The following is a 71,300-nucleotide window of genomic DNA, read 5'->3' on the forward strand; positions in this document are numbered from 1 at the left end:
GGAATGGTATGCATGCTACCAGATCAGTCCCTGCATATGTAACTGGTAGTCTCTCCTTGCCCTGTTGTCTCATCTCTTTCTGCTTCTAAACTTTTTCCACTGGGGCTCTTCTGGTTCTAAATATTGTTTTAAAATCCAGGAAAACAAAAAATGAAGACAATAGTGCAAACGAAGGTCTTTACAGCCTCCTGAGCTCTCTGTTTCTTCTCATACTGCTTGTGAATGCTGCTTCTGTAGTATTTGTGGTTGAGAACTGACCACAAGAAGTCCTAAAACCTGAAGGCAGTGTTACAAGCCTGAAAAACCTGTCCAAAACTTTAGCAAAAAGCATCAGGTTAAACACAAATGGTGTTTGTGTCAACTTGTTCGCACAGTAACATTTCTACCGACTTCACCAGTGCAAATGTTCGGTCAGGACAGAAACCAGGAGTACTTATCTCAGCATCACGCAACTTTGAGACTGTATACTCCACATGAGAGATACCATGAAAGATCAAGGGAACAGGACAATGTATTGAGGGTCTTCACCATATCCTTTCCTCTAAAACAGTACCAAGATCCTATCTTACACACACAAAAATTTACTGCATCTTTAGCCCAATTATTTTACCTAATATTGGCACAGACAGGTATATTCTTGCACAGATACTGTCATGTTTCACAGAAGACTGTTCTGAGGTCAGGTGTGAAATTAGAGGCAATGTTTAATATGGTCTGGACGGTGTTCCTCTTTGATAAACGGGTGTTGGTCAAAGAATACTCAGTGAATGTGAATAAAACCTGCTAGCCAACTGCTAGTTTTCATTGCAAGAGTAGATCTGTGAAACCCACAATGTTTAACTCAGTGCTACTGAAATCTGGAATAACCTGTGAAACTGGGATAGCTTTAGAGTGGACGTGGAAATAGTAATTGTTGTCACCATTTCAAGTTTATTTTTGAATCTCAATTTGGACAACACGACTTTTTTGCTGTAAATAGACTCTTTGTTTATGTTTTCTCTTTTTAAACTACAAAGACTTTCTTCCATGTTAACTAGCAGTGACTGTGTCTTGCATCTTTCAGCCATATATCCAGAATAACAGAGGTGAAAATTGTGACTGTGATTGACATATGTGCGTTGCTGTACTTGCTTGTGCAGTTACAGTCCCAAGTCACAAACATGCTCAGTTAGCTGCCTAAGCATAAGGAATTACAGTCACTACAAATAAAAAAATGTAGAAGCATAACATTTGAAAATGTAGCTTTTTAATTCTGATTAAAAATTTCGTTCTGATGACTAATTTAATCACTTAACTCTCACAGCTACCATAGCGAGCTGTAGGGACTAGAACTGAGAAAAATAAAAGTAACCAGAAAAATGTAGAGCTTTAATGTGCCCATTATGAAATCAGTGCCAAAACTCTTAAACACTTGCAGTTCTAGCAATGCCAGGCCATACACTTGCGACAGACCCAGTGACTCTCTCTATTTGTGTATGGCAGTTTTGCTTTCATGCACAAATATCCTTGCACGTGCTCCTAGTACAGGCCAGCTTTGCCAGCCAGCCATTTTCCTCACGCACCTAGGAACCCCTCTCTTTTCTGCAGGGCACACTTCCCTAGAGAACCTTCATTATATTGGTAATGCATTCTCACTTATCTGCGTCTGACTTATCTGAGGTTTTTGGAGTGCTGCTGAGCGTGGCTTGAGTTAGTAGACTCCTGGCCTTTAGGTGACAGGAGGAAGAAAAGCTGCTGACAGCTCGAAGTAGGCAGCTAGTTTTTCGCAGGAGCCACAGAAAAGGCCAACTAAAGGGAAGGCACAAGAACGTTCATCACACTTGACTGCGTTGATAACCAGTAACAAAAAAGTAGCATAGGAACTGATAAATTAAAAACTCACGATGAAAACGAAGTGGCAGAGACAGCTGCTGAGTAAGGTCTTGAAGCCCCAGCATGGCTGATGCTGTCAGTAGTGTGACCTATGCAGTGTGCCAGTTTCAAACACAAGCAGCTGCTGAGGTTGTTGATTGAATATACAAATGTGTACCAGGGAGAGCATCCAACTTTTTGCTGTGTTGAGGTTTGGCCAAGCCTAAAACTTCTGTAATTTTGCCAGAGCACATTTCTGTCCTCTGCTTGCTTGCCAGATCTAAGAAGGAAGGTATTTTGGAAGACTGGGACTTAAACTTAGGACTATCATCTTCGTCACATTCAAAATGATTTTAAGAAAATCTTTGAAGCTTAAGTAACACATTAGGAATCATTTGTGTTTTACTGGCATGCCTGCTGTCTCTTTTTGCTTGTTTGTTTCAAGTACAGTTGCGGGAAACATTTTCTTTTTCCTTTTATAACAGCAAAGGGAGATGAACAAGAAAAGAATTACAGAAGAGCCAAGAATGGGAGATGATGTGAAAATACATGAGGTAGAGAATGGAAAAAAAGAAGGAAAGAACTGGAGGAAAAAAGGAAGGAACAGGATAAATTATTAAGAGATAAGATGCAGTTGTCATTTACACAGTTATAGATCAGGAGAGGGTGAAGAACACTAAAATGATGTGCTCCTGTTCATTTGGGACCCTTGGATTTGTCACGTGGATTTGTTCAGGTTTTTTCATTTCCCTTTCGGTCTTCCACTTCACTTTTACTGTGAAATCTAGACTTCAATCAGGGTTCAAATAAAGGTTTACTTTCTTGAAAGATATAGGCTGTGTTTTACAGAAAGGGAAAGGAAATGGTAGTTTAGATGAGCAGATATTTCTGTGGACATTATGAACACAGACTTTTTTTATTCCTACCATCTACATTCTTCTATAAACATTTACTAAAACTAAGCTTCTGACTCCAGGCCTCTTTCTATATCTTGTGCTTTTAGTTTCTTTGGAGATGCCTTCTACACAGAACAAAACGTGAAAGCCAAGCTACCGTTCCTTGCCATCATGCCACAATGCAAAGTCCGTTCTACCTAAAGCACAGATTTAAGCAAAAATGAGTAAGGGTGAGTGGAACAGGCACTCATCTGGGGAACAGAAAAGAGATCTTCTGCACTGCCACTGTCTAGTCTGGAGCTCCTCGACTTCTGGGGCAAGGGCGGGACAAGGAACCGGAGGACACTGACACTGAGCTGTGGCTGCAGAGCAACAAACCTTTGTGTGTCCAGCCTCTCAGGTCTGCTAGCACTGCAGGATAGGTCTCACAGGGAGAAGTGATGACGACTATCTGTCCTCATCAAACGAAGGGGAGCTGATGGCGCCCGTATGGAGCCAGTTTGGATCATCCTGTAAAGAGGGATAGAGACAGCCACAGGGCTGAGTGCAGGCTATGTTACCCATAGACAGGAAGAACTTGCTGTTGGTTTCTAGAAAGAAAAAATACCAAAGCTATGCCTTCAGTAGCTATCAGGTGCTTCTCAGATGACACCTGGTGGACAAAAACTAAAGAGATGAAAAGCAGCCTGCCTTCACAGTGCAGAACCGTACCATCCCTGCTCGCATCTGCACTACTGCACCTACTGCCGGTGTACCTACCAGGTGCCCTCCCTACTCCTCTTATCCCCCCACAGAGTGCATTATTTCAGCACCCCAGAATAAGCACATATCATCCATGTACCTATAATAGCCTTTTTCTTTGCACCTGCTTACTTTTTTTCCATATTCTGGCTGATGCCCCGAGTTGGTTTAATTCTGATCTGTGAGTCTGAGGCTAGACTAGAAGGGAGACATTGTTTTCCGAAATAAAACTACAAGGAAAGCCCATGTTGTTCAGCAGCAACTAGGTGCTTTTATAGTCTAGGATACCTAGACAATTTTGTGAATGCCTTCACAAGTGGACAGTTGTACCCATAGGGTTAAAGGCTTTGATTTCTTCTGACCATTAATTTACTTTGTCTTTTAAACTACTTTCAGTTTGCTTCTCTAACACCAGCTGTCTTTTCTGTTTGACACTTTACAACTGCACTAATGCATTCTTGTTGAGGACCCAGAGAAAAGGCACCAATAAAAAAACCCTAACACTCTGAGTTCACCTGGAGAGAAATATTTACTTAGAGAAGTCTTTCTTCTGGGCATCCACATGCAGTGAGTTGGATGCTTATGCCTCCTGTTAAGATAGGCGGTTTTCTCAGGGATCACATGGATGGGAACACAACATTACTGTGCAGTTCTTTTTCTCTATTTGGTTTGAAAATAGGAGATACTGCTGAACCAATACCGTGACAGGTAATGCCTCTTCCATAAAGGCAAGTGGCTGTGATCAACTCTTCGATCGCTGGCATTGCATCTTCCCAGTTAACATTTTTTTTTTCTGTTTGGGTTTTATTGTTCTATGTATACCCAGTTCCTTTGAATTTTAACAGCTTTATTTTTTCTCAATGTACTTCCATGCTTTATTTTTGTGCAAAATCTTGAAAGCTTTTATGAAGCAAAATGCACACAGAAGCCACGGATTTGCTAACTTCAAACATCAAACTAAGCTGAGAGAGTGTGGGAGAGGTCAGGATGTAATTACACGATGTAATTATCTAGCTTATTTCTTCTGGCTCTAGAGTACCTGTTTACAAGAAATACACAGAGACCACCCAAGAGTTGTGGCACTGTATTTGGTCTGGCTGGGACAGAGTTAACATTCCCCACTGCAGTCCACATAGAGCTGTGCTTTGTGTTTGTAGCTAGGACGGCCTTCATACCGCTCCAGTGTTTGGGCTACTGCTGATCAGCACTCGCACAGCATCGGGGCTCCCTCTCCAACACCCTGCCAAACGCCAGTGGGCTGGGAGTGTGCAGGAGGTTGGGGGGGGACACAGCTGGGACAGCTGACCCAAACTGACCAAAGGGATATTCCATACCATATGACGTCATGCTCAGCAATAAAACCTAAGAGAAAGGAGGAGGTGGGGGGCGAAGCATTCATTATTAAGGTGTTTGTCTTCTAAAGCAACCGCTACGGGTACTGCGGCCCTACCTCTCAGGAAGTGGCCGGACATCACCTGTTGATGAGAAATAGAGAATAAATCTTTTTGCTTTCCTTTGCTTCTGAGCATGGCCTTTGCTTTTATTCATTAAACTGCCTTTATCTTGACCCGTGAGTTTTTAATGCTATTCTGTATCCCTGTCCTGCTGAGCAGGAGTGATAGAGCAGCTCGGTGGGCACCTGGTGGCCAGCCAAGGCCAACCCACCACAGGCATATCCTGGCTTACATGAGTCCTGCTCCATAGAGGCAATGAAGTAATGTCCTGGCCCAGCTGAAAGCCAGGGTTCATCTTTATACCAGCACCGGAACTTCATGCCTGACCCCCCCCAGCGCCTAGAGCCAGAACTACCCAAGCCTAGCTCTGCTGCCATACCTGAAATACTTCTGCACGTGTTTTCCAAGGCATCCTTGTAAAGTCCTCAGGATTCTGAGAAACTCATGAGTAAAGCGTGTGGCAAACAATAACATACATTGACCACCCAGAAATTGGTGAACTACTGAACAGTATCTGAATTACACTGTGACCAGAGCCACCTTGTTAACATGCTTTCTGAAAACAGGTGCTTGCTGTGGAGCAATCCCTGACCAGTTATCAGTTTGCTGATCCTGATAACAGGAACCTTGGAAGGGATGACAGTCACCAAAGGAAAGTAAACACAAACATGTTCTAGAAGACACACTTTTTTCTCTTACATCCAACAGTGAAGGACAAGACAAAGACGACTTTGAAACACTGCTGCGGAGAGAATACTTTTACAAGCCATTTCAGGTAGCAATCTGTGAGAACAATCCTCTTTAATTTATGCTGATGAGTATTTTCAGGTTTTGAAATGTTCTCCTCTACTTGTTAATTCCTATTCAGCAAATACAAAGAAATCAAATGTAAGCACAGTCATAAAATATAAAGAGGAAAAATATATCAGGAAAGTGCTCTTAAAACATCAATTAGGCAATAAAATGTCTTCAGCTTAGGCCATTTGGTTAGCATCTGTGAATGCTTTTGTGTTCTGCAGCTGGGAAAACACCAGTTCGTAAAATCTCTTTAGCTAGCAAAGCCACCACATGAATAGATTATTTCTATTCTGCAGAAATGTTAATTGGCAACTCATTAAAAGTTTGGTTAGTATATGTGAGTGACAAACAAGACCTTGCGAGTCCCTAAAATGTCTTGAATAATATGAAACTCTTTATTTTCTGTCAGGATAATGAGAATATATTCTGGTCTTCCTGAAGGAAGCAATCAATGCAAAACCTTAAACCCCGACATAAACTGAAGCCAGTAAAAAGCAGCTCCATGAGTTGAGAAAGGGAAAAAAAGTGTTAAATCATCTATGCAAGACGGTTAATCAGCCATAGTCAAATTACAACCATACATGGCTCTTCCCAATTAACAGCAGCCACTGAGAGCAGAGTGGGGAACCGTGTTACCCTACAGCCAGGGCCACTTGCTGCCATGCATTTGATGGATCTCCACACACAGGACTCCTAACCGTCCCGCCGGTCCGGCCAGCGCTGTCCCCCGGGTCTTCGGCACGCCGCTCTGAGGGGACACCAGCTTGCCACGCCCAGCCCACGGCCCCAGCCCTTCAGGGCGACTCCAACAGCTTCGGAGAACAGCCGGGGCTCTTCCAGGCCGTCGCCTCCTCCAAACGCTCCTCACCTCGGGCGCACGGCCGCGGGGGCTTCGCGGCTGCGGGCAGCCTGCGCGGCACCTTCCCCCGCCAAGAGGGCGGCCGCTCTCACACACGCACGCACTGTCCGCCTCAGGCGACACGAGGCAGCCCCGCTGCCTACAAACCCCGCCTTCTTTCTGCCGAAATCCCAGGATTTCGGGAAGCTTTAACCCGCCGGCGCGCGGGGTGGCGCGGCGCGGCAGCGGGGGCCGCCGCCAACATGGCTGCTCTGGCAACGGCCGTGGCCGCGGCGGCCGCCGGGCAGCAACAGGTAAAGGCCTCGCCGCGGCGCGGCCCGGCCCGGCCCGGCCCGGCCCGGGGCCTCCCCCAGCCCGCCGGCCTTGTCCGCCGGCCGGGGGAGCCCCTCGCTGCGGGCCGGCCGGGAGGCGGCCGCTGAGGAGTTGCAGCCGCGTACAAGGTGCAGGGATGAACGCTAACAAGAAACCTGTAGGAATCAGCGCGGGTTTGCCGGGCTGGCCCCAAAATGGTAGCTTCATAACCTGAACAGGCGCGGTCATGAGCTGCACTCCTTGCAGTGGCTGTGTTGAGGATGTTCAGGGTTTGCTGTGGTAAGAGCTGGCAATTTTCAGGGGGTATTAAGCAGATTTCAGAAGTAAGCTAGTGCTTCTCTTGAACAAGATGAAGTGGGGGCAATCTGGCTAGCGTAGATGACATGCTGGTAGTCAGGTCAGTAGTCACTGACTCGTCAGAGACTGACTGCCATGAGAGACACGGCATGTGCCTTGATTTCATATTGCAGTGTGGTGAGCAGCCTCTGTTAAAGCAAGCTGGTGTTGCAGTCTTTTCCATTTTTCTGTTGAAAAATGCATTTTTGTATGCAGTCATCAGCCTGCCATCACTCATCGCTCCGGTTTTATACCTGCGTGACTTAAAATTGGTGCAACTGTGCCAGTATAAAACTGAAGTAATGCTGTTACTCTGCACTGTGGTGGTGTCTGCTTAAAAGTAACCAATGACCATTTAAAAAATAAATCCTGGTTTTGAATATTTGATTTTGTTATGTACAGAATGACAGCTGTTCCAGTACTGCAGGTGCTGGTCGACAATTTCAGAACGGGAAGATGAAAGCTGAACAAGCTAAGAAAGTTGAATTCATAAGAACTGCAGAAAAGCTAAAAACTCAGTAAGTTAAACACTTCATCATAAGTATATTTTCATTGTGTTCTGGAGGTAAATAAGGTTCAAGGTAAGAATTTATGATACTGAAACCTTCAGGCTAAGATTTCATTTTCAGGAGCTCAGGCAGCTTATTGTCATTGTTAAAATAGTTCAGGATAGGCTCATGAGCTCCAAAATGCCCTGTTGTTCTAATTACCATTTGGCCTTTGGTCAGTCATCTTCTTTAGTAAGCTATTGCTGCACTAGATGCACAAAAAAGAAAGTGCATGTGGCATAATTGAGTTCTCAGTTTTCCTACTCAGCTGTGCTTACCCTTCTAAGGACCTAAAGCCCTTAAGACATACCAACAAAAGGGAATTGCAGCAGCATTACAACAGCTTCCTCAGAGAAGACTGAAAGCACTTCCTCTGGAGTATCTAGGCCACTGCTTTGGAAAATGGGGCTTCAGGACAGCTCAGGCACAGAAGTGATTTAAATCTGTTTGCGCACATCTTGCCTAAGTGCTGTAACAACTACGCTGGCAGCTGAAAGAACAGGGAGGTTTCTTCTTGCATGGAGGAGCTTCATGAGGAAGAGCTGACATAGCCTCCTGGCTGAAGCAGAGGTTTATAGTTGTGAATCCTGAATGAACAATGACGCTTAAGTCTCACAGCAATGTTTTACGCTGTCTGCTTGAATCAGCTCCTCCTTGGCTATTCCGGATCCTGGGTTATGGCTCAAAAATTGACTGCTGGGTGATGTAGACGTTCCCAAGCAGCTTCAAAGAAGGCATGCCATTTAACTACGGCACATTGTGCTTCTGTAGTTGTTGTACTCTGAAGGCTTCTACTGCACTGTGTGGGGAGATTTGTTACTTGGGTCTGGTCTGTGAATTCCAGTGGACAGCAAAGCATTTAAACTGTGAACCATAAACTGCACCATATAGGGGTTTGAACCATATAGCAGCAATAGTCTGCTGAAGAACCAAGCTGCTACTGAGAGACAGTTTCTTGGGCTGTCGGTGGTGTTGCTTAATGTTGGGAATCTTACCAGGTGTCTCTGTACTGTGTGGCACCAGTGTCCTGCTGTTCTGATCTCCAGTGTGGTGGCACCAAACTTCATAGATGTGCTCCGGACTGCAGTATCTGCAGTACTTTTGCATGTGCTGTTCTGCAGGTCAGACCCTAGTATACTGCCTGCTTGTAGTAAAGTGAAGCCCATCCCACTCTGAGTTGCACTCTAAAGCTTCTGACCTTAGTAAGAAAGCAAAAGTTACCTGTAACTCTCTGTACTATACATAAAGCATAGTCAGTAAGTAAGGTAGCAGCTTTAATATCTTAAGTTCTTTAAATGCTAATGAACTTGAATTAGAATCTTGCATTGCAGTAGTACTATTACTAGTGTTAAGGCTGAGGGAATGTGCTTTTGTCTGTGCTGGAGCTCCATCTATGTGTGCAACTGCATTAATACAGCCTGTCTCTGTCCCTGTGCTTTCCAATGAAAATTCTCGTCAGGCTTCCCAGCAGTGAACATAGAGATAAAATTTTAGGCCATTTCAGTGTGTGAACCGCTGCCTGTCAGTGAGGTAATTTCCTTGTTAACTTCTTTCTCTTGTTCAAGTTCTTGGATTACTTTGGTGTGTAGTCTTGTAACTGCAGAAAGATTTTCCTTGAAAACAGCTGTAGGAACAAACTAGTGTTTTGTATAAAATCTAAGATAGTCCTGTTGACACAGCCTCAGCTGGATACTAACCTTGGAAAATCTTGGGGCTTTGCTAAGTATTCATGTCTTACTCAGTGTGGCACCCTTTTTTTCCCAGGCTTGCACATATAGAAAAAGACAAAAAGGGACATCTTTACAATAGGAAGAGTGATTTCAGGGTAGAATACAGCATACTAGAGGAACTGGAACGTAGCATGACTATCAGCAGGAAAACTGAAAGTAAGTGGGGTTTTATTTGGGGTATTTTTTTGCCCTTTTTTTTTTTTTTACCCTACTGTTGTTTGTTGAAATGGTTTAATAATCAGTAGTACAGAGAGATTAGTTCAGGTGGAAGGTAGATGTTGATAGAAGTGTGGTATTTCACCATATGTACTGCTTATAAAGAAGACTTCCACAATTCACTTCCAAAATTCAGAATCATAAACATTTTGGGCTTTCTGTGTTATTAATTGTTTTCTTTTAATCTTCAATGTAGCAGATACCACCCACAACAACCTCAGTGGAAAGTTACTGTTTTAGAAACTTGGAATCAAATTTTGTGTGTGTATTGCAAAATCTAATGTAGTCTAGCTAAGGTACAATAAATATATACTTACCGCAACATAAGTTTTCACGCACCGATTGCTGCCTCTAAATATACTTTTAAACAGTTCTCTGTTTGCATTTTTCAAATTTGTGGATAATGAAAATTCATAGTCTAAATAGTGAGATGGTACACACTCTGTCCTACAATATCTGTTCCACTTACAGGCTAATTAAATACTTGAGGAAAGAAAGTGAGTCCCTGGTCACAGTACCTAGATTCTTTCAAAAGTAGTCAAATAAATCATGCTATGCCTTCTGATATAGAAGATCAAAACAAAATAAGTTGAAGAAGGGAAAGGACATGTAGGGACAACTAAAAATACACTCACCTTCTAAATTTCTATATGTTTTAATGTGCATCTTTTAGTTAAGGAAACTTATCATATCCTTCACATCTTGCAGTCCTTAAGAAATGTAAATATTTCCGAGGAATGACTAAGCTAAAAAGTTCAGAAAATTTTCTAGGGGTAAGAAGGGAGCATTGAAGTATGGATGGAAATACTGTTGTGAGATAATAAAAAGGACAAAGATGAGAGGTGTAAGACACTATGTGTGAGATGTGAAGGAGTGTTAGAGTGTGATCTTTTAGGGTGTGTACTAGAACCCCCAAACTTCCCATTTATATGTTCGGGTCTTTCAGCGCGATCTATGTGCTTTTACACTTTCTGTGGTCTCAGCAAGAACTAGTAGAGTCATGTCTTAGCTACATTTTGTTACATATAGGTCTTGTAATCTGTTATCCCTTCCTTAAACCAAATCGTTTAGGATAGGTGATACAGCTCCTTCACACCTAACATGTATCCAGAACTTCACCCTCATCAGTATTTTATTTACGGACTCACGAGGAGCCAAAATAACAAAGCAAATAAGTGCATGCATGCTTGGAGTACATGAAAACATTGATTCTACTTTAGTTAACACAGCAAATAAATAAATCTCGTTGAAGTAGTACATTCACATATGCTTTCCAAGTTTCTTTTCTCTTCATTGCTGAGTTTTTCAAGGCCTAGGTCAGTTTCCTTCGAAATTCTAGAGGAGGTGTCATCTGCACAGGCAGTGTTCTCCAAACTCTGGTTACCTGATAAAAGGTTTGGAGAAAAGAAAAAAAAAAAACAAAAAAAAAACAAAACACCACCCTGATTTAATCTAGCTATGACTATCCTGTCAACCCCTTTAGAAACAGGAGCTACTAATTTTAAAATCTGTTGACACTGTGTGGGAAGATATGTGGCCTGTGCAGTCAGCTACATGCAGTTACAGTCATGTTAAAATGCTTAGTGTTACGACAGTTTCTTATGATCAAACAGAATTTGTGTCCATGCTTGGATGAAAACCCCAGTTTATTTTGGACACTTCATTGTTCTTGTTCTTGTACTGAATTTAGTGCACAGAGAAACTATTAGAACTATCAGCACCTTATTTTGTTTAACAGAAGCTAAAATCCTGCAGCAGCTATCGAAAATACAAAATAATGTGAAGAGACTTCAGCAACAATTAAAAGGTGTGAAGCCTACACCAGAATGTAAGTTGTGATGACAGATTTTAAAAAATTTTCCTCTATAGACAGGTTTCTTGCATAGTTGGGCTTGTGATTCGCCTGCAGACTTGGGATATTCTTTCTCCAGTTAATCTGCTTTTCCAGGAAACTGGGAAGAGAAGAATGCAGAAATGTGATAAATTGTGAAAGATCATGCAGTTCTGTGTGGAAACAGAGAAACATACGCTGTTTTAGAAGTGGTGTGGGTATGTTTCTTCAGGCTGTTGAAAGCCAGTTATTTTCTATATGTAACTCATCACCTATGTAAAATAAAGTTAGTATTCTACTGCTGTTTAGCTATAGCTCCCTTTCATCTGTTAAGAGGTCACAGAGTAGGGTGTACAGGGAGCTCATTTCTAGCCGTCCACATGGCTTGAAGTGTAAGTTGGAATATTCTGTGGAAAATGCTGAAACAACTCGTTCAGTTTGGATGTTTTGAAACTTTTGGGAAATAGGCACTGAAAGAACCATTCTCCTGTGATACTCTTCTACCCTGTGTGGAGCTCAGGTTGAAGCCCTCCTGCTAGCTGAGGGCTTTCTGATGCTAGATAAAATGCCTCTTGTTTCATTTATTCAGTGTCTATTCTATAAAAAATGCATTATCTTCTTAAGCTGTCAGCAAAGATGCCAAGAACTACAAGGCATGAAAGCTGAACTAAGAGTTTTACATGATATAACTGTACCAATCTAGTTTATTATTTTTTAAAGCCAGGTTAGTTAAACTATGTGTTCAGTATGTGTCCATAGAGATGTTGTGCTGGTTTAAAACAGGTCCTAAAACTTTTTCCTACCACTTCAAAATAGATCTTCGCTAGGCAGCTGTCTTACTGTCTTTCTCCGTATCAGGGCTACAGCATGCTGACAGTACAGGATAAAGTCTTACTTTGACGTTTCTTTGTCAGCTTTGTAAAAGTAGTGACCTGTAGGTTAAATAGGATTGCTACAGCCTGGTATAAGCCAAAGATTTGAGCATGCTTCTTAAGTCATTAACTGCATTGTTATAAAAAACAAAAGTGGAAACTCTTTAGGATAAGGCTGTCTTATTCTGTGAATCAGTTGACGGTTACTCAGAATGAGACTTGTTTAATGGAAATAAACATTTATACTGGGATTTGCATCCAGTTAGCTGAATCACTGTGAAATCACACCTTTTGAATAAATGAGAGTCTTGTCTGTCAAGGCTGGCTGAGATGGAAAGACATGCTTTTTTGTACACTGAAATAAAAGAGTCACAGAAGTGTCTGCAAGTGCCTACATTTCTGGATAGTGCTGAATTACTGGTAAATACTGGAGACTACTTAACAGACACACTCTTTTCTTTTCCTTTTTAGTTGTTCACAAGCTCAAGGAAATGATGGAAGAAGTTGAAAATGCAATCAATGCTTTTAAGGAGGAACAGAGGCAAATGTATGTTTATACATACTTCATCTACAAGAAAAAGTGCTTTCATAAGACACAATGAAAACTTTGCATTAATCAAGTAAACTATTCTTTTGATTTACTCTTTTGCTAGTGATTCCTGTGGTATGTAAATCAAAACTCAGGCTATCAACGTTAGAATCTTGATAAACAACCTTTTAGAGGGGCTGTATATATATAGCTATTGCAGTGATCCGATGTAACATGATTGGCCTATGAGAAGGCTTTTCAGAGAAAGGCTGCAGAAGAGATTAGTGTGGGGTTTTTGTTGTTGCTGCTGTTTTGTTTTTTAAGTGGGTAGGTTTTTTTTTCCCTTTCTCTCTACTGGTGTCAGGAGGAGACCGAGTTAGTTGTTTGAGTGCCATAAATGTGTGCTTTCACTAAAAGGGTAACTTAATTCTGACTGTGTAGTGCTGTATTATGGGATAATTACAAGCATGCTGTCATCTGTGTTACCATTTCAGTTCTTAATCTTTGAAAAATAGCTTTTGTGTGGCATTGAACAATTCCAAAATTCATTTTCAGTGAATGAACAATGAATCCTGGATTTTTTTTTTCTTATTTCACTGTTCATTCTCTTTTCAGATATGAACAGCTTTTGAAGGAGGAGAAAACTGCCATTAATGAGCTCAGTGTCTTTGAGAGAAAAGTGGAACTGTGGGCATTAGGCAGCTCAACAACAGAAAAAGTTTTGAAATTACCATCAGCCAGGGTCTCAGTTGATAAAACACTGGAAAATCATCTACCTGAAGAAGTAGTAGAGTTTGAAAGATTTCTTCAGCGAACAGGAGGGCGGCAAGGAGGCTGGGATGATTATGATCATCAAAATTTTCTGAAAGTGTGGACAAAACACAAAGGAAGGCTATCCTACATGGATGAAGCCCTTGAGTATCTCTGTGGAAGAACAAAAGAAGACATTGAACAGCACGACAAATGGTATCAAGAATTTCTGATTTTACACAAAAGAAAGAGAGAGGTAAAATAACCCCTCTAAGGCTTTTGTAGCTTTAAGAAACAGTACTCATTTTTAATATGCATGCATTTCTTATTTTTGTATTTGCCTGTCTGGTGGTAGTGCTAGGTGGACTTACGTTATAGTTGATGGTATATAACTGAAGTCTTTAGCATCCTTAACTTGCCAAAAATATTTGTCTTAAAGAATTACCAATAAGTGTAGACCTAAAAACACACTGAAGTGGACTGTGTATTGCCAAACTATGTTATGAGTGCTTTTGATAGCAGTGGTCCAGCAAGTTAGATGCCAGTCCCAGAGCAGTAAGTGATCCTATCTGAAATTGCAGTTCTTACTACATCTGTCCCTAAGAATATCTGTCCCACTGTTTAGGCAATATATCTCTGCCATTCTGACATAGAGAATTATGATTCCTTCAAGAACTATCCATCTGAGTAATAAAAGATACACTGACATAAAAACTGAATTATAAAATAGTAGTTGGAATTGTTAATTTGAAGAAAAAAATTAAGACCTGAAATATGTTTGCATTAAAAAAAAAAAAGCATATTACACCAACATTCATAACTACTCCAAGGTAATATGAATGCCATAACTTAAATAATTTTAGCAGGCACATATTAAACCTGTGTGTGTGATCCATAAAATAGAAAAAAAAAATTGTGAGAAAGCAGACATAGGTGCTGTTTTGCCTTTAGTAGACTTTTCATTCCTATCTGCAGTTTGTATCCTTGGAGCATATGTTTTCACCAGACTGAATCAACAGGAATGTGTATAATTTTCATGAAAACCTTATTTTTTTTTTCCTGCTGTTCTCTTGTAGTCAATTAAGAAGTGGAAAGAAAAGCAGCAGCAAGAAAAAGAAAGAAATTTGAAGAAGAAAGAGAAATCAGAAAAAATGCTCAAGGAAGAATGGCTACAGCGTGAAGAAGCTCAGAAGCAAAAAGCGGAAGAAGAAAGAAAAAGACAAGAAGCAGCAGTTGAAGCATGGAAGAAACAGAAGGCAATAGCATTTGCAATGGAACAAGCATCGCAACTAAAACTAGAAGAAGAGAAGGAGAAAAAGCAACAAAAAGAACGCCAGCGCCAATGCCACATGAAGTTACTGTTGGAAAGATATACCTTGCAGAAGAAAGAAAAGGAGGAACTTGAAAAGCTTGAAAAGGAGAAGAGAGAGGAAGCTGAAAAGGAGGAAAGGAAGAGAATTGCTGCACAAGAAATTACTAAGTTTCAAGAGCGTGTGCGTAATTACATCTCCATTTATGCATGTTGTTTTAAATTCACCTACTTCCTCCTATAATGTAATCTGTTAAACACTTTTAAAAATCCTTAATACTCAAGTTTCATTCATTTAAGTCTATTTTTGATTCGCTATGAATAACAGCATCTCTTACATACAAGAAACAGTATGAAACTTTATTCTAGACAAAGATGTTGCTTTTCCTTAATATCTAAGTTCTACAGGGTTATTCAAGCCTTTATTTCTTTCTACATATAGAAGTCATTTTATTTATTTCAGTGTGAAAATGTTTGGGAAAAACAGCTTAGGCTGTGTTGCTCTCCATGCTATAGAAAACTTCAAAAGACCTGATTGTTGTATGCAGGTATGAAATAAAGAGCTGTTGAAGAACCTGCAGGTTTCAGTAGCTGTAAGGTCAAGTTAGATCCCATCTCAATGTAAATCTGATTATTGGAGAACCGGTATTATTGTCAGCATTCACACTAGAGTTCGTTTTTATAAACAGAGATTAAACTACTACAATCCTTCCCCCACCCACCCACCCACCCCCCAATACTGTGTAACTATGATTTGTTTGTGCAGGACAAGCTGTAGCAAGTAGCTAACTAGTGTAACTTTATTCTGTGCTATGACAAAACAATGTCAAAACAAAAAAATTAACTGTGAAAAGGCTGTATATGTATTTTGATACAATATGTTTTACATCCAAAGAAAAGTTTGCTTTTCCATTTGTTATATGTTTCAGGATCTACGTAAAGTGGAGCTAAGAATTCTACAAAAACAAGCTAAAGAAGTGGAGAAACGAGAAAAAGAAAAAAGGTTGGCAAAGCTAAGAGAGAAGGTAACTTTTTTTTTTTTAATCTGAGGTGTGTGCAGCTTGATTGTTTAAACCACCTTTTTCCTCATTGCTCTAAAAAGCTATTACTTTTACTTATCTAAATGGCTGATAAAGGGAAAAAAAAGAAATAAAAAGTCATGCTCATTATTAGGAGACAGAAGTGTAGCAGGCATAGTTGTTCTGTTTAAAAAAAAAAAAAAAAAAGACTAAAAAAAAAGGCAAAAGAGAATTTATTTTGTCTCCCGGCAGTATTTATCCTGGGTAAAGCCTATAGCTCATACAAATGCGCTGCAGTATGGGTGGTGGTTCTTATTTTTTAAATGGTTGTCTACCCTTAGGTAACTAAGTGGGCTGGCTTCCAGGAGAGTTTTGGGAACATTGTCTGGATTTAACCTTTTAAATCACTAAAATTTAACGAGAGCAAGCAGTTGTTGCCCCTCTTCCCGATTTCATGTTTCTGCCATTTCCTGTGGTAGCGTGGCGGGAACAGCCTCCTTCTGGCTAGCCAGCTGTGCTCTGTTGACTCCGCACCTATTCGTCTGGTGAAGACCTAATGAGTGTATGTAACTCATTCCGTCATCGATGAAAAAGACCCATCTTTTGTTTGTTTCACTCTGAGGTCGAGATTCATGTAACCAGAGACGGGTCCAGGCTGTACAGACCTACCACGGGCTGGGCGGAACGCACAAAAGAGGGAGCACCAGCAGCTTCAGAACCGCTCTTACGTATTCCTCGCAGGTAAGGGGAGCAGTGGATGGGCAGCATGACAAAAGCAGAGTTATGGAGGAGCTCTTCATGCTTTTTTGCCTTGTTTTTAGAGCTATCCCGCCCTGGAGACAAGGGTTGTAGAGGAGCACCTGCCTGTCCCTGTCGCAGGATGATGACTTCCTTGCCTGTGAAGCGGACAGCAGCCCTCAGGAGCTGTCACAAAATTTGCTTGACACAATGACGTACATTACCTTTGTATTTTTGGAGTGTCGGATTTGTAAACGTCATCTGTCAGACCGGCAGAGTGTGTATGACGGCATGCGTTTGCGGTGGGCGTCACGGCGGAGGGGGCGGGCCGGCCGCCGGGCGTGACGCCATCCGCGCGCGCCGGGCGAGGGCGGCGGCAAGATGGCGGCGGCGGCGGCGGCGCCGTGCTCGGGGGAGGCGGAGCGGCTGGACTTCTTGCGGGAGCGGCATGTGCGCTTCTTCCAGCGCTGCCTCCAGATCCTGCCCGAGCGCTACTCCTCCCTGGAGACCAGCAGGTAGCGGGGCGGGCTCCTCCAGGCGCGGGCGGGGGGCGCCCGCCCGCCAGCCCCGGGGTCGGCGCCGTGCCGGCCTTCGGGGCCGCCGGGCCCCGCCGCCCTCGGGCCGCGTGTGGGGAGGAAGGCGGGAGAGACCTCCTTGCTTTTCGGCCGGCGCCCCCGGCCCGTCTCGGGGAGGCGGCGGCTCGTCCCTCTCCGGCGGGCGGTCCCGTTGAGGGGGGATCCCCGCTGGAGGGCGGCCCGCCCGGCCGCAGCGCCGCGCCGCGCCGGCCGCAACGGGGGGGAAAGCGCTCCCCGTACGTCTGCCCGCCAGCGGACGGCTCCCAGAGCGTAGGAGTTGATGCAGGGGTTTAGTCCGTGCTCGCTTGAACTCCCCGATGTCCCCGAGGGAAGACTTGTTGATCCTTTCAGTCTATTTTCAGTCCTGTGCTTCGCTCCTTTAATCCACCCTGGAAGCCGATTTTAAAATATATGACTTAAGCCTTTTGTAGCTCGAAGTCAGCATGCAGAAGACTCTTGTTTATGTAACAGAAATAATTTAAATCTTCACTAGCTAGTATAAGAGTTACGGTACTGGTGAAGTATGTTCCTCACTTTGAATTAGAGGGGCACTTGTCTTCAGAATGCATTTATTTCGGATTCTTAAAGTCTTCACGTAAGGTGGTCAGTTATATCTGAGGCACAAGAGGATCAATAATTTGATTGTCAAGCTGCACTTGATAAAAGCTTGGAGACATGTAGAGGGTTTGATCTCTTACTCAACCAATAAAATCATCAGATGCTTTTCCCTTTGTAATCTCTTGCACGTCAGGCTGTGAAGAATGCTTAATGGCTTTGATCAAGTCTTCCTGCTAAGTCAAGCTTTGTTTCAGTTGAGAGTACAAACGCTTGGCAAAAACATGTAAGGATGGATAGTGCCAAACTGTGTGTGGAATAACACATAGCTTGATATTCAAAAGGAAAGCTAGAAATTTTTATTCCAGAGATGTAAATCATTTGTTCATTAAGAATTAGCTGATGTTTCACTGTACTTTGTCAGTTATTTTAAGTGACAGCGAGAGGAAGTCTAGGCATGCTATCCTCTTAACTCTTGCTAGGCATTAAAGTTACAATAACATGCAGCTGTATTAGAATCAAAGTGCAAAGAGCTAGCCTTAGCCACACCAACATATGGAGAAAGGCTAAGGGAATAGGGTTTGTTCAGCCTAGAGGAGAGAGGTTCTGGTCATGGACTTTTGTTACCAAGAAACTACTTACAGAGAAAGATGGAGGTGCACTCTTCACCAGGGAGCACGGTGACAGGGCAGGAGACTACGGGAATGAGTTGCTTCAGGTGTAGGAAAAATGTTCTTCACTGTTAGAGCAGTTAACCACAAATAGGTTGCCCAGTGAAGTGCTGGAGTCTCCCTTGACGACTTGGCTTGTCGGGGTCCTGGGTCAGCTCATCTAAGGCCCTGCTTTCTGCAGAAGGTGGGACCAGTGATTGCCAGGGGCCCTTGGCAACTGAGACATTTCTATTCCGTGATTCACATTGCCAAGCTGTCGCAGTTTGCCACTGAGCTGAAACAGAGGCTCTGGTTTACATGAGGTCTTCCCCAGTCTTACTGAATAATGCTAATAGTAATGCCAATTGTTTTGAGAACTCTTGAGAAATTAATGAGGTGTCTGAGCTTAAATTTAATGTGTGGTCATAGTAGCCACAACACATTAAATAACCAGTGCCCAGCGTATGGTACATAATGGCTGTGCCACACTGAAAAATCGCTGTTTACTGAAAAATCGCTGTTTTCTGAAAACTGGAACCGTCAATTTGAAACTATTTCGGGATGCCTTAATTTTTGGCAAATGAGCACAGTCTAAGCCTTTGATTAGAATAAAAGTCACAGTCGTCTAAATTCCTGCATTTTTTGAAGTTGTGAAGTTTTTACTCAGCCAGAGGTTTTTCAGTTCTCTTACAGTGTTTTTTAGATCAGTATTCTGCAGACGTACATACACGTCTCTTAAGAAATTCTAAGCAGGGGATTGAACCATGAATGCGTCTTCCCCAGTTTGACCTTGAGGGGGTACTAAGTTTGCCTTTTTGAGAAGTTCAAGGTCACTGATTTCAGCAAGCCTCCTGAGCTGGTACTGCTGCAGAAGGAAATGCTGTTACCCTTTTATTCTTACCTCCCTTGTTCCTGCATTTGTGTAGTTCCATGGTGAATTAGATGGGAAACTCAACTAATTAAAGAGAGACTTGTAAAAAAAAAAAAATCATTTGTCAGTGAGTTCGTTTTGGTTCACTGCACTGCAGCAGAAGCAACTGCATTTGTTGTCACCATGCAGGGTGGTAGAGGCTGAAATTTTCCACACAGTGCTGGTCCAGTCTAACTTAAGCTGTAGTTTGTCAAACACTAAGGGAGTAGGTAGAACAATAAAGAAATTTGATTTCACGTTCTTAACTTACTGGCTCAGAGCTGTCGTGATTATTTTTGTCTGTAGTTACTGTATGCAGCATCAGCAAGGGTAGTTTGTAAGTAATCTGGTTGATTACATGTGTTTCATGCATGATCAGTCAGTACTGTGAGGTTTTGCAGGAGAATGCAACTCTCCTGTTCCCTGATGTCTTTCAGACTGTGGTGCTTCCTGGTGCTCTTCGTAGCACACTTGCTCAGTTTCTCAAATTGGTCGCTTCAGATGCTTTCTGAATTCTGTTGGGAAACTGTAGTCTTTGTCCATGCCTGAAGACGGAGAGCTCAGAACCTGTCATCAGAAATGTTTTTACTTGCTTATCTTGAAGGGGAACTTAAGACAAATGATACCTGCTTTGTAAGCTTTTGGTAGGTCAATTAACAAATAAATCGCAGCTGTCAAGCTTTGATGCTTGACTTACTAAATTAATACACATGCAGTAGCTAAAGTGGTAGAAGACATGAAGAAAAGATACAGCAAAAGTGATGCCAGACTTGGGGGTTGTCTTACAAAGGGCTGCCCTCTGTGGAAATCGCTGTATGTAAAGTTTTTACACTTCATGCCATGTCAGCTAAGGTGCTGCTGAGAGGTGTCTTTGTTAAGTGTTAGAACATGTGTCTGTTAATTTTCTGTGAGGCAGGATAGCGTATGGAGCAAGGATGCAGGACCTGCCCATGTCCAGTGGTGCCAGATGTTCTTGCCCATCGTATGTGAATTCCAACACACTGTACCGGCTGTTCCTTAATTATACTGGTACTATTAACACAGAGAATCAACTCTAACTAAGTAAACTGAAAACTAACTATATGTAAAACCACTTTTTACATTCGTTTCTCTGATATATGTATTTTTAAGTGTAGACGAGATTTTATTGTCTGTCTAGTATGTACAGCCTTGTGGTTTTGGACCTAGTTTGTGGTAGTTTCTAGTGCTGAAGTTGGCATGTTGTTTGTGCCTCATTGGCAGTAGCTTAGCAGGGTAACATAATATGAAAATGTCTTTAAGTAGTTTCAGTAAAAGATTGTCAAACTTAGTGTTTGTGAAAACCAGAAAATACACGCAAGGTTTCAAAGAAATAATTTACTGTAGCTGAATGGTAAATTCATTGTTTTTTTTATAAAAGTAGTGGTTTTGCTTGAGCTAGTGGGTTATTATCCAGAGTCAGATTTTGGGTTACACAGATCTGATCAATGGCAAAAGTTGATATAAGCCTTGAAGTGTTAACTTTGTACTTTTAAAGACAATTTTTAAGTCATCATATGGCTTAAAAGGATACCCTTGTCCCACATAGAAATACCTTTGTGTGTAACATACTTGTTTTTGCTTTCTATACTCAAAAACTGTATTTGCAATAATAGTAGTAAAGAGACATAGTTTAGAATCCAACGATTACAGAGTAAGTTTATGCTTTCTGCCATGAATACTTGCAGTAATGGAGCTGTACCCTATTCTGTGTTTGATTTTTTTTTTCTTTTTTTTTTTTTTTTGCAAGACCCTTAGAGTTGCATGGAGGGATTTTTTTTGAAGAGAGAATGTTCAGTATCCAAGCAGATTATAGATTATTTTGTTTGTAAGAGTGGTATGAAAAGCCATGCAAAAGCTGAGGGTCAAAGATAGTGTAAAATCAAGTAACCTCAGCTTAACAAGTGGCCATTATTCAACTGAGTTTTGGCCTTTGCTTGTGGTATGTAATCCTAGATGATAACAATTTTGAAGCAGAAGTTGTTGACTTAAATTCTGCTTGTGAATGGCCACAGGATGACTATAGCAGCTGGTCAGCCCACTGCTAAGAATGTCACCCTTTGAGGTTGTGCCATTTTATCGAGATCAGTGTCTGCTGCATTATCATTTGGCTGCTGTATTTTAATTAGAAGAATTCTTTTGGAGGTGTGTTTTGGGCTGACTCACATAATTTTTTTCTTTGGTCTTATTGTTTGTGGTTCTGATGCAGAACCACATGCGGAAATTACGTGTCTGTAGAGGCTTCTGTCCCCATCTGTCTCCTCGTCTTTAGAGGTGGCTACTACTGATGGCCAAGGTGGCTCAACAGCTTGTGAGGTAACTGCAAATTATAACTTAGTCTCCTGAGGAAAGCTGGCATTAGCTTTTGGTTTTCCTTAGCATGCTAAACTAGTTTCTGCCTGCGTAGCAGCTGTTTCACAATCCATCATCCTGTCTCGTGAAAGGAGAGCAAGAATTTCTAGAAGAAGGATGGGTAGATGCAAGTGTGGGTGGCAAAATGTACTTCCAGCTAATTTTAATCTGAGTCAGGACTTCCAAGGTACCATGACATGAACATTTTCTCTTATAGCAAGCTATCTCAAGTTCCTAACCCAGTGCTGTTGCTTTGGTGCTCTGTCAGAGCAATTAATGCAGCTGTTTGAGGGGCCATGCTGTAAGATGAGGGACTGCAATGGTTTGAGGTAAAAACAAAACCCTCAAAGAAGGTGTTGTTTAACAGGTATGGTGGCACACGTTTATGGAAGGAAATGAGCTGTGGGCAAGACAGACATTCAGCATGCACTCCTGTGTTGGATACTTGGATTTGACGTGCTTAATTTAGATGTTTAATTTAGTTAGTCATCTAGGCTCCTTTATACCAAAGGACAGCAAATAAGTACCTCTACATGGTAATTCATCCTGTGTGCCTATTTATACGTTGATTCGTTACAAAGGGATCTGTGCTGTTTGACACCTAGCTTCTAAGCATCTGAAATTGGGTTTGGGACACAATGAGAGACAGCTTACTGCAGTTCAGGGTTTCCTTGCGCTTACTGCATATTTAGGGGGTTGTTCATGTAAGAATTCATCACAGAGAACTAGTGCTCCACGTGTTAATAACCTAGCTTACTTTGTAGTGGGTTTTTTTTTTTTTTTTCAGGTAAGCAGGCCCTTGGGTTAATGTCTGAATTGGCATATCATTACTCTATAAAAGGAGGGGTGGCTTATATGAAAAGCCTTGTTGAGACAGAGAAATGTTTACAGTACAAAGAACATAATTTCATCCACTAGATAAATTTCATGCTTTCTGAGCTAGGCTCTACGTGTTGCACCACTGTCAAAGGCTAAGAATTCATAGATATTTCTGTTTCTGCAACCGTTTGTTAATTTCCCCATGATATTTATGGTGGGAAGTGTAAGTCTTATCTTTTTCTTTTAGGTTGACAGTTGCATTTTTCGCACTCTCTGGTCTGGATATGTTGGATTCCTTAGATGTGGTGAACAAAGATGATATAATAGAATGGATTTATTCCCTGCAGGTCCTTCCCACAGAAGACAGTGAGTGAGTTTTTAGTTTTTTTATTGATATTAACATCTTTACTTTTGCTTTTCACCTGGGGAATAGTGGATGGCTCTTGTTTCTTATAAAATACAAGGTTGACCTTCCTGAAGTGCTGTCCTGATAATTTCAGGTAGCGATGTCGAGCGAATCTTAAAAATAGATCCATCTAAAGTAATAAAGCTAGAAGTAGTGATTCATTTGTCTTTTTTATGTATACAAGGTGGAGCTATGAAATTAATTTGAAGATAAAGCAGTATAGAAAGAATAGTAACAAAGGTGCACCTTTAAGCATCTCAGAGGAATGTTTCACCTGGTTCTAAAAGAAATGCATGTTACAGAAGTACAAGTCTAAGAAATGATTGTATTGACTTCCACTAATTGTAGCTATGCCAGGAGCCACAGCTGTGGTTATTTGGAAAAGCTTTTGGAAAATGGGAGGTATAAGGTTAAGAAGCAAAAGGGACAAATGCAGTTCCTGCTTTAAAATGAAAAATCTGTTCCTTAGATCTGTGAAGGTTAAATTTACCCAGCTGTCCTTCAGATTGGAAGGTGCACAGCAGATCCAAGCTGGGGAGGGAGCACAGAGGCAGTGTCCCTTTCCCGGTGACTTGACAGAAGTCAGGGAGGTGCTGTTTCTGTGAGCAAGCAAGGTGGTATTGGCAGTTTTTTCTGTGGCAGTGCAGGTGAATGGCTAATAGCAGTAGAGGGGGTGGAAGGGAGGGAAATGTGGGTGAGGCACTGCTGCTTTATGACAGGAGGTGCTGGCATGTTAAGTGCTGGTGTGGGGATAGCTCCAGGCTGGTCTCTAGAGAAAAGGGAATTCCAGGTGCCTGTCTGTAAAACCATGAACATGCACTTTGTATGTTGGATGGTTGTAGAAAGTAAGTTGTGTGTTTCCTTGTAATATCTACTCTGATTATATACTACAAATTAGGTCTCTTCCCTAAAAGCAGTTTCATGAAATAAAAGCATTTTTATGAAGTAAGCATATGGAAGTCAAGATTGCTGATGCTTGATTTTTACGGTAATAAAAAGATCCTTTTTCTTATTCTGGAGACTTACAAACCATCAGATCCACTCCAGGCATTAGTTCTAATAGATTTGTTTTTTCTTGTGTTTTATTCCAGGACTGATTATAGGAAATTAGGGGTTTGGATCACATAATTATTCCCACAACGTTTTTACCATGAGAAGGTTCCTGTCCCTTAGCATTAAAAAAATGTTCCAGGGTGTACATGCTTTGTTTTTAGGAGCTGCTCACTTTCTGATCTTTATCCCAGTCTTCAGGAGTGTATTCTGAAAGAACAGTGAAGTTTGCAAGAGAGATTAGAGTAGGCATTGTTTGTTTGTTTGTCTTTGACAGTATGCAGTAATTTTCGGGGGGTGGGGGGAATCTAGCTAGCCAATGTTTGGAATAGGCCCATTGTCAAGAGCCACCTAGGGAGAGCAGTATACATCTCAGCAAGCAGATGTGGAGGCTGGCAGTCCAGGGCACAGCTGAGATGCACTTCTTCTTTTCCTAGCTATCATCCCATCATAAAACTACAAGAGCGTAGTTTTGGGGAGGGCGCTTTTGGCAGTGCATTCTGTGCTTTTAAGTAATAAATCTCTGCTTTTCACCAGAACAAACTTCCCTCCAGTCCTGTATTTTCGTATCGCATTGTAAAAACATTCTTACACTCTTACACTTTTGGTAATAACACTACTCTATCTGGTCACTTGACCCCTAAAACTTCAGCATTATTTTTATTCCATTTTTACTTCACCTAATGGACAATAGATGATGCAAAACATAAATGATACCAACAGCAGCAAGTTGGATATTGGATTACTAAATGTGCAGAAAGGAATGTATGCCCTCTTGTAATGCCTACTTCCAATAAAACGTATTGACTTTCTGTTTTTTAATCCTGCGTGTGTGCAATGTTTGTTAATTGGCAACCTCGCAGCACCAGAGCTCTGACTCCCTCTTTTGGCCTGTTCAAAGAAGTAGCTAAACTCTGGTAGGCTGCAGCAGTGAAGTTTGTAGTTTCAAAATGCTTGTGCATCTCTAGTTAAAGAGAATGGTTGCTACCTTGATGCATCAGAATCCTTCCAGGTAAAAAAACAAACAAACAAACCACCTTTACTCTGCTTTTAAAGAAACATTCTATTGCAGCTTTTTTTACATGCATGCTCATAAATCTCTTTGTGGAAAATTGATTTTTAAACATTTAAATTATAACACATCATTATTATGATACAGTTTCTGGAATGATGAATTCCAGTAATCTTGCCTTAAGTAACTGTATTGTACTTGATATCAGTCTTCATTAATTTTGGCTCTGGGACTGAAAACTTATTGGAAACTTACATTTTAAATTGGATTATATTTTTACAGAATTTTGTGGTTTGTTTCTGTTCGCGTCACTGGTTGAATTCCTAAAATGGGCAAAAAGAGAATTCCTGTAATTCTTATCAGAAAAACAAATTTCTTCACTGTTCATGTTTGTCCTTCCAGAAGTTTCATATCAGTAGCACTTCAGTTGATTTTTATCTGAAGCACTTTTTTAAGATGGCAAATTCAAATTATTTTGAGAACTATTGCTATCTTACGGTCATTTTTCCAATGGATGGGAGACAGAACAGTTGATGCTTTGCAAACTTAATATCTGTTTATATTTATCAGTAACCATTATATTAGGTATACTGACTGGGATAGAATTCATTTTTTCCATAGTAGCTGGTATGCTGCTGTGCTTTTGGTTTGGGACTAAAAGAGCGTTGGAAACACAGCGGTGTTTAGCTATTGCAGAGCGGGGCCTGCACAGCATCAAGGCTGTCGCTTTTTCCCCCTCTGAACTCCTTCTCCTCCAGCAAATACAGCCAGGGGGCACAGCCAGGACAGCTGACCCCGACTGACCTGGGGGATGCACCGTGGCATCTGACACCATGTTCAGCAGTAAAAGCTCGGGAAAAGGAGGAGAAAGGGGGTGATGTTTGTGGTTCTGGCATTTGTCCTCCTGAGTGACCCTTACGCGTGCTGAGGCCCTGGTTTCTGGGAGGCGGCTGAACACCTGCCTGGCTGATGGGAAGTAGTGAATGAATTCCTCCTTTGCTTTGCCTGTGCCCGCAGCTTTTGCTTCACCTGTCAGGCTGTCTCTGTCTCAATCCATGAGTCCTCTCCCCTTCTCTCTGTTTCTCGCCCTCCCACGGGAGGGGGAAGTGAGTGGGTGGCTGTGTGGGTGCTTAGCTGCTGGTCAGGGTCAACCCACCACAGCAGGGCATTACAGAACCTGGTAGAAAACTCAGAATTTGGTGTTCTAGAATACGTCTTAGATTCTTACAATGTACTGTGATAGCTTTAGGTAACATGTTTGTATTTACTGGTATGTGATATGTCTGATGGCTAATGAAAGCTTCAATTCAGAGGATTGTAGCCTTTGAAATTTTTATGTGAAACTAAAGCTCATGAATGCAAAGTGGTGAGATCTTTATCTCACTGAGTAAGAAAGCAAATATATATTCTGTGAGCCTAACTGAAATGCACTAAAGGAAGCTAAAGATTAAGGTCTGTCAGGATAGACTGTATTCTTCTGCAGGTTTTTTGTAGCTGTGATTCAAACAAATAATGTCCTTTAGGTACCATAATTTCCACACAAGTGTTTTAGAGATTGACTCAATACCAGTTCTAATTAGGAGGGAATGGCATGTCACACAGACACCTACCAACCTGAGCTGAATGCTTGGTCTCATTGCTGTTTTCTGCTTATTTAAAGGGCCCCTGTCGTCTGCAACTCTTGCAAAGTAGTTTGGCTTTATATTCTGTAGATTTTGGCCATTGTTACTTTTCCTTCACTTTTACTAAATGCTCTGCTTACGTGCATGGCTAATACGTGTGTTTGTTTGCGTGCTCGCTGCAGAAAGACCTCACTGTGTTTCCTTTTAGAAAGCAGTTGAAATCTTGGGGGGAAAAAACTTTTTTCTTTCTTTCATTTTGAGGAGGGTGGTGCTCTTTTACAAGCCTCATCAGAAATTATATGTATTTACACTAAGACATACTTTTTAAAGTGTTACTGAAATTGGAAAAGGGTTGACAAAAGACCCCTGTTTCAACTGCTTGTTCTTAAGATTCCTGTCATGTCAGAGCTTTACTGTTTTTCCTTTCATAAAGCAGCTCTGAGACAGGATTTCAAATTTATTTTAACTATCTTAAAGTGCAACTCTTAGCAGTGTATCCCAATTTCTTGCAGGTCACATTGAAAAACAGTTCAGCACTTTTGAAAGAGTGAATCCAGAGCTCTGTACTCAAGTAATCTAATTACAGACAGACAGTGGAGGCACACTCCTTGGCCATATTCATCCCCCATCCTCCCTCATAGCAACACTGGCACTTGTTTGACCCTGCTTGTGAGCTGATTTAGCTTGTTGAAGTGGCAGAAGAGCATGCATTTATTTATCTAACAGAAGGTCAGCTTTGTGTTGTGTTGGTGAGCTGTGTTGGCAGGGAGTGCTAGTGCCAGCCCAGTAAGGGAGAGGGAAGAAGATGGTACTTTTTGACAGCTGGATGCTTCACTGGCTTTGCTGTACTAAGAAATGGCACCAAAAGGAGAGCTGAGACATATTTCATTCATGGGTCTGAACACCCAGGACCCATGCGTAGCAGGCTGAAAACCATTACACTATATCAGGGACCTAAAACTTTCTTCTAAGTCTAAATTTAGATTTGTAGTAATGCTTCTTTCTTCTCTACTTGTGTGTCAGTACTGAAAAAAATGGATGAAATGTCATTGACTGGTTTTGAGATCATTGTTACATATGAGCTTTCTGATCGTGAGTTTCTTGAGCAGAAATATGAGTTTTCCTCCAACTTAACATTCTTTAAAGGCTACATTTCAAGTATTTATCTGGATGTATAATCGGCTTCCATTTTAGAGAATGCAAGTTTGCATTTTATGACATTCTAGTGCTTTGATTTATAAGAATAATTATTTTTTTAGCCCTAGTTCAGAAAGAATTGCTTATACTTACTTTTATCTGGGTGTACTGACTGTGTCAGCCTACGTTAAGGCTGTGAATATTTTTTTTTTATATGAAGATCTTAATGATGTATGCAAACTTGCTTCTGTACTTAGCAAAATGAGAAAAGCCTTGGAACCATAGGAACGCATAGGTAACCTGAAAGGGGAAGAAATAGTGGTAGAAGTTACCAGTCTTGCCATGCAAGACAAAGCATAAAAGATAAATAACAAAAATGTCCTGTCTGTAAGAAAAGAGCTCCCAGGATAAGCTGTCTGTGGTCATCACTCAGGGTTGCGTTACATGTCTTAAGGACTTTCTGGCCTACGCACACGTAAGCAACGTGGTTTTCTTCACGGGAAAGTCTCAGCTCTTGATTTTAGTGTGGAGTCTTTTGGTTTGGGAAAAGGGTCAGTTTTCTTTCAGTTCTGTTGTCAAATGTTAAAAGTTTTTCCAGGTGTGTTTTGTTCCGCTTGCAATAGTCATGCAGTGATTGATTAAACTTTTATTACTTTTATCTCTGTCTTAAGCTCTTTCACAAAGTGGTTAAATACGCTTAACTCTGAAAGTGAACGCTAGGTGGTACCATTTCATAACTGCAGTTGTACTTGATGCTTCAGTGGACTATGCTGTAGCTGAACTGGTCATTCCAGCAATTTTTTACAAGGGACATAAACTATGATCATATCCTTTTAATTAGGCCATGCTTAATTTCTAATTCTATTTCTGATTCTGACAGGCTTGACAAGATTCTGACAGTTTGTGGTTCAGGAAGGTAGGCAAGAGTTTGATTAGCACTACTAAGCTATTACCTAAGATAAGAAGTACAAGTACTTTGCAATAAAATAGCAAAACCAACTTCACAGAAGATGAGGTGATGTGCATAAACTGAAAGACAGTGGTTTTTTCCCTAATTCCCCTTTGGTTCCCATTTGGTTTTGAACTTGTATGTTCCCAGCAAGCTAAAAAAAAATTTGAGACATGACGTCGATATGGCAGAGTCATCTGGTTAGATATGATCTGTTTTCACTTCCTGTTTTAACACTTCCTTTGTCAGCTCAGCGTTCTATTTTTTAATTCAAGAATTGTAACTAGAAATCTAGAAATTCACTTGTAATGCTGAAGGTCTAGGAAGCATCTATTACATGCACATTAATGACAAAGTTGTTTGGAGGAGCAGATAAAATTCCCTTTAAAGATTTATGCAGTAGTAAGGGCATTGAAGAGCCATGCTGTTCTTCTGTTTCTCCTAGGAGCCAGTGTATAAAGTCTAGGATGAGAGATCAGAAGTCACTGACATAAAGAGTCAAAATAGATTTTAAATCAATGATAGCAATACAGTTAAAAATCCAGCAGTTTGAAATTACCAATGCTGGGTTTTAGTTGGTAGCAGTTTATAGTACAGGAAAAGTTTTAGAATACTACACAAAAATTGAACAGCTAAAGGGAGTAGATCCTGTTTTCATTCATGTATTTTATTTTTAATCTCTCTTTTTTTTATAGTAGCTGTCAAGTGGGAAGCCAGAGTGACCCACTAACAGCGCACTGCACTTGGGTTTCATGCTGCCATTTCTACCTTGGTAATGAATTATCAGCTACAGTCTAAAAGGCCAGTGATGGGAATCAGTCTTTCTGGGATGAATCCTTCCATCTAGCAACTAGCAGCTGTGTTCTGTTTGACTTCAGAGCTGTCCTAATTATAGCACATTTTCATTTGCAGCAGGCCAGAACACTTGTGTGCTAGGAGGCTAGCAACTGTTTTACCATGTTGAAGTACTTAGACTTATAAAAGCTTATAGTTTAAACATTGCATACATGCAGAATGTATTTAAAATTAGAAGCTAATGTGCTGATAAATGACAGCAGAACTGGTAGACCACATTGTGAAGTGATGTGGATTTTAGGACTTTAAGCTTTGTAACTATTCTCCTTTGGTTAGTCTGGTGCAATTTTCCCTAATCTCCATGCGGATTTCTAGATTAAAGGCTGAAGAAGTGGAAAAAAAAAACAGAAGAGAGAATTTAAGAACTCCCAAGTGCTGTTGAACTGTGGCACTCATTAAGCTTTTACTTTCAGAGACTGAGGAGTAAAGTAATTGAGTTTTTGCCATGCAGAAGCAGATTTGAGCTCTGCAAACCTGTACTTAGCTCTAGACAGCGTGTGGCGTACACTTCTGTATGCTGGATGCTCAGGTACTGTGACACTTTTAAAACAAATCATACTGAATCACTAACAGAAATGGTTGATAGCTGCAAAGTTCTTGTACCTGTGTTTTGGGTGAGAGAAAAATGGCTCCAATTAAGAATTTGTCTTTCACATCGTTTTAACTATTTCATTCTGACAGTATTGAGTTGGATCAGTGCTAGCTTAAAACTGCAAACAGTTTGTTTGTCCTTGTACATGTTGCAAAGTATCTTAAAACAGTTCTGCTTGGGAACAGACGGTATTACCAGGCAGGAATCCAGGGAGGAAAAAAAATCTGTTAGCTCTGGGCACTTTTCCAGGGGAGCAATTGCGGTGTGGGTTTTTTGGGGGCTTTTTTGGGAGCACAGAAGACAATTCTGTGTTGATATGAACACTATATTTCCACCAAATCAAAAAAATCTGTTGCTTTGTAATTACAGCAGGATCAAGTTTACTTGTGGTTTTCATTGTTTTGGTTTTTTAATTAATCACAGTAATAACAAACTGAGGTTGGGAACATACTGAAAGACACATGCAAACTCTAGTAATGCTATGAATAGTGTTGAACTAACAGGTCTGGATCTTGACTAGAGAATTATGGTTTATAGTGAGTGTTTCAGCAACGCAAGTTAGTTGAGTCTGTATTTTTTTATCTTTTCCAGGGTCAAACTTGGATCGCTGTGGATTCAGAGGCTCTTCATATTTAGGGATGCCGTTCAATCCCTCCAAGGTCAGTTAAGTGTGCATGTGAAATATTTTCAATTAGGCAATAAATGATCTTGTGTCTTTTTTTGTATTAACTGCATAATTACAGAATATCTGGAAGGCAGGGATTTTTGCACTGTTAATACACTAAAATGCTTGCAGAGCTTTTAAGAAGCACGCATAGGAAACATACTAAAATGGTACTGCTTGAGTTTCTAGGACATGAAATTGATGTGCAAATTGTGGCTTGTCTCAGTGCACTTTCCCACTTCTCTGATCTGTTACTGAAGTAGGGAAACATCTCTAACTCAAGAACTATCACCTGGTAAAGAAGGGCAGAATAATTGTGTTAAGTGGTGCAGCGCACACTCTTCTTCGGTGTTCCTCTTCCCGTAATGAAACGTGCGTATTTGGTTGCACCTGCTATCCACTCAAACATAGGCAAGGCTCTGCTCATCCCAGTTTGTCATGACCATAAGAGAGGATGCTTTGAAACCCGTGGAACTGAGGTTCAAGAGAGTTAAAGCTGTATACGAAAAAAAAGTGCCCTTAATATAAGAGAGAAAGGAGGTTAGCAGAGGCTGCTAAAGATGGTACAGAAGGTCTGATATGGTTGGAAGGGGGAAGTAGAGGCCAGTGTGCAGGAAGGACTGTGAAAAAAGTACAGTAGTTCTGTGCTGCATTTGAGAGTAAAGAGTCAAATCTCGCTAAAATCTAAAAAAGCACTAAATTATCACCAAGTATTTGATTTTTGTAGTGGACAGATAGCCAGGTTTTAAATAGAAATGAATGAATGAACTTGGGATCTGAAATTGAAAGCAAGGATGGACATCTGATACACTAATGACTGTAGTTGAGTGTAAAAATGCTTGAACTAACTTGAGTGTGAAGGTAGTACAGCAGCCTGTTTTGTTTGGCCTTATTTAATCTTAACAGCATAACTTTATGCTTCTGAATAACTTATGGGAATGGAGTAACAACTGCATATGCCTCTTTGCATAGCAAGTCAGCCAAGTACTCATAGCAGTAATATTCAGGGGTTGCACTTTCTAACAAGGGTAAAATAATTGTGAAGAGGATTTTTTACATCTCTACACTGGGTGCTACAGCAGCATGCGATAGGCAGGGTAATTTGTCTCTTGGTTTGCTTTGGTATTTATCCTGTTTTACACTGCAGATGGTGTCTGCACTGAGCTCGGACTGTAGTAACAAGATGAATTCATCATCTGTTTTAATTGCAATTAACCTCAGTGGCAATCCAACCACCCGCTGAGCTTGAAGGAAAAAAGGAAAACTTCTGCTTAAAACCTAAAACAATTTGGTGACTTACGGGGATACTTTGTTAAAAGTAAAGTTTAAAGACAAAATAGTAGATTATAATTTCAGTATAGTTGTATAAGAAAAAGACTGGTTTCACTCAGAAGGAAGATGGTTGTCTTTGATAACAGTCACCTAAAGAAGTTGAGGTTGTCATGCTATTATTGTGGCATAACAGCATTATAAAATGAATAAAGACACAATTTTACCAAACAGAGATAATTAAAATGTATCAGTCATGTTTCCTCAAAGGTTTGGGTCAGTGCCATGTGGTGTAGTACATTACATCAGTGCATGCTTTTGAGAGCCTTTTTCAAATCCTTCCCAGTGTATAAAGCTTCAAGAGTGAGTTCTGGATATAGTTCTGAGATCTTGTTAAGGTCCCTGAAGACAAAAAGTCCATAAGATTGGCAAAGCATCATTATCCCTTCCCAGTACTTTCTGGTCTTTTAATTTAACTCTCAACTTCCAATAGTACATGCTTCATACTTAAATATTCTCTTTTCAGGTAATGTGTTGCGACCCATCAGTGTCTCCTAATGTGTTAGCCAATCTGCAGAAGGGACAAAGGGGTGGAATCATGTAACCTGTGAAAATTGGCTACAAGGTCATTATCTCTAGAAAACTGTTTGCAGATGGATGTGCTTTTTCTTCAAGCATTGCAATACTTTCTTCATTGCATCTGCATTAGAGGGATCAGATCTGCTTGATTTGTTGGCGTACAAAGCTTTAAAGTCTTTCCAGCACTGTTGCCCTGAAGTGTTCTAAAATAACTCAGAAAAAGAAAGACTTGGAAGTCCACTGCGGTGACTTTGAATTATGTTTAAAGTCTTGTCATTTTTCTTTATTCATAATTTAAAAATGTTCTATTAAATCTATGTCTTGAAAAATAATTTTTGAAAAAGCCTGTAAGCATTTTGGATTTGCATTGACAGTTACTATTTATTACATCCCACTACAGTGATTTCATTCTTGAACTCTGAGAAAGTGCCATACTGAAGGTCACCAAGTCTCTTCTGTCACTAGGGACCCTTCAAAATAATAGAAAAAAGCAAGGGATATGTTAGAATTTCCAACTTTACTAAATGTTATCAGGATAGCTCGTTTGGTTTTGGTTTGGGGGTTGCTTTTTCTAGCTGTTCCCCTTTCAGTGTTTGATGATAATGTCTATGCAGCTGTCCTGGTTTCAGCTGGGATAGAGTTAATTTTCGTCTTGGTAGCGGTATGGGGCTGTGGTTTGGGTTTAGGATGAGAACAATGTCGATGATACACTGATGCTTTGGTTCTTGCTAAGTAGTGCTTAGTGTTGCTAAATAGGTGCTAAGTGGCGCTCACACCGGTCAAGGACTTTTCAGCTTCCCCTGCTCTGCCGGGTGCACAAGAAGCTGGGAGGGGGCACAGCCAGGGGGGCTGACCCAAACTGGCCCAAGGGCTATTCCATACCGTATGACGTCATGCTCAGTATATAAGCTGGGAGAAGAAGAAGGAAGGGGGCGACATTGGGTATGATGGCGTTTGTCTTCCCAAGTAACCGTTACGCGTGATGGAGCCCTGCTTTCCTGGGGACGGCTGAACACCTGCCTGCCGATGGAAAGTAGTGAATAAATTCCTCGCTTTGCTTTGTTTGTGTGCACGGTTTTTGCTTTGCCTATTTAACTGTTCTGATTTATTTTACTTCAATTATTAAACTGTTCTTATCTCAGCCCACGAGTTTTCTCCCTTTTACTCTTCCGATTCTCACCCCCATCCCACTGGTGGGGAGTGAGCGAGCGGCTGCGTGGTGCTTAGTTGCTGGCTGGGGTTAAACCACGACAGCAGCTCTTTGGGACTGTAGCAAAAATGAAGCAAAACCATATCCACTTGACCAAATCACCACACACGGTTTTTACAAGCCTTAAGTGTCTTAACTGTAAACGAAGGCTGAGAGTGCTGCTTCCATCACTGCATTTATACATGAATCGTTTAAAATTAGATAACAATTACCTTCTGAAATTGCTCCAGGTTCTGCAGTCTCTCTGATTTGGTGTTATTGGAGTTTAAACTAGCTTTTTAATTTAGGGGTGAACAAGAGTTTCAGATAGGCCTAGGTCTTTTTAATCTCTTTAAAGTGTTACAAATCAAGTTTTAGGGGCTAGATTGAAAGCCAATACCTGGAACTTTTATGTAAGATTGCGGTAAATAACATATGCTTTCACGTGGGAAATAAAGATCTATTTTGTGTTCCTGACACAACATTGTATTTTTTTCCAGGCTGAAACAATCCACGTTTGTAACACTGATGCCAAGTGTGAGAAGAAAGTTTTTCGGAAGTAGAACTCTGCCTGTGTAGGAGTATGTTTAGTAGCATTCCTTATTAGTGTTTGGAGAGATGTTGCCCATGCTTTTGCAGCAGAGGGAGTTTCTTAGCCGTATCTGCAGTGGTCAGCAGGAATTGCTGGTGACGATGACTTACGTTTAAATAGCTGTTCTGGATAATGTGGTAGGGAACATTATCATGTCATTGAACCAGACTTAAATGTTTGAAAGCTTCTCCTCACCTTGCATCTTTAAGTGTCAATTCTTTTAAGGAAGGCCCAGATTGTGGAGACGATGGAGCAGAACTGTTCTACTCCATCGCTGAGATCCATGTTAATCTGTTTCCTGCATGACCCACAAACTGTAATTATTGCAAAAGGTGAAGTGTATAGAGAGAAGAGGACCTGGCCATATCCCCATTGTTGTCTTCTCAGAGTATGTCTGCACCAGTGTATTAGTTCAGGCAGCAGAGAGCACTTCATAAGAGCAGTTTAAGGTGCTTGCTCCAAAAGAGTGAGATACACAAACTGAGCTCCTTTTAAATGAAACTGAACCAGAAGAATGAACTTCTCCATTAGTGGGCCATTAGTCCATGGAGCCAGACTACAGCTGGCATGAATTTTGAAATGCATCTAGTGTGGGTACCGGTACCGCAACACCTACTGTTCTGCCCTCCAGACCCACTCATGTTGCATTACCCCTTCATGTAGACATAACCTTACTGGATTAAGTGTATTTCTTCTGGTTGTTTAGTCTAAGTGTTTAACAATCCATCCACAGTTTAACAGCTTTCTTGTTGCTGGTTTTTGAGACATAACTTCTGCCATTCTTAAAGTAACTTCGTTCTGTTTATCTCTGTGTCCTTGGCTCATGAAGCTCACAGTTTGAGGTGGTGGCAGCAGTGGTGTTTTTGTGCTTAGGCTGACAGTTTGCTTAGTTGCTGCTGTTGCTTTAGTCTGCGGTGTCTATGAGGCAGAAACAGTTATATTTCACTGAAAGTAGGCTTTGTTCATAATACAGAACTTAAAAAGGAACTTCTTTTTACCAAGCTTGAAGATGCCAGTTAAAAATCAGGTGCTTTGACTATGGTGTCTTTGATAAATTTGGGACAAATTTCTACAGAAGATCTGAATTACTTTGTCTTTCATAGTAGAGGCAGTCTACCAACACTTCCTCCCAGCCATGCAAATTTTAGAGGTATTAGCAGTTACCTCACAAAACCTTTGAGACCTGCTGTAATCTCTTGCATTTGGAGAAGTCCTGCTGTGTGATAACAAATTGTCACAGGGTCAGTTTCTACAAATTTTATGAATTCTCAATTTTATGCAAAGTATTGTTTTCTTGTGTGGCTTGGTTTTATTTTTGTCTGAAATGTCCAATTGTTCTGATTGTTGTCCCCTCCAAGACATCCTGTTACTTGGGCTCAGGGCCCAAGTTGTTGCGTTTGTGTGTGAAATATATATTGGTGTGCGTAGGTACAACATAAAATTTGATAAGTAGTATCACAATGAGCTTGAAATAATTACATGGAACCTAAAAGATAAAGTGAATGCCAGTATACTTAAAATTTGAACAATTATGGTTAGTGGACAGAATATATTCTTCTTCTGTTATTCTTTTGTTGAATAAGTATATCTGGTTTGTTTGGGGGGGTTTTGTTTGGTTTTGTTTGTTTTTTTTAAACCACATGTCGTGAACAAAGATCTGTTAGAGTCTCAAAAGCTTCCGAAATCCTACAGTAATTACACATACAAAATGTCATGTTGGCCTCTATGAGTATGCCTTGTAGTAATTCCTGTATGATCTCATATTTGATTCTGATCCTTCTGTGTTTAATTTAATTTCATTGAAATACTGGCTATATTTGTTGGGAATTTTGGCCCTAAACCAAATGTTCTCAAGACATTGGCTGCGTACCAGTATGTTGGACCCTCTGTCACTTCCACTGGCTTTTTTAGTAATTACATATCAAGATATCTAGCAGTATGCTAACTTATTGTGTAAAGAATTTAACTACTTGCCACATGATAATCCTGTGATATAAGAGAACTATTAGTAGTAAAGGTAGTTGTGTGACCTACAAGCAGCTGTTCTTGAATGCTGAGACCATCTCCCTGATTCCCCACACAATGATGTTTCAAAATCATGTACCACAGTCTTTTCTGCATTACTTGTACCTAAACATTTGTTTGATGTTCAAGGACAGAAGCAGATGGCAGTGCTAATTTAGCTGTGAACTTCATGATTGTATGTACAGGCAGCAGACATTATTGTTTGCTTTATATGCATCATATAAGCATAGTTTGTGCTCTTTATTAAAACTACCAGACTTGAAAAATTTTATACAGCTCTGGTGTTGCTGAAACCCTGTGTTTGGAAAAGCAGTGTGCTACCCCTACCTGTTGAAGTGCTTGCATAGGAAAGGAGGTACAGATAGAATTTTTACATTGTCCACATACTCTAGTGATTGATACAATTTGTTTGGGGAGGGTGATATTGTTTTGTTTCATGAGCATACAGTATACATGCTTATAACACTTTGTCTGCAGCCTGTTTTTACTGCAGTGGTTAATTGTGTAACAAAAATACTAAGATACAGAATCCACTAAAAAATAAGGGCCTGGTTGTTTAAACATGTTTGTAGGCTACCAAAGCTTTACAGACAATGTGGAAGTAGCATGTGTATAGAAAAGTACAATGAAAAAAAAAATATCTTGTGAAGCAGTAATTTTCAGTTGCTTTATGTAGACACTGTGAAAAATTGTCACTTGAGGGAGAATGTTGTTTGAGAGCTATAGATGCCTTAGAAAATTTCCTGAATATGCAGGCATGTTTGTAGTAGTTAGAACAGTTGGGTAGAGTTTTCATAAATACAATTTTAAAAAGCAAGTCTGAATATCCTTAGAGTTAACCTTTCTTGCTTAGTGAATGTTGTCTTCCTCTGGAAATAATATTTGCAAATGTAAAGTCAATCTCTTCCACTATATCTATTACTGTTCAGTTATCCCTGGTGTCAGTATTGATTTGGAGGTGAAGTACCTATACAAGTGTGTAAACAGCAGTGGTGAATAGTTAAAATTGATTCGCAGGCTCCGGCATTTTCAGTGTATTTGTGTGAAATGAGCAGAGGCATCTTCTGCACTTCCCCTGCTCTACGTTATTCCAAGTAGGAAGAAATCAAGTGTTCTCTCATTCCAGTTTAACTTCAATGATATAGATGTTTGGAAACTTTGTTTTCTTTGCAGTTGCTGATGGGAACTGCTGGGACATTTTGTAAGCAGTTGGTCCTAGTATCAGAGAACCTTCCCAGATATTTTTTATCAACTGGTGTGTGTCTTGTATTTCATTTGACAAAATATGTGAGAAGCTTTAGCTACAGAGCTGGGACATTGAGAATCCTTTAGGGCAAGAACGAGTTCAAATTTGGCTTTTTAGAAGAGAGACTTGCTTTGCTTAAAAATAAATTAATCAGTTAGATTAAACTGAATACTTCTCTGGGTCAGGGCAAATTTGTATGACCCTATATGTCTGGATTTTTGGAACAGTATTTTATACTTTAAATAAGTTGATGCATCACAAGGGTTAAGCTGCTTATAATAAAACTTTTAAGGAGAAATTATTCTGAAAAGAAAATTTTTGGTTCTGTTAGATTTAAAATGCTTAAAATTGGTATGATAGTCCAAGTTATTCCTTCTGGGATTAGAGCCTGTCATCCACTCAAGTTAGAAAAACATGTTTCATGACTGCAGTAGCTTTTTCTAAGCTGTCTGAGGGCACAGCTGTCCCCCATCTGTGGGGTGCCCCATGGGGAAGTCTGTCTGGGACTGGTGCACCTCTCCTACAAGGAAAGGCTGAGAGAGCTGTGAATGCTCAGCCTGCGGAAGAGAAGGCTCAAGAGGATCTCATCAAATGTATATAAATACCTGAAGGAGGGTGCAAAGAGGACGGAGCCCGGCTCTTTTCAGTGGAGCCCAGTGACGGGACCAGAGGCAATGGGCACACACTCACTCCGTGCTCAATCCCTTGTTCCCCTTCTCTGTTGGGTAGCTAGAGCTTTTTCAGTGCTGCTGCAGCCACTTTCACCTTGTTTTCACCCTCCTTTTCCCAACTGTGTTTGATTCCCTAGTGTGAGAACAGTCCCTCGTGGTCTAGTGAGTAATAAATATTTTTCTCCCAGTTTCTTATTAGAAGCAAAGCTTTCTGGCTTTGGAAATAAGCGTGACGTGCCGGAAAAATACCGATTACACATAACATAATCTTAAATTTGGTTTTATACTGCTTTTTACGTATGTTTTTAGGATGTTGCAAAATAAAATTGGCAACTGACTAGGCAATAATGCTAGTAAAAATATTATTTTTAAACTTGCTTTTCTCTACTAGTCAATATTGAAATAGCCTTTATCCTGTTTAAAATAGTTGTCTTCCAGTTGCTCCAAATTGAACTATCCAGAGTATCCAAAGTCATCTTGTTACATGTGATTTCTGTTTTCATGAAGTGGTACAGTCCAGGATATGCCTATAAAATATGAGAAGGAAAAATAATAATTTTAGCACACCTGTATCAATACTTCGCCCATTATTGTGATTTGTATTTAAATCTCATTTTAGCTTCTCAGTTGACATTATTTGCTATGTAAATACTTTGTTTAAGCTCTGATTATTGTTTTAGAATAGAGATCAAAGTAGATGAGAGGCTAATTTGGTATTGCTTCAATTGATAGATTACTAAAAATCCCTCACACTGAGGGATCATTAGATTGTAAAATCTTTGTTGAAGGGACCTCCAGAGGCTTGGCTGTTTAGCAGTGCTACCCAGCTGCCAGGAAGCTGATGCCCAGTGGTGTGTCAGGATAAACTTAAGTACAGTTGAGCATATCCCATCTTTTTGCTTAGCTCTTGCATAAATATCACTCTTGGCAAAGCTTTTTTCCAAAACTTCCTACTGACCAACTGTTTACATGGCTAGCAGAGCTCTGTGGTAGCTTAGTTTGATTAGAAAAGCTGAGTGGGATACCTTCAGTTTAACCATAATGAATGAAGGGAAAAGAATTTTGTTTACCTCTTAATTTTTTTTTTTTTTTTTTAAATCAACACTTGACTGTAATGTAAGGTCTTACGATATTTCAATATTTTTATTTTTTCCCCCTTTTTTTCTAGGGTCCAGGTATATCTCATCCCTATGACAGTGGGCACATAGCAATGACTTACACAGGTCTGTCATGTCTGGTTATTCTTGGAGATGATTTAAGTCGAGTAGATAAAGATGCTGTACTGGCAGGACTGAGAGCTCTCCAGCTGGAGGATGGAAGGTAAAAGCTATTTTATATTCTACGACTGTCTGGAAGGTTAATAGAAAACCCAGATGTGGAATGAAACATTACAAACATGTTTTTTATGAAAGTAGCTGCATAATCTTTTCTTTCTATTAGAAAATACTTTGGTGGGTAATTGATATCAGTCATAGAACACATGCCAGTTTACAGGACGAAACAGCACTTTGTGTATAGATTTGCTTTCGTATTGGAGAATGACAGCGTTTGCTTGCAACTGTCGATACTTACTACTGGAAAGTTAATGTATTGGTTTATGTCTTGGGGACAGTAGTTTTTCTGCTCTGTCCTTCAGATAAGTGAGGCTTTCTGTGTTTGTATTCTCTGTTTTTTGCAGGGCCCTGGAACGCTACTATGATGATGTTTACTCTGCTTTGTGGGAGGATGGGCTTTATTTAGTTTTGAGATGTTCAAGATATCAATATACAGGATGCATTAGCCTATATATTACTTGTAATAGGAGTATAATATTACTAAACTTCTTTGAGAGATCTGTCCTTTTTGCATGCATTCTTTACTAGATGGTATATACCTTTTGATCTACTTATGTTGGTGGGAATTTTTGTTTGTTTTTTTTTAATGCAGGCCGAAGCTAGTAGCTAATGAAAACTTCTACTACTGCACATGATCTGTCTATGTTTTACTGAATGTCATTTTTGAAAGAGTACTGCAGAGTTACAGAAATGTTGTTCCTGAAGGAATTATCTTTCACTTCACAATGAAATTTTTGTCACCTTTTGAGTTAAGAAAGCTTTTGTTTTGGTCAAATGGCTGTGTGTTGCCTAGACATCATCTGTAATTAAAACTTTTTTTTTGTAACACAACTATAAAAATGCAGTGTTACATGTGTTTTTAGAAAGAAAAAACAAACACAAAAGTCCAGAATGTTCAGAATGTAAGCAGTGAACATGAACTATATGATATACGTTTTTCTGTTATTAATAACAACAGACTGACCTTAATGGGCCAAGTCCTAATGTATGTATACAGATACATATGCATGCATTTGTTGATCTGCTGTAGTTTGCAGTTTCTTCAAGCATGTGGAGGTGCCTGTTCCATTGCTCCAAACATTCCTACTATACGTCGGACCATTTTTGTTTTTAAAGTATATCTGAAAGGAAGGAGTTGCTCCCAACCCACTAGCATCTTGAAGTGGTTACTTGTCATCTTGCCTGATCACAGTAGTAAGCTACATGTTTGTATCATTTGTGGTTTTAATGTACAGACTGATAACTCTTACACATGATCCTGTGTTTTGTATTTCCTGCTGAAGAGTGCCAGCTAGCCCCTATAGGGAAAGGAGAGTGCTTTGCACTGGCATCAAATTGTTACTTCGGCAGGAGTCAATTTCTAGTGTGACAGACATTTTCATACCTATGAAAACCACTTTTACTGCCCCAAAGGGGGAGGATGTGTGAAGGCCAGAACTTGAACTAACATCTTGTCCAGATGGAAACAGCAAGTGAGCTCAGTGAGGGAAAGAGACATTTTTCTGGTGTTACTTTAGTGTAAGTATGCTAGTCTCAGTGAATAAAAGACAGGTGTGAAGAAACAAACACTTCAACAAAACAAAAAACCATTTTGTTTTTAAATTATATTGTTTCTTTTTACATTATGAATAAATGTGTGTATTTTAATTTCTACCTTACCTTAGCTGAATGTGATTTCAAATATCTGGATAACATTCAGGTCAGTTGTCACCTGAGGATCGGGAGAGATTGTAAACTGCAGTACTGGCACATGTTAAGAAGTGTCGTGGTTTCCCAGAATGTCCTGCGCCATATCCAGAGTTCATCCCTGTCTGAGCTCCAGAGAGCAGGGCCTGGCACCACTGGGGTTAAGAGAGATGAAAGTATCTCCAAGGAAATGTTGGAGGCTTTTCTGTGCAGGAAGATAATCGGGTGCATACTTGAATTGTGGGGTTAAAGAGGGAGTGTCATAGTGGTGATAGTCATGCTTAAAAGACTGTCTTTAAAGTCAGAAGTACCTTTCTTTTTTTTTTTTTTTTTAGAAGAGATTTGTCAGGAGGACTAACCAAAATATTCTGTTGTGCTGGCTTCTTGCAAATGGTTGTCATCAAAATTTACTAACTAGCTCTTTGAACCAAATGGAGGCTTGTCAGGCAGCCAGTCACAGAATCCATCTTCATTTTAAGGGTCTCTGAGAGAGCACAGGATTGTACCTAGATAACCCAGATATGACAACTTTAAAATGTGTGTATAGTGTGGAAAGATTGTAGCCATAAGAAATCAAAAACTGGATTGAAAGTAATTTTCACCATTTGTATTAGAAACAGTAGTAAAAACAGTCACATTTATACATACATGGGAAACTGATCCTGAAGTTGCAGGCAGGAAAGAAAGACTTGTGAGCTATTAAGGTTCCTAGGAAGGTAAAGAATTCTGCCCAAAACAGTAAATGCTAAAATGGTAACTCATACATCAGTATATACTGTGATAGGTGAAAGACTGTAAGCATTAACATCTTTGAATAAGTAAAGACCAGTGTCATTACATTGCTGGAAATAAAGTCACCCAGGCCCCTAAATGTTAATAGTTCTGTTGATTTTGCTTGGCTTAGTTAGAATCACATCTTCTAAAAAGAATATCTAGCATAGCTTTGGGTTGTATTTATGTGAATACTGTAAATAGAAGTAACTAATTTTTAAAGGAAAAATTATGCAGTTCCTTGAACTGCTTTTCGTATTTTCTGATGTAACAGGCTATACAGTGTATAATGACAGAAACGTTTCTTTCAGTTTCTGTGCAGTGCTGGAAGGAAGTGAGAATGATATGAGGTTTGTGTACTGTGCTTCCTGCATCTGCTACATGCTCGATAACTGGTCAGGCATGGATATGAAAAAAGCAATAGACTACATTAGAAGAAGTATGGTGAGTATTTGCAAAGTGTTTACTACATTTTAAAGTTACTAGCTTTATTTCTTAACTATGTCTAAAAATCTCTCCATCCAAATTGAAATATTATGGTAATTTCTTTCTTTTCTGTTCCTACTTTAGCGAGTTGAAAATGAAAAAGCACATTGTTTTTTTGCATTTGTATATTCATTGTAATGCATGTACTAGCAGGATAAAATTATGTGGTGTGTTTGTTCACTGCAAATTAAATCTGACTGTTTTTCTTCAGAACTCGAAAGCAAGTTTTTGTAAACTGGGGCCTGATGTTCCTATAACTTAGAAAAAGTGCATAAATAAAGCACTGCATCAACAGAATTCTCACATTTCAATGAGCTGTAGTCCTGCTTTTTAAATTATATACAGAATCAAAGGAAGAACTAACTATTGATATCAGTTCAAGCTTAATAAGTGTTTCCAGTCATGCACTTCATTATTTTTTTATTAGATATTTGGAATGAAGGAAAAATATTAGCATATATGCGTATTTTTCTGTGTTTGTGCAAGCTGTCTTCATATTTGGTTGGAGCAAAAGAGTTTTCAGGTTTTTTTCATGATGTTTTATTAGTTTAATTGAGTTTCATTTCCCAATAATAAAATAAATGTTTTTCAAAGAAGCTGAGTAAGCTTGAAAACGACAGTTCTCTGAATGTGAGTAAACATACATAGTAAACTCTTCAGTCCACAAAAAAGAGCCAAATTTATGATGACGTACAACTGGTTCTAAACCAGTATGTTTTAGTAGTTGCTGTGAGCAGTGAAATTGTAACATTTAAGTGAGAAACAAGTCTAAAAAAGACTTAATCTACTGGTTCAGACCAAATTGGTTTTTATTTTTTGTTTAGTTTTTAAGGAGGTAGTTAGATGCATAAGCATTTCTTACTGTGCATCACAAGCAGCTTTCTGGTACACTGCCATAGATGGATTAGGAACATAACTTTCTTCATATGTTCTTTTTCAAAAAATTTAAAATCAGTCTAATTCATACATTGTGCATTCACGACATTAGCCTGCATACTGGAATTGAGAGTATGAACAAGACTTTATACTATCACACTTACATTGCTTTTAATGCCTTTTCATATGTTTCTGCCCCCAACACCCCTCAGCAGGACAGGGGAGAGAATAGGAAGAGCAAAAGCAAGAAAACTCATGGATCAAGGTAAAGACAGTAGCTAAGTGAAGAAAAGAGAAAAAAAACAAGTGATGCAAAGGCAGTCAGTCCTTCAGCACCTCCCACAAGCAGACTGATGCCCAGCCAGTCTCCAGGCATTAGCCACCTTGGAAGACACCTCCCTCCTCCCCACTCCTTCTTCTGCTGCCGCAGTTTTATTGCTGAGCGTGAGGTTACAACATATGGAATATCCTTTTGGCCAGTTGGGTTCAGCTGTACTGACTGTGTCCCCTCCCAGCTTCTTCCCCACCTGCAGCCTACTTGCTAGGGTGTGGTGAAGTGGGAAAAAAGAAAAAGCCTTGATGCTGTGCCTGGTGCTGATAGTCCATCCAACATCTGTCCCCTAAAGCCCATGTCTCCCCCCGCTTCTGGCAGGTCAGCCCACAAGCCCCTGAGATTCGTTGTCCCACTCCAGTTTCTCGTACTCAGACAGCCTGCCTTACCCACCAGCTATTTGGGCCTAAAGTTTGCTAGCATTCACATATGCACACACTCGAAATAGCTAGTGCGTGTCCGCAGGCGACAGTTAAAAACAGAATTTAATAAATGTTGGACTGACTGAGGTGATCAAGGGCAGGGCTCAGTCATACAAGTGTACGGACCAGCAGTCTGTTCACACTCTACTAGCACCTTTTATCCCCTTTTTCCTCTCTGTTTTCCCTTGCTTGTTCCTCTCCATTCTGCTTTGATCTTTCCCTTTCTCACCATTGGTCCTTTCCCTAGCCATCCCATAAGTTGTGCACACCCCTGCAATCCCCAGGAAACACCCCATAACACATTTTATACAATCCCAGAATTTTCTTCCCCTGCATCCTCTAAGAACCCCTGTACCCCAGTAGTTAGTAGCCTTCTTTAATTAACATGATTTTCCAGGGTGAGAATATCCCTGCTGAACCCTCTCGGTGAGTTCCACCCAGGGACGATGATTTATCCGTTCCCCTTTCACAGACCAAGGGAGCAGCCGAGTCAGGGTGCTCACTTTTCACTGACTAGATCAGGAGAATTCCTCCTCTGATCCTTGCTGGACCTTTGTGTTTACTGAGGTTAGCCTTCAATCAGATAGCTTAGCAGAGCTACAATAGGGGAATCGTGTACTAAGAACAGAGAACAAAACCAAAGAGCAAAATCCTCATTGTGTTATTCTATACATCACATCAACTGTTAGTTAGCATTTTGTACACTTGAGTGCAGTTTTGGTCCCAAAGGGTATGTTGGAACTGGGAAGGGTACAAAGAAAGTTGAGTTGAATTGTCAGAGGTATGAATCAGCTTGTGTAAAAGGAACATTTAATATACTAAGACTCTTCATTCTGGAAATGAGATGGTTAAGTGGAGTGTGACAGGTATGTAAAATAATAAGTGGCACTGAAAAGATGAAGTGAGCAGGGAGCCATTATTTCTTTCTAAGACAAGAACTAGAGAGCATCATATGAGGCTATTGGTAGAGCAGGCACGTGGTGATTTTTTGAAAGTTTGGAGCTTTGAAATGGCACTGGAGATCTACTGTCTGCAGTGATCTTGAACCAAATTTATAGTTTGCTTCTAGAGCCTTAGCGTTAATCCTTGTACCTACAAATTCCAATTATTCCATATTTCCTACTGGGAAAATTGACACCACTTCTTAAAAAAAAAAAAAAAAAAAAAAAAAAAAAGAAAAAAATTGAAGCCTGAACAGAGCAAGACCTCTTGGAAGGGCTCATAGTAATACTTCAGTTGACCTTTACTTCAGTGAAGTAAAACCAGAGTCTGGGCATGGCTGAAGTCCAGAGACACTGTGGGTTATCATGAGGACTGTGTCTTTTCCTGGCTAGCTCAGAGAGTAACTCAAAGAGATCCTGTAAGTAGTGTTCTATAGGCAGCAGTCATCTGAGCATATGCTAATATGTAGCAAAAGATGTTATATTTTTGTCCAGGTTTACTGTGAATTGGTAGATGAACTATACACTGTGTTCAGTAGGACTTCTTTTTTAAAAGTGTTGCTGTACTGTTAATTTGCTACGGAGTTGTTATACACATGTACTCTAGTTTTGTCTGGGTTTTCTGGGTGTGCAGTGTTTGATCAGACCAGGATTTCAATGCACTAACACAGTTGCAAAGTGTCTGGCACTTCTAGGCGAATACACAAAATCTTTGCATCCTGCTTGGTCACATCATGGAGTTGCAGATGTGTCTGAAGAAGTCTCAAACATTCAGGGAGTAGCCCTTTGTGAAAATCATTTCACAGTGGTGACTGTTCCTTCTTCTCATTCATCTCTTTCCATGACCCTCCTTGCGATGTATTCCAATTCAATTACCTATCACATGAACCAAGTATTTCTTAAAATGTGTTTCTTAAATAAATACAATGAATGTGAAATGTGTATCCAAGAATGGTAGCGTAATTTCTCCTGTTAAGATATTGTAGATAGTGCTAAAAATAACCTATATATATTACGATTCAAAGTACATTCTATTTGAGATTAATTCGTTATTCCTTGTGTAACTGACTATACGGTGAATATTGCTATAGACTTTCTTGCAAATGGTTATTCCTGTTTTGCTACAAAGTTACCTCGTTCTGGTACTTCCATTAATTATAAAACAAAAAAGTTTTCGTTGCTTGGTAGTAAACTGCTGTGACAGAAAAGTATGGTTTTGATTTACTATCATATGTCATCGTTTACACAGAGATGAAGGAGGTGATGGTTCAGAACTTTTTTTCCAGTTACTCAAGTTGGCGTGCATGTGAAGTGCAACTAATCTGGATGTAGAGTAACATGACTGGTTAAACAGTAATCTTTGTAATAAGCTTCTGGATATTTTAGCTTATTCTTTGGATTTTATTCTCTTTAGTGATGCAGTATAAGAATTGTGGCAGGTATATTTCAATACAGCTAAAGGAGGGTTTGTATAGTTAGCCATGTCAAGAACAGCAGAAGATTGTAACATGAAACAATGATGTTGCTTTATTCAGAAAAGTAACTATGTTAAAAAGAACTGAATCTTCGTACAGAATGGATAGCCCTCTTGTTATCACTTGACTAAAAAGCGTTTACACAATACTGATCACAAAAGTAAAAGTGGATCAGTTTTATCATAGGTAAAATCATCAGGTTCCAGTCACACAATTTTTGTCAGCATAGGTTGATTTTTGGCTTTCCCATTCAAAAGTCAGATCTATCACTAATCAAAAAACAACAGACACTAAGATGCTGAAATTTTGAGTGACTTCCACAGACTCTGAAATACTGCTTTTTTGCAGCATCGCTTGGTTTGCTGCAAATTTGTTTTTTAAGTAGAGACATTGCAAGAATCTTTTAAGTATAGCATCTGCTTTTTCTACTGTAGTAGTCTGCTTGAAATGCAGGTATATGAGTCTGTTGATATAACTAAGCTGGCTGTGAAACTTTCAGACTGTGAAGCAAAGATTGTACCGAACTGGATTTGCACATTTCCTAAGAATAGTATTTAATTATGCAGTTTTCACGTTGCAGTAGCCTAGAGGCTCTTTTGCATATAATTTCCTGGGTCTTTTCAAAAGGACAAAGAAACAAAAATATTTCCCCAGTTCTTTAACGTAAACAAGTCCCCAAAGAGCAGCTGCTGTCTGTAAATAAATAGGCACCAGTCAGCCAAAGGTCAGCTATTGTCTATTAAAATTTCAAGCTAATTGTACAGCCCAACATAGTACACTGTCTGGGATGCACGCTTAACAGCTTTTCTCCAGAGCTAATTACTTTGTCATACATAAAGCAAACCACCTCCTCTTACAATTGCTGTTTGTAGAGTTAATTAGCTTTGCCAGCATAGCTTTGCTAATCAGCTTGCCTTTGCTTAGCAATTAATGGGTCTGTGGAGTGTGGTAGCACATTTGCACTGCGTTCTCAAAAGGCAGTGCCAAGAGTTTACACTGTGTGTTTTAACATTCAGATGTTCATAGGAACTGACTGGTTCAAACTTTAGAAGGTCAAGGTGCAGCTTGAAGTTGTGTGTATCAGATGTTAGCCTTTTTAGTTGCTTCAACCAGTCATTAATTGAGCAGTTAATACAGAAGTGTAATTTAACTTCAAAAGTTAAACTTCATTTTTGTTCCTACTAAACAGTTTGGTATTTGTCCAGTGATAATTTATTAAGTATTCTATGAACTCCTGTAAAATAAACATGTTCCATTTTATGAATAACTTACTGTGATCTCTTGTTTCTTATCATGCAAAATGATCTAATGAATTTTTAGGGAAGAAAGATTGTTATTCCTACATACACAGTATCATCTGCTACTAGATTGCTTGTGACAGACCTGTACTATAATATTCTTGGTGCTTTGTTTATCAGACTCAAGTTTCTCCTTTTTCTTTCACTTAACAAAGTGATTTTTCAGCATTGTTAAGGTATTTTTTAACAATAATATTTTATAGGGCAGGTTAAATTTCATGCAATAGTGTGCTTTATTATGTTGTCACTTCTTGTTTCCTCCCCACCTCCTTCTGTCTTTGTTTTTTTAAAGCCTGATGTTCTTGCTCCTTACTAAAGCATTTCTGGTACTTGAGTGTTGTACACAGAGTAGTACCTTGCATTTTGCGTTTTTGTATGTAAACCAGCTTTAGGGTTAGAGACAGATTTAATTTATCCAGTTAATTTTGTTTGGAATTACATATCCATTTTCTCTTTTTATAAAGACAAAATTTTTTTTTTTCTTTAATGGTTATCTGCATCACACACTTTCCCTTTTTGGCAAAGACATGTTTACCCATTTTCAGACTTTTAACATACGTCACAACTAAAATGAACTCCATGAAAGTCATAAAAGCTGCCTGTATTGAAACAACTCTGATCTGTTAACTGTTTTGTGCTAAGAGCTTTTGGAGGCATAGGTTCAGAATTTATTCGTGTTAGATGGTGGTTATGGTCTGATGATAATTTTTCTAGTAAACTGAGAAATTGCAATGTCTGTGAAAGTGATGTGGTTCTAAAGTAACTGGTTTGTGGGTTTTTTTCCTTTAGTCTTACGATAACGGCCTGGCACAGGGAGCTGGACTGGAATCTCATGGTAAGAAGGTTAATATGTTCTATGCCTGTTTTTAAGACTGGGATTGAAAATGCTGTAAGAGGTGCAGGGTATGTCATGCCTTTCCTTCTTTTCTGATTTTAAGGAAGTGGGATGAGGAGGAGCAAATCTAAAACATGCCTCAGAATATCATCTGTCTTCTTCCCTTAGTTCCAGCTTAATATCAGACCAGATGGGCTCTTGATATATCAACTCCATTAATCTTACCTCATGAATGTTTTGTTGAAAGGTCTTGGCAGTAATTCTTGTTTCTTGCTGACAGAGCAAACTTTTTCCACATGTACCAGTGCTACTCTGGATTTATCTGCAAGAGATTTTGTGCAAGGCACCAGATGATCTCCAATTTCAGCAGCTATTAGTAAAACCTAGAAACATGTCCTCTGATAAATTGTAGCATCTATTGGGGGCTCAAATCTTGAAGCAGCAGTTAATTTTTGTAAACAGTTGGTAGTTATGAAGATAGGAATTCCCAAGGACTTACATTTTTAAGCAAAATGTTCTTCTGTGCCGTAAAGTAGTGGTCTGCTCGTGACAGAGAACCTGTTGACTTTTATGTGACTGATACTAAATCTATCAAATGTTTGCTAGTTTTATCCTCAGTATTGAGCTTTGATAGTACTCCATCTGTTTTCTTCCTGCAGGATGGATAAAGTTGAAAAATTTAAATTAATACTCTTACGTATTTACAAAACTAGTTAAGTTACTGTAGAATGCTAGTGATAACAGCGTTACTTCAGCATCCTTCTCCTGCTGCATTTCAGCATCAGAATGGAAATAACCTTAGAGTTCCTGGGGTCTTCTAGCACCAGGACAGTGTAAGGAACTTCGGGCCCCAGCTCTTGTATCAACAGCTTGCTCATGGTCTTTCCCGGGCTGTTATTTTATCATGTCAGGTAATAGACTTGGAATGAGTTTTGATGGGCTTTAAAAAGTGATGGCTGTGATAGACAGCCAAAGAACACGAGTTTCTCTTTCCAAATTTTACTTGAGGTTTCCTTGACAACAAAAAATTCCTTAGAAGTGTAATTTGTGCTTATTACAACCATGAGAATCCAGTAGTCTTTTCATAGTATTAACCATGCCCTTTTTTCCACCACCACCCCCCCTTAATTTTTTTTTTTTTTGGCTTTCTGCTCATCAGACACTTCTGTCTGTTTATATCCTCTGGGGGACTGTGTCTGAGACTGCCTTTGGCATCTCTGCTTCAGTCTGATTGCTGGCATCCCAATAGCTTGCTTTTTTCAGTTACATATGAAGCAATGTTTTCTGTTGCATTGCCATTTGCTTATTTCTGGACTGCTGTGTAATGTAAATTGTGCAGCATTGAGAGGCAATCCAGCTTTAAGAAAATTATTTCAGGTTTATTTGTGCAAGAGTTACGTTGGGTTTTTTTTCCCCTTTGACATATATGCTGAACTAAAATGTTTTTATTTATTTGGCTTTTAGACTTAAGATTAACATTTTCATACTTTTAAAAATCCATTGATTTAATTGTTACTACCCTAGTTTAAGTCCTGACTGAGATCATACATGCTTCAGTGAAAATCTGGGTATAAAAACATTGCAAAAACAACTCTCTTTTCACAGGTGGCTCTACGTTTTGTGGTATTGCATCACTCTGTTTGATGGGTAAACTGGAGGAAGTTTTTTCAGAAAAAGAACTGAACAGAATAAGAAGGTGGTGTATAATGAGACAACAGAATGGCTACCACGGACGACCCAACAAACCTGTAGACACTTGCTATTCCTTTTGGGTGGGAGCAACATTGAAGGTAGTGTACAGAACAGCTACTGGATAGTTACTGACTTGGTTTGATTTCTTTAGGCTTCATATTTTTGCTTGGAAGAGTTACATATTTGGCACAAATGCACAGATCACTATAAAGTTCTTTCATCTTGCAAAAATGCAGGATATGTAGGTTTACCAGATGAGTGCTATCTCTGCTGTCGCTGCTTATCTCATAAATAGGCCTTATATTTTAGTATTAAAAATATACTGAGATTTAGTATATTACTGTAATGGTCTCATTTCTTTTCAGCTCTTGAACATATTTCAGTATACAAATTTTGAGAAAAACCGGAATTACATCCTGTCAACTCAAGATCGCCTTGTTGGTGGATTTGCCAAGTGGCCAGATAGCCATCCAGGTAAATTTACTCTTCAAAATTTTGGTGAGTGTGTTCCGAGCTAGGAATACATTCCAGCAGTCAGACATCTGAGAGGTGTAAAGGAAGTTTTTTTTTTCCTTGGCTGTCCTAAAAAAATGGAAAAAAACCTTGAAATATAATGAGATTTTTATAATTTAAAGGGAAAGATGGGAAGTATAGTTTTCCCTTGTCCAGCAACAGAGTAAGTGAGCTATTGTTGTTTAGACTATCGCTGAAAGAGTATCAGTGTCTGTTTTGGAGCTGGACAAGCTTTTCTCTGTGTGTTTTAACTGTTCTAGTTAAAGGGAATATTGTGCAGTGGATATCTTTGTAAATGGACTGAGTAAAATATTTCACAGCATTTGTTTCCTTAAAGGAATCCTTTAAGCTTATTCAGAAGTCATTGATGTATTTAAAAAAAGTCAAAAGTTTACATAGTTACATATGATTTATAGATTGTAGTTAAGCACAGCAATTGTATGTAGTATATCTGAAAGTTAATTGTTATCCTTTTGGAAGTGGATAATTTGAAGTAGTGAAAAATTTGAAAATATTATAAAATCTTTTTAATTTGAAGTAATTCCAAAAGATGCTAGAATTCAGTGAAGGTATTGCAAACTTGTGGAAACAAATCTTGTACCAGTAGTTTTGCCCAGTGGCATTTTGTACAGGAAAGATGAACAGTCTGTAAACTGACCAAATAAGATAAAAAATTAGTCATGATGAAAGATGAGTATGTTCAGAATCTGTGCCCTGGTATTTCATCCTTTCATCGTTTCATTTTGAACAACAGTTGAGAATTTTTCAAGGTGGACCCACATTGAAAACAGTGCTTGTGATAGATGTGCTCACCCCACTCCCCTGAAAACTGGCTTAGGATTCCTGAGGACTTAGCTGTATTTACTCTGCATTATATAGATCAGTCAGTATCACTTGGAGGAATTATTTCTGTTTATCTTGATGAACCATTTACTTAGTGAGCTAGGAATTAAAAAAATCTGTTTAAAACCCCAGTCACGTGCAAAGTTCTTTAACCCATCTTTCAGCATAGCTGTGATTGTTTGAGATAAGACTTGAGAAAGGCAAGACTACTAATAAAGCTGTTTTGCTTTGATTTGTGTGGTGTTCCAGCCTGAACACTGCTGTTTCCTATAAAGCAAGCTTTTGCTGTCTCGTTTTCTTGTGATAGGTGGGCTTATTGCCGCATTCTTTCCTCGAGTGACATAAGTCTGTGTTCATGTTTTGAAGGAAAGAGTAAGAAGTTAATGCAGTTCTAATGTGAAGAATGGCTATAAATGCAGCATTGCGAAGATTGTTTCTGTGGAACCGTGATTTCATTGTCATAAATACACAGCTGAGCTTCCTACAAGCTCAGTCTAGTATTTGAAAGGCAAGCTGTCTTTTGATCGTTGTATGTCTCCACAATAAAGACTTCAGTTTACTAACATGAAGCATCTGTACAGCTCGGTTGTTCTCAAAAGCCTACTGTTGGTTGAATGTACACAGTCCTCTTGACATCAGTGTAAATGCAAATTGTGGAGGTAATGAGAGTGGTATGGGTCGTCTTGCAAATAAGTTAATAGTTCTGTTGAGGCTGAATATGGACAGAAATGATGCATTCTCCTTGAAGCATTTAGCATTTGTAAAGCTGGTAACAGTGGCCTCAATTTGGTTTTGTTGCAAAACTCAGATGTGATGGAATATTCCAGGGAAAGTTTGCAAAGTAAGAATATGCCATTTTTTCAAAGGTGCTTTCTAAGATAGATTCAGAATTTGAACTTCTGTAGCTCCTACTTTATAAAAGCTCTGTTTAAATTTGGATAGTCAACCTGTCTTTGCTGTGCAATAATGTCTTTAGGAAGACAATTAGAAGAAATTGCAGAAAACAGTCAACTACTTGTGATAATGTATATATTACATAGACTTCCAAAGTTGCAAGTAACTTTTCACAACTGATGATTCAGAGAAATATTATTTTGTAGTCCTGATGTTACTGTGCTAACAGACATCAATACATTGTTGGTTCTGGAGGCTAGTAGCATTATTTAACATTTTTTTCTTGATTTAAAATAGTGTTTGGACCAGCGTGCCTATTGAGCAGTGAGCTTAGAAAACTTTGTGGGCTTTGAAAATAAATCTGAAAAGTCAAAAGACTCTTAAATGCTAGTAATCCTCTGAAAACATGAGCATAACAAAGTGAATCAGGACATGACTGTTGTTTATAGTGATCTCCAGATTGCCAAATATAGGAAAGGCTTTTATCTGAAAAATCTTCTGAATATCATTGTAGTAGTAGTAGTAGTTTATAAAGCAGGCATGGACAGTGGCTTAGTAGGGAGATTCATACTTCAAAACAGCACTGAACACCTACTGTATTTGTTCTGTTCTTTGTTTACAAGTGACTGATTTTTTTTTTTCTCCCCCAAGTCTTTCATATTAAGCAGTTAGGTCTGCTACTTTGTGTTAATACTACTTGTTACAAACATTAAACCGCATCAATGTGGTTTAATGGAGTTAATTTTCTTCCTAGCAGCCCGTATGGTGCTGTGTTTCAGATTCGTGACCATAACACGTTTATAATGTTATAACGTGTTTATAACACGTTGATGTTCTAGCTGTTGTGGAGCAGTGCTTACACAGCGTCAAGGCCTTTTCTGTTTTTCCCACTGCCCTGCTAGCGAGCAGACTGGGGGTGCGCAAGAAGTTGGGACGTGGCACAGCTGGGACAGCTGAGCCCGCTGACCACAGGGACACCCCATACCACAGGGCATTGTGCTCAGCAATAGGAGCTGGGGGAAGAAGGAGGAAAGGGGAGACATTTGGAGTTACAGTGTTTGTCTTCCCAACTAACCATTATGTGTGATAAAGCCCTGCTTTCTGGGAAGTGGCTAAACACCTGCCTGCCGATGGGATGTCGTGAATGAATTCCTTATTTTTCTTTGCTTGTGCCCGTGGCTTTTGATTTCCCTATAAACTGTTGTTATCTCGACCTACAAGTTTTCTCACTTTTACTCCTCCTTTCCCCTTCTCCCTCTGGGGATGGAGGAGGGGGAAGTGAGCGAGCAGCTGTGCAGTGCTTAGCCGCCTACCAGGGTTAATCCACAACATTTTGCTAGAACACATAACTAAGCCATTTGGGTTTTTTTCAGACTTGAGCATAAGTCATAACTAGATTTAAATAAACTTTTCTTTTGAATTACTAGAGGTACTGCTGCATGCCCCAGGAGGTTGTGTCGCAGCTCTGATGCATCTCGCTTGTTATCTTTAAATGCTATGCAGTATAAAAGAATTGGAAGCACATGTGAATTACAGGCTATGCAAGAGAAAGATCAAAAGATGTAGCATAACAGTGAGAGGACGAAAATGAGCGTGCACAATTACCACATGTAAAACCCTAAAGTGAGATTTGCTCTTGTAGAAGTATAAATACACCTTACTTAGTTATGTTTTTAAGACAGCAGCCAAGCAGTTGTGAGGTTGCACGCTGCATTCCGTATTTGTGAGTTACTTATGAAACAAAATGTTTGGACTTGTGTTTTTTGACCTTGAAAAACTTGGTGTATTTCATACCTTGAAACAGAGGAGTACACAGGCTGCATATATATGTTTTGGCTAGAACTAACTTGAGTATTAAGTTAGCATGGATTTGCACAACTGTTGAACTTTGTGGTTAAACCCACCAAATAGCCATATACAGGTAATTAGGTTTGTATATTGTTTTTAATGTGTATCAATGCAGCTGTCCACAGGGGTTAATATACTGTATTTCCTGAAGTTGAGGTCACCTTGCCTGACATACCTTCTGCAAGGTCAGTAAGGGCTGTATCTGCTGAGCGTGCTTTTGTCTGCATGTTAATGCTGATAAACAGAAGCCTTCTTTCAGAATCTCTCTATCCAGATAACTTCTTGTAATATTTTAGTCAGATATGAATTTACTGACACCTCCAAAAGGTTACCAAGTGTTGAGAATTTGTAAGGGGCACATTAAGTTCACATCCTCTTTCCATCTTTAGCCTGTGATTTCATGGGCAGATAATCCAATCTAATGGCTTGCTGCTGCCCAGAGGAGGCAGGCTCACTTCCCTTCCTCCCAGCTTCCCCAAGTACAGCTGCACGTTCTTTCTCCTTTTTGCACTAGCTTTGGTGTATATCAAAACCTTCTGCAAACCAGTTTAATTCACTAAAATGTCAGAAAACTGTCCATTTTCTCCTGCTTGGGTTAATTTTCTTCCATGTTTTTTCAATTGCTTTAGGTCATGGAGGGTGTTCAGCAAGCTGTAGTGCTGGTATGTGGTAGGCAGCAGGAGCAGAGTGGGACAGGGGAATAAGAGCACCCCTTTTTGGTGGCAGTCATCTGTTATGGCTGATCAAGCCACCTCATGAATTCCTACCCTTAGGGTATTCTCTCAGGAAGGGAGGAAACTAGGTAAAGTAATAACTTCTTCCATACTTCTAAATCTTGCTGTTTGGCAGCTATTGGCACTAATTTTGGTGTTTCAGTAGTCAGCTGTTCATCAAGTAATCAGCCAAAAAAGTCTTTCATGTTTAGGGAAAAAAAAAAAATTGCTCTTTTACAGAAATTATTTCAGCTCCTCAGATTCTTTTGCTGTTTGGCCTGAGCACTCAGAAGAAGTAAAGTAGTGTGCAAGAATTGTTATAAAACAAAACTAGACTCTAGTTTTAGAGATTGCAGACAATCAGTGCACACACTGGTGGCTGTGGGCAGAAATAGATTTCTTCTGTCAAAATTCACATTTAAAATGTAGCACCTGTTTGTTTACTTTGGTTGTAATTGTTCTGGAGTGTTGGAGTCCAGGAACACTTGGCTGTTAGAGCTGGACATAATTTTCTTTTTCCTTTTCTGTTCTTTTTTCAGATGCTTTACACGCCTACTTTGGGATCTGTGGTTTGTCGTTAATTGGAGAATCTGGTATTTGCAAAGTTCATCCCGCCCTGAATGTAAGCACAAGAACCTCAGAGCGCCTTCACCACCTTCATCAGATCTGGAAAACAAGGACTCTAAACAGTGTTCAGACGACACACACCTCTCTACATGACTGATTTAGACTTGAATTTAGTTCTGGTAGCAGAATTGTAGCCCAAGGTTAAAAGCCATGTATAACCAATGTGCTCTTTTAAGTGCTGGAGTCATACAATCAGATCTGTGTTGCTGGCATCACTTCGATAGGGAGTTGCCTTCAGCAGGTTATTCTGCATTGTGAAAAAATATTTTGATTATATAGAAGTTTGTCACCGCAGACTGTAAATGGCTCTTCAAATGGCTTTACTTCTGAGAAATCCCTTGAGGCATTTGAACTTCATTTTTATTTTATTTTTTTAAATTTGTGCATACTGTGTCAAAATATATAATGGGAAAGTATTTTCAAAATCTGTTTGCATATCATACAGTATAGCACAGAACCTTGGAGTTCTTCATGATCTTAATGTTTGACATATTTTCGGGTAGAGAATCTCCCATATTAAGTCTCAGTTAAAAGTTACCTTTTATCATCTACTTTCAAATTCCATAAACTTTGTTAAAAAAAAATTGCAGTAAATACAAATAAAATTATTTTATTCAATATACTGGACTTTTAAAGTTGTGTGGCCTTACTAAATGGATTTCATAATTCTTCTAAGTAGCTTCTACACAGATGCAGTGGATCATTAGCCAGACAAAGAGTCATCATCTGGAATATTCTCTTCATGTGAAATTCAATGAGAATGTGGCGTATTGATGTATGTCAATAAGAGGTATTCAACACAGTGTTTTGGAAGAGTGGCTGTGTGCAAGAGTAGCATTAGAACCTATTTCCAAAGTCAAACCTTTGCAGTACATTAAAATTGTACATCTGCACTCTGATTTTTATACGTATTTCCCTTTTAGCGTGAAATAATTCTGAGTTTCTTAACCATTCTGTGTAAAGAATGAAACATTGGGCTTTAAAGTAAGTGGCAATAGTTTACTGTTAGAGAGATAATGAATGTTCTCAGCTTGTGTAGTAGTAGTGCCTTACTTCCTATGCTTGAAATGCTGCTCAGAATCAAAGCAAATAACTTGGCAGCTGTTGTGTTTGTGGCAGGTCAGTTTGTGCATTTCAGGCATGCAGTAGACACCAGAATGTCTTTCTACTTGCCAGTCATTAAGGCATATTTTTCCTAAAGGACTTCCAAACGCAGATAACTGAAGATCTCTCAAGCCAGATTAAGTGCACCATTTGTCACTGGTGAGCCCTAAGAGACATGATATAGACGCTTTCAGTCAGTAAAAAGAGCTTCAGGAATAACCATAGTTCTGATTTTGCAACGCAGTGCAAGTGAAAAGGGTAGAGTAGTTGTACCCCTGTCACACATGCCAGAGAGCCTCAGTGGGCCTCCTCAGGCTACCAGAACAATCCAGGTGTCCAAATCTGTAGCAGTGTTCCTACTTAAAGAAATTGTTTTTATTTCTATAAGCAGATTAATTTCCATGGCAGTATTGGGAACATCACCAGTGATGGTGGTCTGCTTGGAAGAGCAGAGAAGGACCATGGGGCAGGGCTTGGAAGTAAGACATGTGATGCAGGCTTGTCCCAGTAGACACTTCCCTTGTAGGAGAGGCTACATAGCTGGAAGAACTGTAAGAAGTCTGGAGCGGTGGAAGCAAGAGGACTGTAGGGCTAGTATTGGGGAGGGGGAACGAGGTGCTTGAGTAGGACAGGTGCAGATAAAGAGAATATTGAAACTGGGAGATACAGAGGGTGGGCGCAAGAGAAAAATAAGGAAGGGAATGTTGAGTAAGTGAAATCAAAATGGTGGAAAAGATTTGAGCTGCCTAGGATAAGTGCATAGATTAGGGGGCAAGAGCAAGAGGGAGGTAATGACTTGTGCAACGTGAGGGAGTGAAGTGAGGAAGCTAGAGCTTGGGAATTGGTCTTATTCCCCACATCCTGAGATGACCTGAAATTCAGCTGCAAGTCAAAAGAAACAGAGATTCCTAAAAGAGAGGTTCTACCAGGCTGGGACTGCACTACAGCAGTTCCTGAGGGAGTCCGTTTTCCTGGAGGGGCTTAATGGGATGTTGGTCAGCAAAGGCCGACGGAGCTTCCCTGAACAGAAGACTCTCAGGTCATGGGGCTCTACCTTGCTGAGAATCCATTAAAAAACAAACAAACAAACAAAAACCTTGGGGTAAAAGTCATTCAAAATAGCACAGTATTTGCTTGTCCTTGACATTAGATGATGGCCACAAGTTGACCTATGGTAGAGTAGGAGAACTGTCTACCAGTTTTTTAGCATTTAGTGCATCCCCTGTTAGAGAAAGTAGCCTTGAATTTCAGAAGAGTTTAATAAGGTGCTCTAAGTCTCTGCTGGGAAACAGCCCAAATGTTGATACTTTCTTACTTGGCTTCATGAGGAATGATGTATCTGATTATCTTGGGCCAAATCTGTACTTGCAAAATCCTAAACTATGGCTCCTGAGTTTTCCTATCTGTGAGGGACATCAGGGTAGAGAAGCAGAAGTAAGGGGACAACAGTGAAAAATCATATTCTGTGAATAACTAGTTAATGTCTCGTGGCAAGTAATTTAACAGTGTTCTGCTTCAAAAAGCAGCTAATAGTTCTTGCTTTGTTTTCTATATCTGTAAGCTACCTTGAGTTGCTTACGTGGATTTTGCATTTCACGTTTCCTTGGCCTACAGTTATTCTACAGCTTTCTGCCCCCCCCACCCCACCCCACCCCACCCCCAGCTAAATAACAGCATCTTTTCAGGCTGAATGTTGACAGCAGAGGTATCCTTTTCTAAAGGTTGCAGGAGGCATATTTGTTTCCCATTAACTCCCATAGTTTGTTCTGGAGCCAGCAAAATGTGTATGCCTTCACCCCACACTGAGAATCTAATTAATTGGTTTGAAATCTGTCATCTTTTTTAAGTTGACAAAAGTCTGCGCTAATAACCAAATCTGAATACGTGATTTGCCATTCTTAATGCCTCAACTGGTGTCAAGCAAACAAATGGTGAACATTGAATGTTCCTGTATAGCAGACATTTTGACTGTGTAGTTAATGCTAGGTTGCATTGCCTTTCCCATTTTTGTGGTTATCATGTCTTCTGACTAGAAAAATGTTAAAGAATAAATCAATGGACAACAATTTCACAGATAAGAAGGGGAGTCCATAACCTAAAATCTTTTTTAAGAGACGTCCAAATGCAGGTAAAATGTAAATGTGAACTGTGAAGCTTAAAGGTAGCTAGAAAAATACTATGCGATTGCTATCCATCTGTGTGTTAACCACAGCTTTACATTGCTGAGGCTGAACCTAAATACGAAATTAAATTAAATGTCTTTACCATGTGCTTGAGGAGGTAAAAAATGTCTTGGCTATCGGGGCTTGCACTGTGCAGAACAGCTACACTGCTTCAGCCTTCTGATGTTCCAGCAATGGTGTCATACCGCAGACCCACTCTCTAATTCTTCCTGTTGATCAAGGCTGTATTTATAAAATTAATGCCTTACGTAATCCTCTGTAGCACTGAAAGGCTGCTGATATTCACTTGGGCTAACAAATACTTGCCAGCTGGGTGCCCCTATCTTATCTGAAAGGCTCACAAACTGTCTGTGGTTCTACCTCTTCTTCTAGGAAAACAGCTTTGAACTGGTTTGCTGACCAATGGAAGTTAAATTTATCCTTCCAATGGGATCTGAAGACTGAGGTTTTGAACATCATCATTAGGGCTTTTACAGCAACTTGATTTGTATATAGCTACTGGCAGATATGATAGCAGCATACTTTGCTAAGTATGTTTGTATTTATGAACTTTTCATCTTGAGAAATTTTGTTCTAAAGGTAACAATCATCAGCTGTGAAAAAAGCTAACAAGTAAATTGGAAGTTGGAGAAATACCGGAAATACTATGTTGAAGCATGTATTAAGTCTACCTTGCTCCATGCTCTAATGCCCTGTAACAAAGTAAAAGACAACTTAAGAGGAGCTTCTTCAGCAACGTCAAATATGCTGTTCTCTGTGCAAGCCCGTATCAAAAATCAAATATACCTTAGAAACAGTAGCGTTCCCAGAAAAATACATTTCACCTTTGAGGCGAGTCCTTAGCCATTCTGTTTGGGGTTACTTTGTGTAGAAGGGAAGGAACAGTGATTTCCAAATTTGGAGCCTTTGTGGACAGCCTATCTCCTTGCATTTTGGAAGAACCCTGCTATTGGTGCCCCTGCAGAGGGAGAAGACATGCTGTTGGGATGTGAGAAGGGAGAGAGACCCCCAGGTGAGCAGATCCTAGTGCTGCAACTAAAATGTGAAATGTCTGTGAAATTCATCAGTGGAATGAGAATATTGGTCTGTTCAGGTTGGTGTTCGATACTGTGGTTGCTCTGAAAAGCTCTTGTTTTGCTATTGCAAGTAGAGACCACTTAACAAGTTTTCCTTGCTTTAGACAAGCACTGGGTGAAAGAGAAGAAAGTCTCATCATCTTTATACTAAATGATTATTGAATTCCTCCATTGAGTGGTTACAGTATGTCATAGATTTACACTTTCAGCCCACCATTTTAAAGCTTTTTTCTTCCTGGTCTCTATTTGTCTGATTAGTTTCTGAATGTAATAAAAATCAATGAACTGTTGCTTTGGGAAGCAGGGAAAACTCTGTTTTTCCTTGTGAGCCGTAGCTCTCTTGGGGTGGGGTTTTTTGCAAGCCAGTCAGATGTTCTAGGTAAAGAACTGCCCACACAGCATCATCTCATCTTTCACAGAAAATGACAACCTCCAGAGATTTGCAAGCTGAAGCCACCAAAGACAGCAAACCTCTATGCTACTGCTTTGCTTTTGAGGTACCGGCAAAGTGCCTTGCTTGATAACTGCAGTGCAAGAACATCCTTTAAAATGTCCACCTGTAGGTACGGGCTCTGTACTTGAGAATGGGACTGAACAGAAGTGGCCATTGCCACTGGAGAACGAGCAGGATCCCAAGGAAGGAAACAGTCCTGCCTCTCAATAAAAACGGGAAGGTCATCAAGGAAGAGAAAATCTGTGTGAGAACAATCTGCAGCCTCTCACTTCGAGAATTTCAAAATGTGCATGGGAAGGGAAATGTTTGTGGTAAGGAAAGAGCTTTCAACTTGCCAGGTTAGGTTGTTTATGTTAAACTCACAAATGAACGGAGGGAGATATGCATGTGGAAGCCCGTGTTTTGACAGTTTTAGTCGTGTATGCATGTGAAGGTGGCTTCCGTGTGAACTCGTAACAGTGATGATAGCCAGGCTCTGGTACAAGGACTAGGAGCTACCCTGTGTACTGGTTAAACCAACCACCTCGCACGCTTGCAGTCTGAGAGCACGGAGGCCTTCATGAAGCTATTTCTGGAAGAGCCATCCCCGAGTTTCCATCCAGATCTCTCCCCATGGCCCCTTTGCTACAGCACATGGGGCAGAGGCTCTGCCTCACCCTGGGAGGGAGGATCCCACCTTATCCTTTTATAGAAAATCTGCAAAAGGACAATCTGACGTGCAAATGACAGAATAGAAGTCAAGGCACAGCTTTCTGTTGTTCATCACCCTTCCTGAGTGCTTGTGGAAAAGGAGTGGTGCTTATGCTGCCTAGAAAGCTAAATATGCAGGACTGCTGTTGAAATTGCATGCTGCCTTTGGATAATTTAAAGGTTCCCCTAAGCACAGAGCTATATTTATTTGCTGTTATGCTGTGCCGAAGTCTTCATTTAGCAACCTTCTTTAAATTATGGCCATGTCTTACTAAAACAGGCTGACTTTACAAAATTACATTTTAATCTTGGACCCAGGCTTCATACTGCTTACACCATTAAAGCCTCCTTCAACTTCAGACTCGTCATGAAGGAGCATCGCGCAAGAAGGCATCTGTGTAAACCTACTGCCCCTTTGTCAGGGGTGCTCTTTCACAGCAGGTTAGACTAACAACTGTCGGGAACAACGTAGGGACAGCTGTTCCTGCCTTGGGGCAGTTTGGTGGGCTCTTAAGGACCCTCCTGGGCTATTTTTTACAGTTCTTTATTTCTACTTCAATGTTGTCATTTTTTTAATCCCTGCCCCCCAGCCTGTAAATTCTTAAACTAAGGAGAGTTTTACTAGTGGGTCTGTTCAATGTACTGCTAATCTGCAAGGTACATAGATGGGAATGGGGGGGAGGATGTTTCTATAAATAGCACAAAGATACTTTAGAGGAAAGCAGAAATCTTAGAAGGATTGGGCATATCTGCACTCTGGTCTGTACGCTCATACTTTACAGATCAGCTGTCCCCAGGCAGTGCTGACTGCCCAGCATCCTTCTGAAATAGCCCCTGAAATACGTGGCTCTGGTGGGGCCAAGGACAGGATTCTGCTAGAGATGTGTCTGGATGAGGCTTTCCAACACAGCCACAGAGCTCTTCTATATTTTTGTATATGGCTCTATATATAACTCCCTGTATATGGCCAGACAGAGTGTGTCCTGCAGAGTGGTGACAACATGTGTCCTCTGTGGCTTCCCAGTTGCTATAGATAGCTTCCTGCACAGACCATGGAAACTGCTACTACCACCAAACTTTTCTGCCTTGACATTTGTTGTCAGTGTAAATAAACTCCAGCCTCAAGCAACTTCCTTCTGCAGAAGGAGGAGCTGCCGGTAAGAGCGAGGACTGCGATGGTGGCCTTCTAAAGAAAAGGCGTAAGCCGTGTTAGCGAGGTGAGCTTCCCTGGCCACATGCCAAGTCCTGTCCCCTTCCCCTCTGCTGCCCTAAGCTTATCCTCGTTTTTATTAAACCCAGCTATGAGGGAACAGCAGAAGCACATGTCTTATCCTGCTCTGCCCGAGATGCATACCCCTCCCTGCTGAGGGGTGTTCCTGGCTTTGAGGACAAGTTGGGAACGGCAGCTATCAGTGGGAAAGCTGCTCCCCAGCCCTGAAATGATTGCCAGTGTGCTCCCGTGCTCAGTGGTCCTCAGGACAGGGTCCAGGCAGGCACCAGAGCCGGCGCTCTGCCCTGCGGGGCCCCATGCATAGCAGCAGGTAGGCTCCTAGCACATTTCTCCTCCTGCTCCTGGGTGGCCCTAACTCTGATCTCCCTTACCACCTGCCTGTAAGCCCTCTGGACTGTTGCAGGCTTTCTCACCTCCTGTGACTCCAAGTCATCGTCCAGGAGCCACAGAACAGGGAAGCTTCACAGGTCCCTGCACGAAGCAAAGGCAAGCACGCTACTTTTGGCTGCGGCAAAAACCTGAGCAAACATGCAGACTGGCATTTGAGATGTTACGTAGCGTCTGGTCCTCAGGGAGGGCAGATTTTTAAGCTGAAGACTCCACAGGCTATGAAGAGCAACAGTTCCCACAATCTATCTCCCTTCTATAAAAGGAAATTAAAGTCTGCAGCAGCTGTTGATCTGATAGCCAGTCTGGACTGGATCCCCTTCCCATCCCCTTGCTGGCTGCCCAGACTAGTCCAGCTACCCACGGATGACTTCTGCCATCAGAACAAGCTGAGCCTTCTGGTGCTTTTTGATGCTAGCCAAATTTGGAGCAAACAGAAACGTTAAAGGAAGTCTATTTTTTTTTCTTTCAAAAATAAGCACTCTGATGTCACTCACTCTGGTGAAGGCCTGTACACTACAAACACTGGCAAAGGAAGATTCAGACACTTCAGAAGTGCTTTGCCTTGTATGCTGAGACAGCTCTAGCCTACACACTTTTGCTTATCTACTGGTGTCAGTCAGGAACAGATTATTCTTGATTGGTTTAAACTAATCGTAAAAATAAATAAATAAATAAAATAAAACCAGGCTAAAATGTCCTTTTGCCAACACAGTTTATTTCACCCACCCCAGCTCTACTTGAGATCAGTAAAAAGGTAATAAACAATGCAATATTCCTAGCTAGTAGGAGAAGGGTTTTTCTTGTCTTCAACCAATTTGAAATCCTTGGCTGACAAGTTTTTTGGGGAGGACTCTGGGAGGAGCTACCGTTGGCAGACCAACATGCATTTGACTTTCCTCTCCTTTGCAGCAGGGCAAAGCAAGCATCCCTCCATGAAGTTGGTGTGTTACAGCTGAATCAGAGGAAAATCCATTCCACTCAGGCTGCTGCATGAGGGAGCCTATTTTAAGTATGCTGAGGAGAACTGCTGAAGTTGCCAAGAGGCCTGTAGAAATCAAAGGAATGAAAAGAAACTGGCATGGAAAACCAGGAAGATTTCCTTTTCTAGAAACTCCAGAATAGTGTGTAAGTGCTTGTCTGCCCATGATAGGGCCCAGACTCCCATCATCGGGGACCGTGCTTCTGCACATCAACCGTGTGATAAAAGCGACCAGTTTCACGCAGCGAGGTTTGTACTGCCTCTCTCTGCACTGCGACACGTGTGGGACAGGAACATCTTCTAGAGCAACAGCCAAGCACTCGGGGCTGCATCTCTCCTACAGTACGCCCTGTGGCTGGCTCTGCACCTTGTGGTGCTTGGCTTGTCCTGCATTGCAACGCGCACAGGGCACCAGCCAGGACAAATTGTTGTCCCAGGTCCTCTCCCTGCTCCATACAATGGGACCAGGAGCAGGAGTGTCACTGTACTTCACCCTTGGCTTTTTAACACTACAAGGAACAATTTGCTTTGTTGTGACTTCAGATAAACTCCCCTTAGTGACATTTCTGGCCTTTTGCTCTGCACTGCACGCCCCTTTACACACATAAGGCAACTTTGTTTAAGCCAGTGGTTCTGTGAGGGGTCACCAGCACCTTTGTCAGTCTTCAGAGGGGGAGAGAGATGCAGGAACCCCCACCCAGGCCAGCTGTGACCGTGCTCCCGCTGCACTGCAGCGCTGCAGGCAGGTACTCCAACAGCAGAGCATCTGCCTAAGTGCTGATCCCCGCTGGATACTGGTGTTAAAAGCAGGTTATTGGTGTTAAGGGACTAGAGAGCCTCGGGCACCCAGGGGGAACACAGGTAAAGGGGCAGACTGATTCTGGTGCGGTGTGAGGCCAGGCGGGGCAGCAGTTGTCTGGCTCACGCAGAGCACAGCGGGGTCTGCACAGACCTCGCTCTGTGCACATTCAATCCGCAGGGAGCTTAATCCACTTTCAGTGGGATTAAAGACTGTATTAACCCGCAGGTAAACACAGGGGAAGAATTTCATTGCAGGAACACGGGGCATGCCATTTTGAAAAAGGAAAGTTAACTCAACCCTAATCCTGATGTAGTTAAGCTGAAAGAACGGTGCAGGAGCCCAGCTGATGCATTTAAACCTTGCAGGCATAAATTGGACAAGCTTTGTAGAGAGGCGTCATACTCTCTGAAGGCCAGCTGAATCTGGAAAGCTTTCAGGTCTATGCCGCCTTCTTCAGAGCCTTCGCTGTTACAGACATACCTCTTCTGCAAAACACACACAGTCACTAAAACATACGTTGCCACAGTCGCGGGCAGATCTCAGTAGCACTCATCTTTCCCTTATCTTTCCCTGATTTACATGTCTCTGATTTCTTCATTAGACAAATTCTTTTAAGTAAATGAATAGAATCAGTAAATTAATAGACTCAAGCCTGCTGTGTTTTGCTCAAGTAATATTTGTTACAACCCTAGATACCCAAAATTCTCTTTCTATTGTCAAACTTGATTAACTGTAGTTGTAGCAAAAAATGGCAATTACATTATATATTCATGGCATGCATCATTAGGTACTTTAGCTGATTCCTTATAAATATCTAATAACATACTCAATACATTAAATATTAATAGTAGTCTACATACTTAACCCATATTTCTTAAATAAGCTTGTTCCCAGGGGCATGTGATATTGTACTAGTATCACATGGGACAGGCTAGGAGGAAATCATATATAAAGATAATTTTTCACACAGCACAGATGCAGTTTTCACTCTGTAGTTTATTTTGTGTGTTTGTGCCTCACAAATACTGAATGGATATGTTTATGGTATTTGGACCAAGGTCTTCAAATGGAGCAAGACAAAAACACTAGAGGTAGGTATCTCTGTTGTCAAAAAGGTCTGAGCATACTAGAAAAAAAGTCTGGCTCCAAAATATTGTGGATTTTAAATTCACCTTTTAATTTTACTACATTTGCATTTGCCAGATGGCCTAGAGCCAGAAGCAGGGGAAATGAGAGGTACAGGCTAAGGCTGAGACTCTTTCGTCTGGCCATTATCAATGGATGATGTTGACTTAGCCACAGAGCAGTGGCAGTACTGCATCAGTATTTCATGTTCATTGTTGCTGTTTGTTTGGCATATTTAGTGTTACAGGTTTAGCAACCTTTTTGGGTTTGCCAGTATCTATTAGAACAAAGTATATAAAAATAAATGAAATCCTGCTTCAGTCTGTGGTGATGAGGAGTATAAGGAGGGCTAGAGCCATTGAGGAGATAAAAATCAAATTCTCCAACAGAAAGTGCGGATGTGAATCAGCAGCTGCATGGCAGAGAGAGATCTGGGGATCCCAGGGAATCACAGGCTAAATCTGAATCCTGAGTGGGATTTATTAACACGAGTGTCAGGGAGAAGGTGCAGGAGTTCGTCTGCTTGAGGTGGCCTTGCTGGGACCTCAGCTGAACGTGGAATAGGCACAGAAGCAGATGGTTCCCTGACCACTCACCAAGAGACTCCAGATAGTTGTGCTCCCTTCTCTTCCCCAGAGCAACACAGGTGGGAATGGTTAAAAAAAAATCCCCCTGTGCTGCCTAAAAGGATTAGTGGGGATGGGTTTTATTGCAGGGAGAGGCTTAGCTCTGCATGCAGGTACTGTGTGCTTTGAAATACAGTTTGGCGTCATTCGTCCTGTTTGTAAAACCTTTCCAGGCATCAGAAGGTTTCATCTATTTCATGGCTTCTTTTTTTTTTTTCCTGCTAGTGACAGTTCCGATTTACATCACTCCCTCTGGAAGGAAGCAGTTTATATAAAATTCATAAACCATTTACACGAATTCTCTTTAGTATTGCTCAAGTTGGATGCAGGCCTCTGAACACTGCTAAGGGAATAAAAGCAGGTCACAATCCTTACCAGAGACATGCATGCATGGATATGCACTTAAGTGGTATTTTTTTTCATAATTTCAAATGTTTGTTCAAATGTACAATTTAACACTGAACTAGTTCATGCTGAATACTGGCACAGTTTCCCACCACCTCTAACATCATCTTTCTTGCCTCTCCATTGCTCTGGCATTGCAATTGTCAGTGATGTCGGGGACCTCTGAGACGGAAGTACATCTACGCAGATCTATTTCCCCCATGCATACCGTAAAATGGAAGCGCTCCTCCTCTCCTCCATACTGAATTATTTGTGTTAGCCCTTCCCGTATCGCCATCTGCAACTGGCTTCAAACACTCTTTGAGTAGATTTCCTCAGGTAATGGCAGCCGACAACTTCAAGCGTAGTGTACAGTTGCACAGTGGGGGAAGGCCTCTGCTCAGGACACTAGACGGCTGCCAAGGGTGCATGCTTGAGTGGGTTCCCTGTATAATGGAAATGGAAAAACACCTTACCATCCTAGGGGAGCAGAAAGAAAAGAGCATCTGAGCAGGTTCCACTGCTCAGATTTAATTCAGAAGTAAGAACTAAGAGAGAGAAGGAGATCAACCAGAAAATCTAGAGCTGTCACTGCTGTCCTGGGAGAATCAACATAATTCACAGGTCAGGAAACACAAATTTCCTTTGTATTTTCATTTCTATACCAATGTGCCAAGACAGAGCCCTCTGTTGCATGACATTTCAGGATTGCAATTCAGGGCCAGATTTTCCACTGATATAAAATTATACGAATTACTTTATATCAGCGGATAATCTAGCCTGGGATCCTTGCTTTTTTTGGAGACCTACTTGAAGTTTAAGTGATATAAAGCAAATTAAATACTTCTACTGATTCATTTTAACATAATATGGCATGCTCTGAGACTGATAATTTCATGACAACCAAAGATTTGAATTCATTTTGAGACATCCTGGTTCCACAGAAAGGAACTGACCTGAGAGACAAAACAAAAGGAAGAAAAGCGTGAAAAGCAAATTCATATCTGCAATTTATGTGGAACAGGTGAGGAGGTTCCAGCTATTTCTGGCATACAGCCTACCTCAGTAAAGGTTGTGTAAAACACAGCAAGCGGTGACTAAGAGGGGTGAAAGTCCCTGGGCCACCAGCTGCAACACGAAGCTTCTCTACCTGTCTCCAGCCTTCCAAGTGCACATTGCCCTGCCAGCCTGCAGCCACTCAAGACAAAGGCTAGCACCAACTTTCTCCCATCTGAGAGGAGGTAAACAGGATCCCTCAGAATGGCTACAGGAATCGATATATGCTGCAGAGAGTCGTCCCAAATTCCTAGCTAGTCTGCATCATGGAGACAGCTCATGTTAATGATACTGTACCATCCACAAGGCTCACCCAGCCTCGCAGGACCCTGCAGAAATACACTCTTCTGCAGAGCTGATGGGAGAGAGTGCTGTCATACAGGGGCCAGGACCATCCCAGCAAGACCAGCTTGGGAAGATGCCATTGCCAAAGCTGTGAGATCAGTGCAAAAGTGGTTTGTGGCATCCTCCTGCTTGCCTATCACTGGCAGCCACCCAAACCTGGAGTGTTAACAGAGCTAATGCTGAAACAAAACTGCTCCAAGAAAAGAGCATGAAAGAACCATCAGCTTCTTCTGTCTTCTCCTGTATCCTTCTTGCCCTGGCTGACTTCATAACTTGAGCTACATTTACATCTCTTTACATATACAGAGCACTCTAATGAGAACCATAGCACTCCCCTGCTCTGGAGGACAGCACAACCCAGCTGTGGCTGGGCTGTTGATCAGTTTATGGAAGCAGGAGATGAGGAAGTGAAGGGAGGGGAACCACGAGTCATCCTTTCTGTCCCAAGTCCTTGAATTTCAGCCCAGGCTGGCCATAACCTACAGCGTGTAGCAGAAAGGAGAAAAGGGAAAGAAATCACACTGGTGCGGCAAAAAAAATCATGAGACAGAAGGCAGAAATTCAGAGTACATAGTTCAAAATATTGGTGTGATTCATGGCCAAAAACGCAAGACAAAAGCGCCGCTTCAGAGCAGGCGCACAGTGCGTGCACCAGGGGAGACCCTTGCCTCACAGCCTTTGGGAGATAGTTGTTGGGGGTTGTTTAACATGAACGTAACAAAGCTGCAGTGAGATTCGGGTGCAGACATGCCTCCAGCTGAAAGGGTTCCAGTGGAGTAAACTGCTGCGTGTTGTCTCCTTGCACCGCAGAGCAGAAAGCGTTGTAAAGTCCTTGCCTTTTCACACAGCCTGTCATTACTGAGCAGTAAGGCCAAAGGTATGTTTGCTGCTTGGCGCTGGCTATCATTTGGAGATTCACACTGATACTGTGGTACGACCTTCCTTGATGCGGGAATGACACTGCTGCTGAGGCCACCACCAGCGCAGCACCCTGCCATTGACTATTGGACTTGAGGAGCTTGGGAGAAGCAAGGCACTCCTTCAGGCTGTCCCTCGTCCCAGCCTTGGCCAGCCCTGCTGACAGAGCTCAACATTAACCCAAAGAAATTACAGTAGTGAAAATTTCCTATGTGAGTGCCATTTGGTGAGCTGGAATTAGATCAGAGAAGCAAAATATCTCACACTGAGTTAAATTATGTATTGAGGACCTCTTGGTTGCATGGGTGACGATAGCTGACTGTCCCCCGCACCACTGCCCATTTTTTATTCCTGGGCTGTTTGCACAAAAGCAATACACGGACCACTGAAAGCCTGTCTATATCCCAATAATGAGCTATTTGATTAATGAGTCATCTGATATATATAATTGTACAGTATCTAATAACAGAAAAGTCTGGTAGCTATTCATGAGTCCTGTTTTCTGAGAAAGAAAGGGTATATTGTTTCAGTGAGTAACCTGTAGAGAGAATCTGGGATAACATTACTACTGTATCAGTACGCTTAGGAAATACAGCCTCCGAGGGGATACATTATACTGTTATAAAACACCCTTTGGTACGTTTTCACCACACAGGGGTGATGTGCTCCATGGGCTACCTGATAGCTGCAGTGTAAGGGTGGCTCGTCCCCTCCACCTCTCGCTTTGGGAGAGAGCTGGTGAGAGAGCAGTGGACTGGCCACTCATCTGCTCCTCTCCCCCAGGTCTTGGGGGTGGCTGGGACCTTTGGGTTTGGGGCAGTTTGAGACCAGAGGAGGAAGAAATGAGCCAACTGCTGGCTGAAGTGACCTCTGGTGCCTCCACAAGAAGCAGGCTATTGCAGCAGCATGGAGTGGAGACAGGCACGGAGCAGAGAAGCAATGTCTGCAATGTCTCAATGCCATTCCCCAGCTCTCCTGTGGGGCTCCATTGCCCACCGTGTCTGGGTGGAGTTTTGCAGTGCCTCTCCTGGTAGCTGGCCCTCTTGCCTGGTGTGAACGTTTCAGCAGGCCCTGAGGGTTGCCGTCCTCAAGCAGCGCAGGGTACTTGAGCTGCTGGGACCAGTTTTTCTGGCACTGTTGAATACAGGCATGTTGTATCCATCTCGAGTGGCAGCATAGAATCATAGAGTCATAGCGTGCTTTGGGATGGAAGGGACCTTTAAAGGTCATCTAGTCCATCCCCCCTGCAATGGGCAGGGACATCTTCCACTAGATCAGGTTGCTCAGAGCCCCATCCAGCCTGGCCTTGAATGTTTCCAAGGATGGGACATCTACCGCCTCTCTGGGCAACCTATTCTAGTGTTTCACCACCCTCATTGTAAAAAATTGCGTCCTTATGTCTAGTCTGAATCTACCCTCTTTTAGTTTAATACCATTACCCCTTGTCCTATCACTATTGGCCCTGCTAAAAAGTCTGTCCCCATCTTTCATATAAGCCTCCTTTAAGTATCAGGCCTGGGATGCAGAAAAATAGATGATAGGAGTTTTCTTCCTGTTTGAGTGACCCCACAGACATGCCACCAGCCAAGTGCAAACACATGAGACAGATCATACACACAATTATGTACATTACATTAGTAGGTGCTCTTCTCTGCAGTTGTGTTTAGACACAATTTTTCATCTAAACAAAAGCTTGGAATTTAAGCAAACCAGATGGAGCCTGGGGACAAATGCATTGTGCTGTACCTCAGCACGCATCCCACTTCAAGCTGTGCTTTTAAGTCTCTTTGAAAAGAGGCATGCCCACCGTGGGTGCTGCCCTGGGC

General features: G+C 40.8%; 2 protein-coding genes and 1 long non-coding RNA gene across 6 annotated transcripts; 2 read left to right on the forward strand and 1 right to left on the reverse strand.

Moving 5' to 3' along the window:
- Positions 1–6,798: 6,798 nt before the first annotated feature.
- On the forward strand, positions 6,799–16,996 carry CCDC112 (coiled-coil domain containing 112). Of its 2 annotated transcripts, XM_087741937.1 has the most exons (10): positions 6,799–6,892; positions 7,650–7,765; positions 9,560–9,681; positions 11,480–11,569; positions 12,916–12,991; positions 13,589–13,979; positions 14,800–15,216; positions 15,962–16,057; positions 16,674–16,792; positions 16,873–16,996. In XM_087741937.1, the coding sequence occupies exons 1-10, from the start codon at positions 6,842–6,844 to the stop codon at positions 16,901–16,903; spliced, it is 1,509 nt and encodes a 502-aa protein (XP_087598063.1). In that variant the 5' UTR covers positions 6,799–6,841; the 3' UTR covers positions 16,904–16,996. The 2 variants fall into 2 exon arrangements, with proteins under 2 accessions (XP_087598063.1, XP_087598064.1); XM_087741938.1 differs by lacking the exon at positions 11,480–11,569.
- Positions 10,503–17,116, reverse strand: LOC148050452 (uncharacterized). Of its 3 annotated transcripts, none has more exons than XR_015700995.1 (3): positions 17,014–17,116; positions 13,750–13,897; positions 10,503–11,125 (listed from the first exon to the last, which is right to left on the reverse strand). It is a non-coding gene; the product is annotated as an uncharacterized LOC148050452 (long non-coding RNA). The 3 variants fall into 3 exon arrangements; XR_015700996.1 differs by lacking the exon at positions 10,503–11,125 and adding an exon at positions 11,456–11,693; XR_015700997.1 differs by lacking the exon at positions 10,503–11,125 and adding an exon at positions 11,456–11,693 and having other exon boundaries at positions 13,705–13,897.
- Positions 17,117–17,145: 29 nt separating this feature from the next.
- PGGT1B (protein geranylgeranyltransferase type I subunit beta) lies at positions 17,146–56,920 on the forward strand. The gene is given in 10 exon segments (XM_087741939.1): positions 17,146–17,304; positions 22,916–23,034; positions 30,883–30,950; positions 39,695–39,846; positions 42,629–42,761; positions 48,936–48,981; positions 50,587–50,771; positions 51,039–51,147; positions 56,024–56,155; positions 56,158–56,920. Coding segments are annotated over 10 exon segments (1,125 nt in total). The 5' UTR covers positions 17,146–17,170; the 3' UTR covers positions 56,205–56,920.
- Positions 56,921–71,300: the final 14,380 nt, after the last annotated feature.

This window comes from Nipponia nippon, unplaced genomic scaffold (assembly GCF_047370975.1).
Source record: "Nipponia nippon isolate SJK-2023a ecotype South Korea unplaced genomic scaffold, ASM4737097v1 scaffold_8, whole genome shotgun sequence".
NCBI lineage: Eukaryota > Metazoa > Chordata > Aves > Pelecaniformes > Threskiornithidae > Nipponia > Nipponia nippon.

What these genes read in the sequence shown, in the direction of transcription:
- CCDC112 (XM_087741937.1), top strand. Translation starts at nt 6,842, where the DNA reads ATGGCTGCTCTGGCAACGGCCGTGGCCGCGGCGGCCGCCGGGCAGCAA. An exon ending in CGGCCGCCGGGCAGCAACAG is followed by an intron (nt 6,893 to 7,649) that starts GTAAAGGCCTCG and finishes TGTTATGTACAG; the next exon opens with AATGACAGCTGTTCCAGTAC. An exon ending in AAGGAGGAACAGAGGCAAAT is followed by an intron (nt 12,992 to 13,588) that starts GTATGTTTATAC and finishes TTCTCTTTTCAG; the next exon opens with ATATGAACAGCTTTTGAAGG.